The following is a 72,089-nucleotide window of genomic DNA, read 5'->3' on the forward strand; positions in this document are numbered from 1 at the left end:
TTTTGCTCTCTCTCTCCCCTTTCTTTTGCTCTCTCTCTCTCTCACCCTCTCTTTTGCTCTCTTTCTTACCCTCTCTTTTGCTCTCTCTCTCCCCCCTCTCATTTGCTTCCTCTCCCCTCTCGTTTGCTCTCTCTCCCCCCTTTCTTTTGCCCTCTCTCTCCCCCTATCTTTTGCTCTCTCTCCCTCTCTTTTGCTCTCTCTCCCCCCTCTCTTTTGCTCTCTCTCTCACCCCTCTCTTTTGCTCTCTCTCAACGCTCTCTTTTGCTCTATATCCCCTCTTGTGAGCTCTCTCTCTCATGGCAGACAGCCGCTCCCGCCCGGTGTTGTATCAAAACTGGTGATTGGTCGAAACTGGTGAATGGCAATTTCTGTAACTCCGCCAACTAATATAAATACCGCACTTTATATAGTAAATAATAAACTTCTAAGTACACTGTCTCTCTGTATAAATAGCTAACAGCTAAATAATGTAACAGGTTTGAGAGGCAGTGTATTTAGAAGATTATTATTTCATATATAAAGTGCAATGTTTACATTAGTGGGTGGAGTTATGGGAATTTCGACAATCACCAGTTTCGACACAACACAGGCCCCGCCCCATCACGCCTGGCCCAGCCCCGTCATGCCCTGGCCCGCCTCATCATGACCATCCGGCCCCACCTTCTTCACGCCCGGCCAGCTTCGCCCCCTTCACAGATCAGGTGCCAGGTCAGTTTGTTGAAGGCCAGGTGTGTATCTACTGCGCATAACAGACTTTCTAAAGTAGCACCAATGTGTTGAAACATTTGTAGATTTTTACACAATTACCTTGACAGACACAGGTCTATTAATTTAAAAAGAGGGGGTTTGTTGTTTTTAAATAAGGGATCTCATGTTTTTCTCTTTTGCAGAGAGCAACATAGAAGCTACCCTACCCAAATATTTGTTTTCCATATTCATTCTTTCATATGAGAGGTATTTTGTATGTGTAACAAATGCTGTCCTTAGGCTATCAGCTACCTATGATAGGGGTATGAGATTCTCATGAGAAACGGGGGTTCCCCTCTTTCCAAAACATGGTATCCTGTACTGTGTTTTATGGGGAAGTGATAGGTTTTCTAAAAGTGTCCCTTTCCCCTTTAACAAAAAACTTCCTGGTGCCTAGTTGTGGCAAGTGAGTACCATGGTATTCACCTGAAAAATAGAGAGCACATGATCCATCCTTTAAAAAGCGAACAATACATTATTTTAAATGAATCTCTCATTTCTCTCTAATTGAATCAGAGGGGGAGATATGAGCTCTGTAATGCCCCTTTTCCCCCTCAATAGAAAATCTTGCAGGCATCCACTGTGGCACAATTTTGAAGAATGTCACTTACATCCTAGGAGGATATGTGAAATAGGGGCTTCTTCCTTTTCAATCTGTGGATTTCTTGCCCTTCTAGGGGGAGATAGGGGCTCCATTACTGCCCCCTTGTCCTTTAGGCAAAAATCCAATTTGGCTATTACTATAGGTGATTTTCTTTTTTATAGCAATAACCTGCACCTTACAGTGAAATGAAACACAGGGAAAACTGTCCCATTTTGATCAAGTATGTAAAATATATAACCAATAGCGGAACTATTTAACAGAGGGCCCTGGTGCAAAATGTTGTTGGGCCCCCCAGAGGTAACTCAATAGTAATAATAAATAGACAGCTCTGTATAATGATTTTGAGGATAGATAGACCTGCAAACTGCACTGAAAAATGCTTCCCTGCATTAAAGCTGTACACATGCCTATGTATAAACAGGCTGCTATGTTCCCCCTCCAGAACTTGGACCCTGGTGCCATTGCACCTGCTGCACCAATGATTGTTCTGACCCTAGATATAACTAAAATGTCTCTTTAAGTTTAAATGCTGTCTAGCCTATATGAGGGAAGTAGAAAAAAACGGAAATATCTGAGATAAATAGCACAACAACAAATACAAATTAATCTACATTTTATGGAGGATTTAACTTTGTGTTTCAGGTCTTTTTAACAAAGTGAGAGCTAGAATTAAAGGGACAGTAAACCTTAAAAATAATGTTATATAATTCTGCACATAGTGCAGAATTATATAACATTACATTAGCCAAATTTTGTAAATCATAATATTCCCTTTTTATTTTGTAAAAATACAGCTGTTTTACAGACCCGCTCTCTGTACTCTGCTGAGCGGGTCTGTTGTTTTTACTAAGCGCATCCGGCCAGCTGTATAGTCACAGCCCGGCCCGACCGCGCCATTAGACACAGTGCAGCTCGCTCCCGCTGTCAGACAGAGCAGGAGCGAGCTGCACTGTGTCTAATGGCGCGGTCGGGCCGGGCTGTGACTATACAGCTGGCCTGATGTGCTCAGTAAAAACAACAGACCCGCTCAGCAGAGTACAGAGAGCGGGTCTGTAAAACAGCGGTATTTTTACAAAATAAAAAGGGAATATTATGATATACAAAGTTTGGCTAATATAATGTTATATAATTCTGCACTATGTGCAGAATTATATAACATTATTTTTAAGGTTTACTGACCCTTTAACCAACTGATGTGTGTGGCAAACCAGGATAAGTTGGAGAGTAGTGTGGAGATCAACTAAAAGGCACTAGAGAATCACATTGTGGGATTTAGCCCTCTGATCTACTCACTGCAAATTAAGAGGAGTTTCATTTCTCATATATGAGGTGTGAAGTATGTAGTGAGACTGGAGTCTGAGTAATAAAAGGCACATTTCGTATTTCAAAGTATACTGATTGTTTTGTGTGATGAAGGACAGTTTCAATTAATTGGAATTTGCTTATAGTAAATGTGGTACATACAAATAAAGGTTATTTCACGGTTATCCATGTGTATGATAGAAAAAAGGAAAATGTCTTGGATCCTCATATAAGTTTGTATATCACTAAAAGGAAATTCAGAGAATTACACAGAACCATAATTTTAGTTGCTAATAGTCTACACCCAAATGATGTAATGGAGTTTTAAATTAAATAATTGAATGTCTAGCTAGTTCACAAGCATACAAAACACTTGTGACACTCAAGTCAAAATTAAACTTTCATGATTCAGATAGAGCAAGGTTCTTCAAGCCACAGATCGGGACCCATTACTGGGTCACAACACCATGTTTACTGGGTCGCAACTTGTGTGTGTGTTGTAGGAGAGAGTGTGTGATGTGTGTGTGTTGAAAGAAAGTGTGTGTGGTGTCTGTTGTATGAGGGTGTGTGGTAAGTGTGTTGCATGAGTGTGTGTGGTGTGTATTGTATGAGAGTGTTGTGTTGTATGAGAGTGTGTGGTGTGTGTGTTGTTTGAAAGTGTGTGGTGTGTGTGTTGTATGAGAGTTAGGCTGACCATATTGCCACTTTAAAAAGGGACACATATTAAAAATACATATGTCAGGGCTGTTTTCATGGCTGTTTAAAGAAATGGTTTTGTATAAGAACCCTCACATATGTATTTTTCATATGTGTTCCTTCTTAAAGCAGCAATATGGTCAGCCTAATGAGAGTGTGTGTGTGGTGTGTGTTGTATGAGAGTATGTGTGTGTTATTACCTTTTACAACACTTTCAAGTTTGACTACAATCAGGAATAAAGTATGCACACATTTTAGTCACAAATTTTCAGACAAAGCATAAAAATAGGGTTGCAAAGGTATGTGGTATCATGGCGCTAGGTCAGTTTGAAGAACCCTGAGATAGAGCATGCAATTTTAAACAACTTTCAACTTTACTACCATTAACAAAATGTCCACAGTCTTTTTATATTTACACTTTTTGAAGCGCCAGCTTATACTGAGCATGTGCAAGAATTCATGGAATATAAGCATTATGCTTTTGTGATTGGCTGATTGCTGTCACAAGATACAAGGGGAGTGGAAATATACATAACTTTGAAATTTGTCAGAAAAAATCTACTTATCATTTGAAGTTCAGACTAAGGGGCCGATTTATCAAGGGCTGAATGGCCCCTGAGGCTCCTGTTTCCACGCGAGCATTAAGGCTCACCGGAAACAGCAGTTATGAAGCAGCAGTCTTAAGACAGCTTAGGACAGACATTTGATAAATTGGCCCCTATGTGCTATTGTTTTGTCTTCTTGTTGTGCATTTGTTGATAATGCAAATGTACTGTATTTACTGGTCCTTTAAGCAACCATTACAAGTTTTGAAACAGCCAGCTTGTGCATGCGATACGGGGGTTTTAAGCTCCATAATACACAAAATACAAGTGCCGTTTTGCTGTGTTCGTGCACGCTTTACCCATAGACATCAATGGGGAGAAGGTGAAAATCTCCGTAACGCAGCCCCATTGATGTCTATGGGGAAAAAAAGTAACGTTTAGACCTAACACCCTAACATAAAGCCTAAGTCTAAACACCCCCTAATCTGCCACCCCGACATCGCTGACACCTACATAATGTTATTAACCCCTAATCTGCCGCTCCCAATATCGCCGCCAGCTAAATAAATCTATTAACCCCTAATCTGCCGCTCCCGATATCGCCACCACTATACAAAAGTTTTTAACTCCTATTCCCTCACACCCCAACATCGCCCACAGTATAATAATCTATTAACCCCTATTCCACCGTTCCCCACATCGTCACAACTAAATAAAGCTATTAACCCCTAAACCTCTGGCCTCCCACATCACTACCACTAAATAAATCTATTAACCCCTAAACCACCAGCCCCCCACATTACAACAACCTAAATTAAACTATTAAACCCTAAACCTAACCCTAACCCTAAACCTAACCGTAACCATAACCTTAACGTTAACCCTAACCCTAACACCCTCTAACTTTAACATTATTAAAATAGAGCAACATTAAAGTTACAATTATTAACTAACTACCTATTTAAAACTAAATACATACTTACCTGTGAAATAAAACCTAAGCTAGCTACAATATAACAAATAGTTATATTGTAGCTAGCTTAGGTTTTATTTTTATTTCACAGGTAAGTTTATTTTAACTAGGTAGACTAGCTAGTAAATAGCTATTAACTATTTAATAGGATTGAAGCAAAAGGAGGGCGCCTTATAGTGTAATATGTCCCTTGTAGATAGGTGTGTAAAATAGTGATAAAGGCTTACCGGAATCCGATGCACTGTACTGTGACCAGTGCTCTCAAACAGTCTAGCTCTTAACAGTGGCTAGGACACTGATTCACTGCGTCGTTCGTCAGATTCAGGATAGGGCATGTATTTTCCCCGGCAGCGTGTGGAGAAGAGCTAAGGCTGCAAACAGACTGACAACTTCCAGAAAACTTTAAAAGGATAAACGCTTTATTAATATGCAACGCGTTTCTCGACCACAACCGGTCGTTTCATCAGGCTCTTTTCATTAACTATTTAATAACTACCTGGTTAAAATAAATACAAACTTACCTGTGAAATAAAACTTAAGCTGCCTTACACTAGAAACTAACATTACAAAAATGAAAACTACCATTACAAAAAATAAAAAACACTAAAATTACAAAAAATAAAAAAAACTACTATTACAAAAAATAACAAACGAAATTATCCAAAATAATAAAAATCATTCCTATTCTAATACCCCTTTTAAAAAAATAAAAAACCCACCCCAAAATAAAAAGCTTAATTTATAATAAACTACCAAGGGCCCTTAAAATGGCATTTGTGTGGGCCCTTAAAAGGGTGTTTTGTAGGGCATTGCCCTAGAGTTAACAGCTCTTTTGCTACAAAACAAATACCCCCTAACAGTATACAAAATAAAAATAAAGTAAAACCTAATCTACCCATTGCCCTGAAAAGGGCATTTGTATGGGCATTGCCTTTAAAAGGGCATTCAGCTCTTTTTCCTGCCCTTAAAAGGGCATTCAGCTCTTTTATGAAATGCCCAACCCCTAATCTAAAAATAAAAATCCACCCCAAAACGAAAAAAATTACACAAAATAACAAACAAATTATCAAAAATAATAAAAATTATTCCTATTCTAATACCATTTAAAAAAAACACCCCAAAATAAAAAACCTAATCTATAATAAACTACCAATAGCCCTTAATAGGGTCTTTTGTAGGGCATTGCCCTAAGCTAAACAGCTCTTTTACCTGGAAAAAAATACAATGTCCCACTAACATTACAAACCCCCACCCCCCAAACCCAAAAAATAAAAAAAAAAATCTAAAAAAACCTAAGCTAACCATTGCCCTGAAAAGGGTATTTGTATGGGCATTGCCCTTAAAAGGGCATTTAGCTCTTTTTACGAATAGCCCAAACCCTAAACTAAAAAAAAAAAAAAAAACTTAAAAAATCCTAACACTAACCCCCTGAAGATCCACTTACAGTTGCTGAAGTCTCCCTTAAAAGATCTTCATCCCGGCAGCTCTATCTTCATCCAGGCGGCTCAATCTTCATGCAGACGACTCCATCTTCATCCAGACGGCATCTTCTTTCTTCATCATGGCAGCGTCTTCTATCTTCAACCCGGCGGAGCAGAGCGGGTCCATCCTGAAGACATCCAGCGCAGAGCATCCTCTTCATACGGTCGCCGTTGTATACTGAATCTTCAATGCAAGGTACGCAATTCAAAATGGCGTCCCTTTCTTTCCTATTGGCTGATTTGATTTTGGAAAATCAAATCAGCCAATAGGATGAGAGCTACTGAAATCCTACTAGCTGTTCAAATCAGCCAATAGGATGAGAGCTACTGAAATTCTATTGGCTATTCAAATCAGTCAAAAGGATGAGAGCTACTGAAATTCTATTAGCTATTCAAATCAGCCAATAAAATTTTAGTAGCTCTCATTTTAGTTAAATTTTATATTAGTTTAATAGTTTTATTTTAGTATAATAGTTATATTAGTTTAATTGTTAGTTTAAACTTAGTTTTTTCAATTTGACAGGTAAGTTTTAATTTAAGATAGGGAAATCCTAATTTTAATACAAAGTTAGGGGCATTAGGTTTAGGGGTTACTAGTTTAAATTAGTTGTGGGGGGCTTTCGGTTTAGGGGTTAATAGGTTTATTTTGGTGGCGGCGGAATTAGGGGTTAATAACTTTAGTATAGCGAGGGAGATGTGGGCGGATGGCAGATTAGGGGTTAATAATATTTCTATAGTGTTTGCGATGCGAAAGGACAGTGGTTTAGGGGTTAATAACTTTAGTATAGTGGCGGCAATGTCGGGGAGCGGCGGAATAGGGGTAAATAATTTTTAATAGTGGCGGCAATGTCAGGAGCGGCAAATTAGAGGTTAATAACTTTAATATAGTGTTTGCGATGCGGGAGGGCATAGTGGTTAATAGGTAGTTTATGGGTGTTTAGTGCACTTTGTGATAGTTTAGTTATGAGTTTTATGTAACAGTTTTGTAGCATAAAGCAAAACTACTGCTTTTAGATTGTGAAACAGATCTTGCGGTATAGGCTGGAACACAAGTTTTTTAGCCTCACCGCAAAATTGTAATGGCAGCGCTATGGAAGTCCCATGAAAAAACTTCATTTTTATGAGTGCGAGACTGACGTTGCGTTACAGGCTAAAAGACTTGCGGTACAGCTATACCGACAAGACTTGTAATGGCTGCTGTGCTGTTTTAACGCTGAAATTACCATTTTTTCAGCCTTAAAACACAAACGCAAAACTTGTAATCTAGGTGATTGTTATCTATATGGCCCACATGAACTAGCAGTCACCTGTTGTGAAAAACAAATACAAAAGGATGTGATTAAGAGGTTGTCAATAGAGCCTTTGAAACAGGCAGAAATTTAGAGGTTTAAATGTTATGAAGTATATTAATATAACAATGTTGATTTTGCAAAGATGAGGAATGGGTAGTAAAGGCATAATCTATCTTTTTAAAAAAAATAACAATCTTGTGTAGACTGTCCCTTTAAGTTAGAAGGCATTTTCCTTCTCCAGCCTACCTTAACTATCCCACAAAACTATCATTTAAATAAATAATATATCAGCAAAGGGTATGCATGCAAAATACATTTGTATTGGTCTGTAGCCCATGAACATACCCTTTTAAAAAGCATCTTACTATCTCTTCTACTTAACATATGAACTATAAATACTGGTAGCCTCAAAGACACAAAAGAAGTATGGTTTTAAAAAAATACCCATTATCATTAATGACACTTTGCATCCTAGATGCAAGAACATACAACTCTTAAATAGATGACAGAACTTTTAGCTATACTACAAGTGAAGTGCCTACTTTAATCAAGAATGTTCAGGTTATTAGGTAATTCCCCATGAGGATGATAATAGGATTGTATTAATTCGGCCCCAGGATGTGAAGCAGGCAAATAGATGAATAAATAGAAAAAATCCTTCTCTTCTTGGTTATAATTTGCTATAAACAAAATTATAGATGTTTCTAACTGTCAGCTAGATTACGAGTCTTGCGTTATGAGTAAAAAAGCAGCGTTAAGCCTTATAACGCTGCTTTTTACTACCGCTGGTATTACAAGTCTTGCAGATTTAGGGGCACCACACCCTTTTTTGGCATTAACGCAAATCAACTTACGCAATTTGCGTATAGTCTATTTTCAATGGGACTTCCATAGCGCCGGTATTACGAGCTTGTCCTGGGAGGCCAAAAAGTGAGCGGTACATCCTATCCCGTCAATAGGATTGAACTTCAATCCTATTGGCTGATCCAATCAGCCAATAGGGAAATAAACTTGCCTGTAAAATAAAAATAAAACCTAAGATAGAAACAATGTAACTATTAGTTATATTGTAGCTAGCTTAGGGTTTATTTTACAGGTAAATATTTAGTTTTAAATAGGAATAATTTAGGTAATGATAGTAGGTTTTATTTATATTTATTTTAATTAAGGTGTTAGGGTTAGACTTAGGTTTAGGTATTAATAAATATAATATAGTGGCGACGACATTGGGGTCGGCAGATTAGGGGTTAATAAATGTAGGTAGGTGGTGGCGATGTTAGGGGCGGCAGATTAGGGGTTAATAACATTATGTAGGTGTCGGAGATGTTGTGGGCAGCAGATTAGGGGTTAATAAATATAATGTAGGTGTCGGCGATGTTGGGGTCAGCAGATTAGGGGTTAATAAGTATAATGTAGGTGGCGGCGATGTCCGGAGCGGCAGATTAGGGGTTAATAAGTATAATGTAGGTGTCGGCGATGTCGGGGGCGGCAGATTAGGGGTTAATAAGTGTAAGATTAGGGGTGTTTAGACTCGGGGTTCATGTTAGGGTGTTAGGCGTGAACATACATTTCGTTTCCCCATAGGAATGAATGGGGCTGCGTTACTGAGCTTTATGCTGCTTTTTTGCAGGTGTTAGACTTTTTTTAAGCTGGCTCTCCCCATTGATGTCTATGGGGAAATCGTGCACAAGCACGTACAACCAGCTCACCGTTGACTTAAGCAGCGCTGGTATTGGATTGCGGTATGGAGCACAATTTTGCTCTACGCTCACTTCTTGCCTAACGCCGGGTTTATAAAAACCTGTAATACCAGTGCTGTAGGAAAGTGAGCGGTGAGAATAAAGTGCAAGTTAGTACCGCACCCCTCATAATGCAAAACTCGTAATCTTGCCGTGTGTTTTTTAAAGTACCTGATAAACCATTCTCTGTTACCTAGACTGCATACCTGGATGGTGTTGCTTGAACACACCCAATTGAATGTGAAAAAACTTGGCTAACTATGCAGAATTAATCAGATGTGCCCATTTAAAAAAAAAAAAAAAAGACATACAGAACTAAATTACAACATACTACTAGTGGAATGTATAATAATCTTGGACCATGACCACCACATTGATAGTTCAACAAGATGTCAGGGGCAATGAACATTTTTTGAACCCAAGGCTTTTCTAACACCTGGACATTTTAAAAATACTCTGATTTTGGATGGCAATGACAAAGCAGGCTGCAAAGTAATTGGAGGCGGTAGCACACACAAAAAATATGATATCTCCATATGTTGTCCTCAGACATAGTTGAGTGAATGGTTGTAGCAGGTTTGCAATGTAATTCTTTGCTACTTATATTTTTCAAATATGATACTATTTAGGCATACTTATAGGTGTTATATCACTTATGGTTCCCCTGCATCTACTTGATCATTTTTCACAAGGATGGATATAGATGACGCTTTGATAAATAGGCCTCAATGCCTTTACACTTATGGTTATGGTTCCCCTGCATCTACTTGATCATTTTTCACAAGGATGGATATAGTTGACGCTTTGATAAATAGGCCTCAATGCCTTTACTTAAAGGCATTGAGGCCTATTTATCAAAGCGTCAACTATGTTGCATTCACGGGCGTCAATACGCTCGCCAAACTTCGCTAAACATCGCGGCCGCAAATCTCAATACGATCTCCAAATTTATTAAAAAGTCGTCAAAAACACACGCGTCAAGTACGGTGCGATGAGCATCGGACTAAGCAGCGTATTTTTTATAACTTTGAGTATTCTACGTCGTGCATTTCCCTGCTTATCTAATTTTTCAACTTGCATGTATGTTATAGAAGACGTTCTTACTCTTCTTATTGCAAATCTATTCATACCATTTGTACATATATTTGTTAATATACTCGATAAATATAAATATATATATATATATCTTGATATTGATACATCTCTCTAAGGATAGATAGATAGATAGATAGATAGATAGATAGATAGATAGTTATAGACATATCTAAATTTTATATATATATATTTATATATATACATATATATATAGAGAGAGAGAGAGAGAAATCTTACTCGATCAGGTTGATTTCCGGCGATGTCTGTCCGCCTGCTCAGAGCAGGCGGACAGGTTATGGAGCAGCGGTCTTTGTGACCGCTGCTTCATAACTGCTGTTTCTGGCGAGCCTGCAGGCTCGCCAGAAACATGGGGCATCAAGCTCCATACGGAGCTCGATACATATGCCCCGTAATGTGAATTATTCCTCAATTAATTATTCAATTAAAAAAATAGTCATTTAATATCTTAAAGGGACATCAAACTGATATATGTTATTTCATTATGCAGATAGACAAGACCTTTTCAAGCAGCATTAATTATGTTCACTTCTATTATCCCTCAGATATACTCTTTATTAGAAATAGCAATGCACATATGCAAGCCAATCACATGAGTCATTCATATGTAGACATCATTCAGCAGCTATTTAGTTGATATAAATATGCTACCCATCAAAGGATATATCCATAAAAGGTTTAAAATTTTTAATATATATCTAACAAAATAATAATCAACAACATTGCATGCTATCTATAGATGATTAAACATATATTTAATGTTTATGTCCCTTTAAGATAATCCTTAAAATAATGTAGCGACAACATGATATTCTTAATATAAACGTTTTATTATTTATAAAACTTGGATATCAAAATAAAATATATATATATAATAAAATAATTAAAATTCAAGAAGGGATTCCTGGATTTGGCGCACAGCCTCCACAACATTTTCAAGCGCTTGTCTTAGATTTCCAAATAAATGTGGAATTAAAGGTTCTGTCTGTGTGCCCTGTTCGACAGCTGTAATAAAACACAAAATGAAATATGTTACAACAATTCACTTTCAATATATAAGTTATAAAACATCATATGAAAGATTCCTACTTTCTGTTGCCGCCACCTCCTCTTCTGCTGTGGCCGCATATTCTGTCTCATCATCATCAGTTTCAGCTGTCCGAGAAGAAGCACAAAACAAAACCATTGTTATGGATTTATAATACGTGTAATGGCCTAGATGATTATACTCCACATGTTTGAATTTAAAAAAAAAAATGAGGGTCTACAAATTCACTATCAATATAGCAGTGAAAAAACATGATATGATAAATGCTTACATTCAGTATCAGCCACCTCATCAAGACTCCCCTCCGGACTCCTGGCTGATGTGGCGTATTCATCTCCTTCAGCTGTCCGAGAAGAAGCACGAAACACAAAAACATTCGGCTAGATTATGAGTTTTGCGTTAGGCTTAAAAAGCAGCGCTAGCCGGTCCTAACGCTGCTTTTTAACGCCCGCTGGTATTACGAGTCTTGAAGGTACAGACTCAACGCTCACTTTTTTGGCCAGACTTGGAAATACAACAAATCCACTTACGTAAATTGCGTATCCTCTTTTTTCAATGGGACTTGCATAGCGCCGGTATTACGAGTCTGCCAAAAAGTGAGCGGTAGACCCTCTCCTGTCAAGACTGGTAACGCATTCTAAAGTCAGTAGTTAAAGGGACATGCCACCCACATTTTTTCTTTTATGATTTATAAAGAGAATGCAATTTTAAACATCTTTCTAATTTACTTATATTATCTAATTTGTTTTATTCTCTTGATATTCTTTGATGAAAAGCATATGTAGATATGCTCATTAGCTGCTGATTGGTTGCTGCATATAGAAGCCTCGTGTGATTGGCTCACCATGTGCATTGTTTTTTCTTCAACTAAGGATATTTAAAAAATGAAGCAAAATAAATAATGGAAGTAAATTGTAATGTTGTTTAAATTTCTATTCTCTATCTGAATCATGAAAGATTTTGGGTTTAGTGGCCCTTTAAGAGTTTTACACTACAATGCCGTAGCATAAAACTCTTAACTAAAGGGCTAAAAAGTACACTAACACCCATAAACTACCTATTAACCCCTAAACCGAGGCCCTCCCGCATCGCAAACACTAAAAAAAAATTAACTCCTAATCTGCCGAACCAGACATCGTCGCCACTATAAAAAATATATTAACCCCTAAACCGCCGCACTCCTGCCTCGCAAACATTAGTTAAATATTATTAACCCCTAATCTGCCGTCCCTAACATCGCCAATACCTACCTACCGCTGCTATACTAAAGTTATTAACCCCTAAATCTAAGTCTAACCCTAACCCCCCTAACTTAAATATAATTAAAAGAAATCTAAATAAAAAATACTATCATTAACTAAATTATTTCTATTTAAAACTAAATACTCACCTATAATATAAACCATAAGCTAGCTACAATATAACCAATAGTTACATTGTAGCTATCTTAGGGTTTATTTTTATTTTACAAGTTTGTATTTATTTTATCTAGGTAGAATAGTTATTAAATAGTTATTAACTATTTAATAACTACCTAGCTAAAATAAATACAAATTGACCTGTAAAATAAAAACTAACCTAAGTTACACTAACACCTAACACTACACTATAATTAAATTAATTCCCTAAAATAAATACAATTAAATACAATTAAATACAATTAGCTAAAGTACAAAAAAAACAAATGCTAAATTACAGAAAATAATAAACAAATTACAAGATTTTTAAACTAATTACACCTAATCTAATCCCACTAACTAAATAAAAAAGCCCCTCCAAAATAAAAAAAGCCCTACCCTACACTAAATTACAAATAGTCCTTAAAATGACCTTATGCGGGGCATTGCCCCAAAGTAATCAGCTCTTTTACCTGTAAAAAAAATTACAAATCCCCCCCGACATTAAAACCCATCACCCACACAACCAACCCTACTCTAAAACCCACCCAATACCCCCTTAAAAAAACCTAACACTAACCCCTTGAAGATCACCCAACCAGGCCGAAGTCCTCAACGAAGCCGGGAGAAATCTTCATCCAAGCCGGGCGAAGTGGTCCTCCAGATGGGCAGAAGTCTTCATCCAGATGGCATCTTCTATCTTCATCCATCCGGCGCGGAGCGGGTCCATCTTCAAGACATCCGACGCAGAGCATACTCTTCATCCGACGGCTAACACTAAATGAAGGTTCCTTTAAATGACATCATCCAAGATGGCGTCCCTTCAATTCCAATTGGCTGAAAGAATTCCAATCGGAATTAAGGTAGAAAAAATCCTATTGGCTGATGCAATCAGCCAATAGGATTGAAGCTCAATCCTATTGGCTGATCCAATCAGCCAATAGGATTGAGCTGGCATTCTATTGGCTGTTCCAATCAGCCAATAGAATGCAAGCTCAATCCTATTGGCTAATTGCATCAGCCAATAGGATTTTTTCTACCTTAATTCCGATTGGCTGATAGAATTCTATCAGCCAATCGGAATTGAAGGGACGCCATCTTAGATGACGTCATTTAAAGGAACCTTCATTCAGTGTTAGCTGTCGGATGAAGAGAATGCTCCGCGTCGGATGTCTTGAAGATGGACCCCCTCTGCTGGATAAATGAAGATAGAAGATGCTGTCTGGATGAAGACTTCTGCCCGTCTGGAGGACCACTTCGGTTGGATGAAGACTTCTCCAGGTAAGGTGATCTTCAAGGGGTTAGTCTTAGGTTTTATTTTACAGGTAAGTATTTAGTTTTAAATAGGAATAATTTAGTTAATGATAGGAATATTTATTTCGATTTCTTTTAATTATATTTAAGTTAGGGGGTGTTAGGTTTAGGGGTTAATAACTTTAATATAGTGGCGGCGACGTTGGGGTCGGCAGATTAGGGGTTAATAAATGTAGGTAGGTGTCGTCGATGTTAGGGCCAGCAGATTAGGGGTTAATAATATTTAACTAATGTTTGCGAGGCGGGATTGCAGCGTTTTAGGGGTTAATGTGTTTATTATAGTGGCGGCAACGTTGAGGCGGCAGATTAGGGGTTAATAAGTGTGGGTAGGTGGCAGCGACATTGGGGGTGGCAGAGTAGGGGTTAATAAATATAATGTAGGGTTCGGCGATGTTGGGAGCAGCAGATTAGGGGTTCATAAGTATAATGTAGGTGGCGGCGGTGTCCAGAGCGGCAAATTAGGGGTTAATAATTATAATGTAGGTGTCGGCGATGTCAGGGGCGGCAGATTAGGGGTTAATAAGTGTAAGATTATGGGTGTTTAGACTCGGGGTTCATGTTAGGGTGTTAGGTGTAGACATAAATTGTATTTCCCCATAGGAATCAATAGGTGTTAAGTTCTATAGTGTTATGTGTTAGAACAGGTGGTAAATAAGTTTAGGTACCTAGTATCCGCTATAGTAGGACCACTCAGCCTCACACCAAACCTTGGATTCACACAGATTTAACTTACAGGAATCCGGTTTTGCTCATTGAACTGAGGGTCACTACTGCAGGGTACAGAGTGAAAACGGAGCTGTCACGCAACCAGGTTACAGGATGCCTGTATATCAACAGATAGGAGGAGTATCTATAGATAGAATAGGTAGTTAATCAACTAATTACTTAGTGATTAAATGATATAGCTGACACATATACAAAGAAGACAGGTAGTGAAATGGAATGTAATACAAACAGATGTAGTACAAAGAGATATTGTAATTAGGCCAAAATGTATTTGTTAGGAATTCAGCACTTCAGGAATATCATATGTAGTTAGAATGATATTTTGGATTATGTTATCAGATATAGATTATGCAAGGATAAGATAGTAACAAACGATAAGTCACTTAATCAGGTTCAAGGTGGTCACAGCAAATGATGTTAATCAAGCAGCAGTTCAAACAGAGTAGGCAATGTAACAGTCAGTTGAAGTTAATCCTGCAGTTTAGTGATAGTAACAGTCATTGAATACAGTGCTTAGGAAGTTTGCTTACTTGAGAGACATAATGATATCCAAATAGAGTAATAAAATATACAGACCAATTCCTGATGGTTATTTGGAAGGCTAAGTCAGAGCCAGATGAAAGCCTTACGGTATCCTGAATGCTTGTTTGTAGAAAGGACACAGCGCGGTACACACGCTGCAGACACGCTGAGATGCCGGTTGTGACGTCACAGCCACCCGGTGTAACAGTTAGGGAATTGAAAGCTGCTCCTTTGGTTCCTAAGAAACTGCAAGTAATAGAATAGGCACACCGGCACACAGCAATGAAGGATTAATGTAGGCTGTAAAGATTCAAAGCAACAAGTAAGAAATCCCCACAGATTGAGGAAAGGGCTAGGTGTCTTCAGAGAGGAGTCACATAAAGTAACTGATTCAAATTACCAAGCGAGGAGCATAGAGAGGAGGGGCCTTAAATAGGAAGAGAGGATTCAGAATTAAAGGGACAGGATTGTAATAGTGAATACCCTGACAGGACACCCCCCTCAAGGAGCCGCTCAGCGGATCAAGGACCTGGACGGTGTGGATTCCTCCTATGGAACAAGGAAACCAAGCGCGGAGCCATAACATTAGTAGCAGGCTCCCAAGAGTCTTCTTCAGGTCCATAACCCTTCCAACTGACCAAATACTGAAGGTGGTTTCGAAAGTATCGAGAATCTTGAATAGAATCAATCTCGTACTCCTTCTCATCTGTCACATGAGTTAAAGAAGTATCCATCGAAGATGTAGCCCTGATAGAAGCATAGGGTTTAAGGAGTGAGACATGAAATGTTGGATGAATTCTCATGGAAGAAGGTAGTTGAAGAGTGACTGCATTAACATTAACAACATTCTTAATTTCAAAGGGACCCAAATAAAGTGAAGCGAGCTTTTTGGAAGGAACTTGTAATCTTATATTCTTCGTGCTTAACCAAACTTTATCTCCCACCTTATATTCGGGAGGTTTAGAACGTCGTAGATCGTAGTAATGTTTTTGAGCTTTTTGAGCATCGAGTAGTAGTTGTTTAACAGTGGCGAAACCTTTCACTAAGGTATTGATTTTATCATTAACAACGGGTATAGGAGAATTTTTTGGAGTCTGAATGTCATAAGAAGGATGAAAACCGTAGTTAAGGAAAAATGGAGACATTTTAGTGGAGGAGTTGAGCATGTTATTATGAGCAAATTCAGCAGTGGAAAGGAGAGAATGCCAGTTATCTTGTTCTAGAGAACAGTAACAACGGAGATACTGTTCCAGGGCTTGATTTGTTCTCTCAGTCTGCCCATTGGTTTGTGGATGAAAAGCTGTACTTAACCTCCTAGAGATGTTGAGGGATTTACAAAGATGTTCCCAAAATCTAGAGGTAAACTGAGAACCTCTGTCACTAGTAATGGAATTTGGTAGACCATGTAATTTGACAATATGATCTATGAAAAGAGTAGCTGTTTCTTGAGCTGTGGGTAGACCTCTATGTGGCAGGAAATGGGCCATTTTAGAAAAAAGATCAACAATGACCATGATAGTGTTGAAGTTAGCAGAAGGTGGCAGATCGACAATAAAGTCCATGGCAATATCTGCCCAAGGTCTTTCAGGTATTGGAAGAGATAGAAGGTATCCGTAGGGACGTGTATGTTGATGTTTTTTAGTAGTGCAAAGAAAACATGTTTTGATGTATTGCTTGATTGTATCAGACATTTTGGGCCACCAATAATTCCTTGAGAGGATATGAAGAGTCCTATGTACGCCAGGATGACCTGCTAAAGAGGAATCATGAGCTGCTGCTAAAAGTTGATTCCTGAGATCCTTGGGTACATATAGCTGATCATGATGATAGAACAGTTCATCAGAATGTTTATTTAGATTGAGGTGTGTTATTAATGAATCCTCCTTCTGTTGCAGCTTTAGGGTCTCCAAAAAATCGTTTGTTAAACAAATGATTCTGTCCGCAGGTATCACTGAGGCAGGTGTCAAATGATCTTGTGGCTTAGGAGGTATACGAGAGAGGGTATCTGCCTTAAGATTCTTAGAACCTGGACGATAGGTGATCACATAATCAAAACGTGAAAAGAAAAGGCTCCAGCGGACTTGACGAGAAGTCAGGGTCTTGTTTGACTTTAAATACTCTAAATTACGATGGTCTGTGTAAATAGTAATTGGAAATTTTGTACCTTCCAGGATATGCCTCCAGAATTCCAATGCGGATTTGATGGCAAACAATTCCTTATCACCAATACCATAGTTTATCTCAGCTGAGCTCATGACACGAGAGTAGAATGCAACAGGATGTAATGGCTGTTCTTGAGAGGCCCTCTGGGATAGAACAGCCCCTATTGCAAATTCAGAAGCATCAACCTCAAGCGTAACATGACAACTGGGATCTGGGAATTGCAAAATAGGGGCTGAAGTAAATTTATTCTTGAGGGTAGTGAAAGAGTCCTGAGCTTTACTATCCCATGAAAACCTGATATGTTTCTTAGTTAAAGTTGTTAATGGTTTGACAATATGTGAGAAATCTTTAATGAATTTTCTATAAAAATTCGCAAAACCAAGAAACCTCTGGACATCTTTTTTACATGAGGGTACTGGCCATTTGAGTATAGCTTCTACTTTACTGGTCTCCATAGTAATCCCAGTAGGAGAGATACAGTAACCCAGAAATGAAATAGAGTTAGTATTAAATATACATTTCTCTAGTTTGGCGTAGAGATGATGTTGTCTTAAACGAGATAAAACTAATTTTACATGTTTTAAATGATTTTCAAAAGTGTCTGAATAGACAAGAATGTCATCTAAATAGATAACAATACATACATCCAGAAGGTCGTGAAAAACATCATTTATGAAGCACTGGAAAGTGGCTGGGGCGTTGCAGAGCCCAAACGGCATTACTGTGTATTCGTAAAGTCCGTATCGTGTACGGAAAGCCGTTAACCACTCATCCCCTGCTCTCATCCTGATTAAATTGTATGCACCCCTAAGATCGAGCTTGGTGTAGATGGTGGCACCCTGAAGGTGCTCAATTAGTTCAGGAATGAGAGGCAGGGGATATCTGTTTTTCTTAGTACATTTATTCAGTTGTCTGTAATCTATAATGGGGCGTAAACTGCCATCTTTATTTTTCACAAAAAACATAGCAGCACCTGCAGAGGAAGTGGATGGACGTATAAACCCTTTTTTCAAGTTTTCGTCTAGATATTCCTTAAGGTGTGCTAGTTCAGGTTGGGACAAAGGATATATATGACCATATGGAATGGTGCAGTTAGGAATGAGATCAATAGGGCAGTCATACTTCCTATGTGGTGGAAGTGTGGCTGCCTCAACCTTATCAAAAACATCAGCATATTCTTTGTAGCAATCTGGTAATGTCTCTACATTAATATGACAAAGTGTATGAGTGCAGAATTGCTTGCAGTACTGAGAATCAAAAACTACAGTAGAGTCTGTCCAAGAAATAGTGGGGTTATGCATAGACAACCACTGAATACCAAGTATCATAGGGTAGACAGAACTTGGTAAAACATCAAAAGATATCAACTCAGTATGCCCTGAGTCTGAGGTAACCTTAAGTGGAACTGTATGGTGTGAATAGGACCAGAACTAAAAAATGATCCATCAACCAAACGGATGGCTAGTGCAACACTCTTTTTTATTAGTGGTATTTTGTGCTTATCAACAAAAACTAAATCTATGAAATTCCCAGATGCTCCAGAGTCAATTACGGCCTGTACGTCTATCTTCTGCTGATCCCACTGCAACGAGAGAGGGATTGATAAATGAAGCAAATTATTATTAACCATATTAACATTGTGCTTAAATCTCACTCTCTTACCCTTCTTTTGACGAAGGAGAGATTGGCAATCCCTTACGCCATGATCCTTTTCGGCACAATAGAGGCACAAATTAAGCAGTTTGCGTCTGGCTTTCTCTTCAGGCTTTAGAGGGCCTCTAATCACAGCAACATCCATGGGTTCATCAACATTCTTGGTAGCATGGGTAGGAAGATTTATATGATAGGGAGTGTATTTCTTAGGAGTGATGTCAGTTGTGGATTTTTCATATTTCCTTTCCCTGAGTCTCCGGTCAATACCAATACATAAAGTCATGAGATCCTCGAGAACATCTGGAATGATACCTCTAGCAAGTTCATCTTTTAATGAGTCACTGAGGCCCAAGCGAAATTGATTTTTCAGAGCTGGGTTGTTCCATAAAGTGTCAGGAGCCCATCTTTTAAAGTCTGTTATGTATTCCTCTACCATCCTTTTCCCTTGGCGTAAGGATCTCAAAGCTGTTTCAGCAGTATTCTGCTTGTTATGATCCTCATATAAAAGGGACATCGCAGAAAAAAAAGAATCAAGAGAATTTAATATGGGATCATCAGTCTCATAGAAAGTGTTGGCCCAAGATTTAGCTTCTCCACGAAAAAAAGAAATCACAGTCAAAACTTTGATTCTGTCAGTAGGATAAGACCTAGGTTTCAAAGTGAACATAAGAGTGCAAGAATTTCTAAAGTCTCTGAACATGGACCTGTCCCCAGAGAATTTCTCTGGCGGACTCACAACAGGCTCCGGTGTAATCTCAGAAGTAGAAGGTTTAGTTGCCATATGCTCATTAATAAATTTTCTAATATTCTGGTTCTCAATTTGTATCTCTCTTAAACCCTGTAACATACTATCCATACTTTGTGCTAGAGAACCCACTCTATTGGAAAGCTCACTCAACTCCATGATAGTGGATAGAGGTACTTTTATTTAGGCTTGGTAATATGTTAAGTTCTATAGTGTTATGTGTTAGAACAGGTGGTAAATAAGTTTAGGTACCTAGTATCCGCTATAGTAGGACCACTCAGCCTCACACCAAACCTTGGATTCACACAGATTTAACTTACAGGAATCCGGTTTTGCTCATTGAACTGAGGGTCACTACTGCAGGGTACAGAGTGAAAACGGAGCTGTCACGCAACCAGGTTACAGGATGCCTGTATATCAACAGATAGGAGGAGTATCTATAGATAGAATAGGTAGTTAATCAACTAATTACTTAGTGATTAAATGATATAGCTGACACATATACAAAGAAGACAGGTAGTGAAATGGAATGTAATACAAACAGATGTAGTACAAAGAGATATTGTAATTAGGCCAAAATGTATTTGTTAGGAATTCAGCACTTCAGGAATATTATATGTAGTTAGAATGATATTTTGGATTATGTTATCAGATATAGATTATGCAAGGATAAGATAGTAACAAACGATAAGTCACTTAATCAGGTTCAAGGTGGTCACAGCAAATGATGTTAATCAAGCAGCAGTTCAAACAGAGTAGGCAATGTAACAGTCAGTTGAAGTTAATCCTGCAGTTTAGTGATAGTAACAGTCATTGAATACAGTGCTTAGGAAGTTTGCTTACTTGAGAGACATAATGATATCCAAATAGAGTAATAAAATATACAGACCAATTCCTGATGGTTATTTGGAAGGCTAAGTCAGAGCCAGATGAAAGCCTTACGGTATCCTGAATGCTTGTTTGTAGAAAGGACACAGCGCGGTACACACGCTGCAGACACGCTGAGATGCCGGGTGTGACGTCACAGCCACTCGGTGTAACAGTTAGGGAATTGAAAGCTGCTCCTTTGGTTCCTAAGAAACTGCAAGTAATAGAATAGGCACACCGGCACACAGCAATGAAGGATTAATGTAGGCTGTAAAGATTCAAAGCAACAAGTAAGAAATCCCCACAGATTGAGGAAAGGGCTAGGTGTCTTCAGAGAGGAGTCACATAAAGTAACTGATTCAAATTACCAAGCGAGGAGCATAGAGAGGAGGGGCCTTAAATAGGAAGAGAGGATTCAGAATTAAAGGGACAGGATTGTAATAGTGAATACCCTGACAATAGGGCTGAGTTAGGGAGCTTTACGCTGCTTTATTTTTTTTTTCAGCCAGCTCTCCATGTTGATTCCTATGGGGAAATCGTGCACGAGCACGTTACACTAGCTCACCGATGACTTAAGCAGCACTGGTATTGGAGTGTGGTAATGAGCAAAATTTTGCTCAACGCTCACTTCTTGTCTTTTAATGGCGGGTTTGTAAAAACTTGTAATACCAGCGCTGCAGGTAAGTGAGCGGTGAGAGAAAACTGCTGGTTAGCACCACACAGCCTCTAACGCAAAACTCGTAATCTTGGCCATTGTTAGGGATGTTGAATATGTGTCAAGGCCTAGGTTATATTCCACATTGTTCTCAAAAACAAAACAAATGATGGTCTACTAATTCACAATCAATATAGCATTGAAAAAACGTGATATGATAAATGCTTACATTCAGTATCAGCCACCTCGTCAACACTTCCCTCTGGACTCAGGGCTGCTGGTGCCAAATCCTATGCTGAGGATTCCTCATTTTCAGCTGTCAGAGAAGAAGCACAAACACAAATCAATGTTAGGATGATTAATATGTGACAAGCCCTAGATTATGGTTATGACGGTTATGAGAACTGAATGATATCAATCAAATCTCTTAAAACACAATCGCTAACATAAAACTCAGTGGTGTATTTCTGATTTGTTCTTCCCTAGGTACTCTAAATTTCAAAGTATTTTTTATTTTTGATGTTATTGTGTGATTTTTCTTTTTTTCATTCTTTTTTTGCATTCAGGTGTGTAGAATTTAGAGTTTCCTCCTTGGCCATGTTTTCCTGGACACTTATGAGTTACACATTTTGCAGGGTGTGTAGAGGGGAACATGCATTGTGCTGCTTGACAGGCCAAAAATAGTAACCCAAGACAGCACTATACATGTCCCTCTATGCACACCCTGCAGCATGTTTAACTTATAAGTGCCCAGGAAAACATGGCCGAGGTAGAAACCCTAGCTGAATTGCATGCATCTCATACTATTTTATCTATGAGAGAAGTGAGAGAAAGGAAGGGGAGTGTAAACAAAGTTAAGGAAAGGAAAGCATGAATGGAGGTAGAGAGAATAGAAAAGTGTTAATTAAAGTATTTAAATATGGGATAAAGGGAGTCATTTGATCTATAATGATTGATTGAGTGGAGGGAGGTAAAAAGTTGAGGAATTAATGGTGGTAAAGAATAATATACTTTGAAAAAATCATTGCCCTTTACATGCAACAATGTAACAAAATTCCATAAAGTTAATTAATGAAAATATTTAATTCTGTCTTGCATATTTTCTCTATGTCTTAATGAATGCATCTAAAGTTAGCTATTATTAGCTTACATACATTATCCCAAGAGTTTATGATTAGAAATTACAAGTTGATCGAAGCAGTGTACAGACACATTTCATTTTATTAGCTGCTAATACCTGCAATAAGCACTCTGCTTGCAGACCTACCGCAACTGATAAGGGGAGGCAGCATATTGTCACAAAAAGGTTTTCTCCTGTAGTCTCACTTTGGAAGCATATCCATGGTCTATTTTCTCATGTTTAATGCTTCAACAGCAAAAATGGTGCCTGCTCTAAATTAAGTAATTTTTTAATGTTGCACTGCCTGTAAGCTTTAATCAATCCTTGTGCCTTGTTTCTCTTTAAATGCCTACACATTATCATTTACTATACTGTAGGAATGTTTTTAGATATAGGATAGGACAGGTGTGCTGCCCATCCCAAATCTGATGCCCTGGGCACCGAACTTGTGTTCATAGGCAATAATACATTCCTGATGAAACTGCATTATTAAACAATATTTTTTGGTTATCTGTCTTTTACAGTTAAATAATACGAACATGTTGATATGTTAAATTACCTTCTGTATCTGACACATCAGAAGAAGATGTGCCAGATTCTCCCTCTCTCATAGGCTGTAGGCTGACAGGCAGCGGAGGCGATGCCCTGTTGCTCCTGGGGCTGTCCATGGAGACCGGCATGAGATATCTTGGTCTCCTCTCTCGTGGCCTTGATCTGCAATCATACAATGATGAATGTCAACATTAGAATCAGTTATATTCTAATATTATGTTTGATGTAAATGTTTTTTAAATGCATTGAGATTATATATTCCATACTAAACAAAATTAAAATAGAAAAACATTTTAAGATTTAGATATAAATAAATATATATATATATATATATATATATATATATATATATACAAATACACACATCTCTATCTATCTATATATTTATCTATCGCAATTAAAGTAAATATACATATATTATCATATATATATTTATTAATAATTATGTAATATATAATCTATTAACAATGAAATCAATATATATATATATTTTTTGTTTTTTTGAATGTTTTGTGTCTTTTTTATCAACAAATACAAATATTATGAATATCAATGTTTAAAATATTTTCCTATTTAATCCTCTGATTTTTATTTTATGTGCGTCATGTATGTCAATACACTGGATAAATTATACTCACATCTCCGGATTAGTGATCTGATCGCTTCGTAGCGATCCTGCTCCCTACGCCTCAGGGGCCCGATCCGATATGCAGCGTCGCCCGCAAAAGCCGCCGCCGCCGAAATTTGCGCTGGTTTGGTATCACATATACGGTGTAACCTAGAAGTTACGCTCGCATATTTCTGCCTTCGTCCATAGTTTTTTGGGCCATAGGTAGGTATACCAAACCAGCGCAGTTTGGTATCCAATATACAGCGTAAGGACTTACGTGGTGAAAATGGAGAAATCTTAGTCCATTTTCACCTCGCCACAAAATGCAGCCGTAGTAAGCCTTGCGCTGTCTATTGGAGCCCCGTAACTACCTAAACTACCTGCCAAATAAAACCTAACGCATGCGCAATGTCTATCTACCTGTCAACCGCAATCCCCCACCGCAATCCCTAATAAAGTTATTAACCCCTAAACCGCCGCTCCCGGACCCCGCCACCACCAACAATAAAAGTATAACTCTCTAATGTGATCCCCCTACACTGTCGCCAGCTACCTTACCTACACCCTAAAGTAAGCCCCTACCCTGCCGCCATCTACCTTACCTACCCCCTAAAGTGAGCTCCTACCCCACCGCCATCTACCTTACCTACCCCCTAAAGTGAGCCCCTTACACCACCGCCATCTATTTATAAATATTAACCCCTAATTTAATCCCCCTACACCGCTGCCAGCTATATTAACTATATTAACCCTAATTATATTATTATATTATATATATATTAAGTATAATAACCCTATCTAACTCTAACATACCTAACTAAATTCTTATTAAAATAGATCTAATTAATATTAATATTATTAATTAAAATATTCCTATTTGAATCTAAATACTTACCTATATAATAAACCCTAACGGCTAGATTTAGAGTTTTGTCGGTAACGACCCACGTAGCTAACGCATGCTTTTTTTCCCCGCACCTTTTAAATACCGCTGGTATTTAGAGTTCACAGAATGGCTGCGTTTTCAGTGCATTAGGCTCCAAAAAGGGAGCGTAGAGCATAATTTACCGCCACTACAACTCTAAATACTAGCGGTGCTTACGGACGCGGCCAGCTTCAAAAACGTGCTCGTGCACGATTCCCCCATAGGAAACAATGGGGCTGTTTGAGCTGAAAAAAAAACTAACACCTGCAAAAAAGCAGCGTTCAGCTCCTAACGCAGCCCCATTGTTTCCTATGAGGAAACACTTCCTAAGTCTGCACCTTGCACCCTAACATGTACCCGAGTCTAAACACCCCTAACCTTACACTTATTAACCCCTAATCTGCCGCCCCCGCTATCGCTGACCCCTGCATATTATTATTAACCCCTAATCTGCCTCTACGTACACCGCCGCAACCTACGTTATCCCTATGTACCCCTAATCTGCTGCCCCTAACACCGCCGACCCCATATTATATTTATTAACCCCTAATCTGCCGTCCCCAACGTCGCCTCCACCTACCTACAATAATTAACCCCTAATCTGCCGACCGGACCGCACCGCTACTCTAATAAATGTATTAACCCCTAAAGCTAAGTCTAACCCTAACACTAACACCCCCCTAAGTAAAATATAATTTAAATCTAACAAAATAAATTAACTCTTATTTAATAAATTATTCCTATTTAAAGCTAAATAGTTACCTGTAAAATAAACCCTAATATAGCTACAATATAAATTATAATTATATTTTAGCTATTTTAGGATTAATATTTATTTTACAGGCAACTTTGTATTTATTTTAACCAGGTACAATAGCTATTAAATAGTTAATAACTATTTAATAGCTACCTAGTTAAAATAATTTCAAAATTACCTGTAAAATAAATCCTAACCTAAGTTACAATTAAACCTAACACTACACTATCAATAAATAAATTAAATAAACTACCTACAATTATCTACAATTAAACCTAGCACTACACTATCAATAAATTAATTAAATACAATACCTACAAATAAATACAATGAAATAAACTAACCAACATTACAATCCACCTCCCACATACCCCTAATCTAACCCAAACCCCCCTTAAATAAACCTAACACTAAGCCCCTGAAGATCTCCCTACCTTATCTTCACCATGCCGGGTTCACGATCAATCCAGAAGAGCCTCCGATGTCTTGATCCAAGCCCAAGCGGGGGGCTGAAGATGTCCATGATCCGGCTGAAGTCTTCATCCAAGCGGGAGCTGAAGAGGTCCATGATCCGACTGAAGTCTTCTATCAAGTGGCATCTTCAATGTTCTTTCTTCCGGATCCATGTAGTTCATCCCGCCGACGCGGAACATCCATCTTCACCAACAGATTCAAGTTCAATCCGATTGGCTGATCCGATCAGCCAATCAGATTGAGCTCGCATTCTATTGGCTGTTCCGATCAGCCAATAGAATGCAAGCTCAATCTGATTGGCTGATCGGATCAGCCAATCGGATTGAACTTGAATCTGATTGGCTGATTCCATCAGCCAATCAGAATTTTCCTACCTTAATTCCGATTGGCTGATAGAATCCTATCAGCCAATCGGAATTCGAGGGACGCCATCTTGGATGACGTCCCTTAAAGGAACCGTCATTCATCGGGAAGTCATCGGTGAAGATGGATGTTCCGCGTCGGCGGGATGAACTACATGGATCCGGAAGAAAGAAGATTGAAGATGCCGCTTGATAGAAGACTTCAGTCGTACATAGGTATAATGTAGGTTGCGGCGGTGTACAGAGCGGCAGATTAGGGGTTAAAAAAATATGCAGGTGTCAGCGATAGCGGGGGCGGCAGATTAGGGGTTAATAAATATTATGTAGGTGTCGGCGGTATTAGGGGCAGCAGATTAGGGGTACATAGGGATAACGTAGGTGGCGGCGGTGTGCGGTCGGCAGATTAGGGGTTAAAATTTTTTAATAGAGTGGCGGCGATGTGGGGGGGCCTCGGTTTAGGGGTACATAGGTAGTTTATGAGTGTAAGTGTATTTTAGAGCACAGTAGTTAAGAGCTTAGAGTTTAGAGCACAGTAGTTAAGAGCTTTATGAACCGGAGTTAGCCCAGAAAGCTCTTAACTCCTGTTTTTTTTCTGCGGCTGGAGTTTTGTCGTTAAATTTTTAACGCTCACTTCAGCCACGACTCTAAATACCGGCGTTAGAAAGATCCCATTGAAAAGATAGGATACACAATTGATGTAAGGGGATCTGCGGTATGGAAAAGTCACGGCTGCAAAGTGAGCGTTAGACCCTTTCCTGACTGACTCTAAATACCAGCGGTAGCCCAAAACCAGCGTTAGGAGCCTCTAACTCTGGTTTTGACGGCTAATGCCAAACTCTAAATCTAGCCGTAAGATAGCTACAATGTAATTAATAATTACATTGTAGCTATTTTAGGGTTTATATTTATTTTACAGGTAACTTGGTATTTATTTTAACTAGGTACAATAGCTATTAAATAGCTAATAACTATTTAATAGCTACCTAGTTAAAATAATTACCAATTTACCTGTAAAAAAAAATCCTAACCTAAGTTACAAATATACCTACACTATCAATAAATTAAATAAACTACAAATATCTAAACTAAAATTCAATAAAATAAACTATACTAAATTACAAAAAAAACAAACACTAAATTTCATTTTTTTAATTGTATTTAATGTAGGTAATTGATTTAATTGTAGTGTAGTGTTAGGTGTTAGTGTAACATAGGTTAGGTTTTATTTTACAGGTCAATTTGTATTTATTTTAGCTAGGTAGTAATTAAATAGTTAATAACTATTTAGTAACTATTCTACCTAGTTAAAATAAATACAATCTTGCCTGTAAAAAAATAATTAAACCCTAAGATAGCTACAATGTAACTATTAGATTTATTTAAATTATATTTAAGTTAGGGGGTGTTCGGGTTAGACTTAGGTTTAAAGGGTTAATAAATTTAGAATAGTTGCGGCGATGTTGGGGGGTGGCAGATTAGGGGTTAATAAATGTAGGTAGGTTGTGGTGACATTGGGAGAGGGAGATTAGGGGTTAAATATAATGTAGGTGTAGGCGATGTTGGGGGCAGCAGATTTAGGTGCCGCTGCTGGCTGCCACACTTTCCTCGGGCTCCTGACCTCTTCTGGATTTATCTTAATTTTAACCTTCTTACATTCAAAATTCATCATAATTATTTCAAGGACCAATACCGACTCCACAAAACGCACAACATAATAATTGAACAGATGACATTACTAAAGCGAGATACTCAACGGATGGAAATATACTCCCACCGGACCATTTTACTACCAGAAAGAGATACCTTCAGCTGAACACCACAAACAAAAGTACACTTAAACTAAAAAAAAAAACAGACTGAACCCATGCACAAATTGGGTTTTGGATTTCATCATCCATTTAGCAATGCTCAGATTTCATTTCTAAACACAAGAAAAACTAATTTATTAAGTCTATTTTACTAAAATACATTGGTTTTAAATCCCTGCATGCTTTCTAATCTGTTATCTACAATGCAGCCTGAAGTGCAAAATCTCACACCTCACTCTGGCCTGAATCCTATAGAGCAGGGCAATGTAACCAGCCCCCACTGCTAACATTCCTACAAATACTAGAAGCTATTTTAACCCCTTCACTGCAGAGGGAATGACCACCTATACGCCCTCACATCTGCACTCCTTAAGACCCCAAAAAGCGGTTGCAGCACTCAGTCCCTCACTAGTGGCTACCCTAAAATCACTCAGCATTTTCAAAGGGACCGACAGGGGCTGTCGTGGAGGAAAATCAAAATTTAAAGTTCTATATCCTGACACTATCACAGCTGCCCCACCACCCTTTAAACCCGCAAGCCCAATTGAAGTGATCCAACCTAAAAGCCACAAAAACCGCACAAATCAAATCAAATCAAGAAAATCTCTTTGTGTGATCCCTATTAGAAGACACGTTGTCTCCAAAGTACAGAGCAAAAACTCAGAATCCCAAGACTGTCCTATCAGAGCAATCCTATGCAATGCCAGATCAATAAAGAACAAAACAGCTATTATTTCCGACCTTATTGAAACATGCGAATTAGCATGCATCACAGAATCATGGTTAGATGAAAATGCAGGGCCTATTCTAGAGGCAGCTATTCCAGACAATTACACAGTGTTCCACCACCCGAGACAAGATCGCAAGGGAGACGGAGTTATGATCTGTGCAAAATCATCCTTAAATCCCAGACCAATATCAGTCCACAAAACCCAATCTTTTGAATGTGTAGCTGCCAGCCTCTCAATAGAGAGAGGGTTCCGAATACTGCTAATATACAGACCCCCAAGTGATGTGAAGAGATTTCTTTAGGAACTCCCAGACCTTTTGGCTGGCTTAATCCTTGAACACCCCAGATGGCTTATATTAGGAGACTTCAACACTTGGATTGACAACACCCTATCCCTGCTTGGGTAGGATCTCCTCAGCCTTGATGAGTACACTCAGCTTTACACAAATAGTCACCACTCCCACCCACAGAAAAGGTCATACACTTGATCTAGTGTTTCAGTCTGGACTAGAAGTGTCACCAGTAACTGTAAAGCCAGTTACCTGGTCAGACCACCACTCCATTCACTTCTCCATTGTATCACAATCAACCAGACACCAGCCTCAAGAACCTGGTCAAACACCACTCATTAAAAGGGGTGACACCATTGGATGTAGCATCACATATGGATCTAAGTGAACTAATGGGCACCTGCGAAGACCCCAGCTCCTTAGTCCGACTCTACAACAAAACCATGAGAGACACCCTAGAAAGCATTGCACCATCTCGCATACGCACTGTCCAAACCCACAACAAGGCACCATGGTTTGATAGCTCCATCAGAGAAATGAAAAGAACAGGATGTAAGCTCGAGAGAAAGTGGCGCAGAACACATGATCCAGAGGATAAAGCCGCTCTTACCAAACATCTAAATAAATATCAATCCAAGATAACTCAGAAAAAATCTTCATTTTTATCACACAAAATTGCACTCTCCCACAATAGACCCAGGCAACTGTTTCGCACAGTAGAAAGGCTCTGCAAACCAGCATGTATGCTTAGCCCCACCAAATTTTCTCAGGATAAATGTGAAGCATTTGCGAACTTCTTCAGAGACAAGATTTCCTCAATCCTAACCGCTATCACAGCAGGCCAAACAGTTACACACCAGAACCACTACAATGGAATGCCAGATTGCCCCAGTTTATGGTTCATTTTTACAAATGTGGATATAAAAGAAGTTAAAAACACCATACAAAAGTTGCACCCTACTACGTGTGACTTAGACCCTGCTCCAACTCAGCTCATATCTGGATGCATTGAAACACTCGCCCCAGTCCTCACAAAAATAGTGCAGTACTCACTAAAAACAGGAGACTTTCCAGATCCTCTAAAAGAAGCTGTGGTAAAACCACTCCTAAAGAAACCTTTATTAGACCCAGACTGCATGACTAATTACAGACCAGTATCCAACCTCCCATTTCTGGGGAAAATAATTGAAAAAGTAGTGGCAACTCAACTGGAAGCCCATCTATCACGCCTAAACATATTCAATCTTTTCCAGTCAGGCTTCAGATGCCGCCACAGCACTGAAACAGCGTCAGAGTGCTAAATGATCTCCTCATGGCAAGAGACAAAGGTGATTACTCCACTCTAATCCTCCTGGATCTCTCAGCTGCATTTGACTTCATTGACCATAGGATTCTAATAGAGCGCTTGCAGTACATCTGTGGTCTAGGAGGCATAGTCCTTAACTGGTTTAAATCTTTCCACGCTGGTAGATCACAGAGAGTAATATCAGGATCAAGCTCATCAGCACCAACAGAACTGGCCTGCAGAGTTCCACAAGGATCTATCCTGTCTCCCATGCTATTCGCAATTTACTTACTACCACTGAGGGACATCATTAACCGACATGGCCAAATGTATCATTGTTATGCTGATGACACACAACTCTACTTCTCCTTTGCTCCAGATACTACAGGCCCAGCATGCCGCATAAACAGTTGCTTAACAGACCTCATAGAATGGATGAATGCTAGCTGTCTCAAAGTGAACCCGGACAAAACAGAGTTACTCTTGGTGAGGGGATCCCGGGCATCAAAAATATCCCACGATCACCCAACTGGCCTGGAGCTTGGAGGCTCTGAACTCGTTAGTTCAGCAAAGGTACGAAACCTCGGAGTGCTGATTGACTCTGGACTATCTTTTAAACAGCAGACTTCCTCCGTAATAAAATCTGCCTACTTTCATCTGAAAAACATAGCCAGGATACAACACTTAATTCCACCGGATGATATTCCAACATTAATCCATGCATTTGTATCCTCTAGGCTAGATTACTGCAATGCACTTTACTTGGGCCTCCCAAAAAAATAACTCCATCGCCTTCAGACAGTACAAAACGCAGCAGCCAGACTATTGACCAATCAAACTCGCTCCTGCCACATAACACCTGTTCTCCACTCCCTGCATTGGCTTCCAATTAAATGGCGAACATATTTTAAAATTGGCCTGCTGACCTTCAAAGCCTTAAACAACCAAGGCCCACAGTACCTGAAAGAGCTCCTGACACCCTACATCCCATCCTGTTCACTTAGGTCAGCCAACACATCCCTCCTCTCAGTGCCAAGAATAAGGACAAACTCAGGCTCCAGAGCATTCTGCCACGCTGCCCCTACTTTCTGGAACTCTTTACAATGCGCAATCAGAGAGGCACCGTCCTTACAGACTTTTAAAAAAAAAGCTAAAGACCCACCTCTTCCATCAGGCATTCAGTCCGCTTATCTGACCTTCAGAAACTCCTAACTTTTATGTCTTATGTTGGTATAATTGTAAAGTGCTTTGAGTCTCACAGGGAGAAAAGCGCTATATAAATCACAAATTATTATTATTATATTATTATTAGGGGTTAATAAGTATAATGTAGGTGGCGGCGATGTTAGGGATGGCAGATTAGGGGTTAATAAGTATAATGTAGGTGTCGGCGATGTCGGGCGGCAGATTAGGAGTTAATAGTGTAAGGTTAGGGGTGTATAGACTCTGGGTTCATGTTAGGGTGTAAGGTGTAAACATAAAATGTGTTTCCCCATAGGAATCAATGGGGCTGCGTTACTGAGATTTACGCTGCTTTTTGGCAGGTGTTAGACTTTTTCTCAGCCGGCTCTCCCCATTGATGTCTCTGGGGAAATCGTGCACGAGCATGTATAACCAGCTCACCACTCACTTAAGCAGCGCTGGTATTGAAGTACGGTATGGAGCTCAATTTTGCTCTACACTTACTTCTTGCCTTTTAACACCGAGTTTGTAAAAGCCTGTAATACCAGCACTGCAGGTAAGTGAGCAGTGAGAAAAAACTGCACGTTAGCACCGTACAGCTCAGAACGGAAGACTCGTAATCTAGCCAAGAGATTTTAAAGGGACACTGAACCCATTTTTATTTTTTCTTGATTCAGATAGAGCATGCCATTTTAAGCAAATTTTTAATATACTCCCATTATCAAATTCTCTTTGTTCTCTTGACATCTTTTTTGGTTCATAACTCTGAACAGCACTTTTTTATTGGTGGATGAATTTATCCTCCAATCAACAAGAACAACCCAGGCTGTTCAACGAAAATGGTCTGGCATCTAAACTTACATTTTGGCATTTCAAATAAAGATAGCAAGAGAAAGAATAAAAATTGATAATAGGAGTAAATTAGAAAGTTGCTTACAATTTAATGATCTATCTGAATCATGAAATAAAATATTTTTGGTTCAGTGTCCCTTTAATATTATTAACATAAAATAAATATATCTATTAATGTACAGGGAGTGCAGAATTATTAGGCAAGTTGTATTTTTGAGGATTAATTTTATTATTGAACAACAGCCATGTTCTCAATGAACCCAAAAAACTCATTAATATCAAAGCTGAATATTTTTGGAAGTAGTTTTTAGTTTGTTTTTAGTTTTAGCTATTTTAGGGGGATATCTGTGTGTGCAGGTGACTATTACTGTGCATAATTATTAGGCAACTTAACAAAAAACAAATATATACCCATTTCAATTATTTATTTTTACCAGTGAAACCAATATAACATCTCAAAATTCACAAATATACATTTCTGACATTCAAAAACAAAACAAAAACAAATCAGTGACCAATATAGCCACCTTTCTTTGCAAGGACACTCAAAAGCCTGCCATCCATGGATTCTGTCAGTGTTTTGATCTGTTCACCATCAACATTGCGTGCAGCAGCAACCACAGCCTCCCAGACACTGTTCAGAGAGGTGTACTGTTTTCCCTCCTTGTAAATCTCACATTTGATGATGGACCACAGGTTCTCAATGGGGTTCAGATAAGGTGAACAAGGAGGCCATGTCATTAGATTTTCTTCTTTTATACCCTTTCTTGCCAGCCACGCTGTGGAGTACTTGGACGCGTGTGATGGAGCATTGTCCTGCATGAAAATCATGTTTTTCTTGAAGGATGCAGACTTCTTCCTGTACCACTGCTTGAAGAAGGTGTCTTCCAGAAACTGAGTTGAGCTTGACTCCATCCTCAACCCGAAAAGGCCCCACAAGCTCATCTTTGATGATACCAGCCCAAACCAGTACTCCACCTCCACCTTGCTGGCGTCTGAGTCGGACTGGAGCTCTCTGCCCTTTACCAATCCAGCCATGGGCCCATCCATCTGGCCCATCAAGACTCACTCTCATTTCATCAGTCCATAAAACCTTAGAAAAATCAGTCTTGAGATATTTCTTGGCCCAGTCTTGACGTTTCAGCTTGTGTGTCTTGTTCAGTGGTGGTCGTCTTTCAGTCTTTCTTACCTTGGCCATGTCTCTGAGTATGGCACACCTTGTGCTTTTGGGCACTCCAGTGATGTTGCAGCTCTGAAATATGGCCAAACTGGTGGCAAGTGGCATCTTGGCAGCTGCACGCTTGACTTTTCTCAGTTCATGGGCAGTTATTTTGCGCCTTGGTTTTTCCACACGCTTCTTGCGACCCTGTTGACTATTTTGAATGAAACGCTTGATTGTTCGATGATCACGCTTCAGAAGCTTTGCAATTTTAAGAGTGATGCATCCCTCTGCAAGATATCTCACTATTTTTGACTTTTCTGAGCCTGTCAAGTCCTTCTTTTGACCCATTTTGCCAAAGGAAAGGAAGTTGCCTAATAATTATGCACACCTGATATAGGGTGTTGATGTCATTAGACCACACCCCTTCTCATTACAGAGATGCACATCACCTAATATGCTTAATTGGTAGTAGGCTTTCAAGCCTATACAGCTTGGAGTAAGACAACATGCATAAAGAGGATGATGTGGTCAAAATACTAATTTGCCTAATAATTCTGCACTCCCTGTATATATATTTTCTATAAATTAATTATTTTCAAAAATGTAAATCAATAGTTTAAGAAGAAAATTACATTTTATCAGTGGCCTGTCAGAATATGGTTATAGAAAAGATAATCAGAGAGTTACAAACTATATCAATCTAACATTGTTGTTAATGGTAAAAAGGGGAATTTGTAATACAAAGAATTACAGATCTTTTATTGAAACAAAATCTGTTGTTGAATGTCACTTTAAGCACGGACAGGCCTGTGCTCAAGTACATATTGAAATATCCTCATAAAATTGGGAAATAAAGACACATAGAAAATACATAACTCACTCATAATCTCACAAAAAAAGTTAAGTTAGTTAACACATTTAGACAAATGGTACAAGCACAGGTACCTTGTCAAGGTTCCTTCAAAAACTTGTGTCCCCCTAAAACTGCCACACAATGTAAGCTCTAAATCCAAAAAAAGATGAAGAAATGAAGGGTGATTTGGAAATAAACCTTCTATTTCTAAATATTTCTGAGAAAAGAGAGTGCAAAAGAGAGAGAGATTGTAAGAAAGAGAGAGACAGAGACAGACAGAGAGGGAGAGAAACACATGTATTCATTTCTAAACTTGTAGTTCATTGCTGCTACTTCCAAAAATGATAGCAAGATAATGTTTTTAATTGTATTTTTTATATATTAGTTTAATGTGACACTGAAACAATAAATAAATGAAGATTTATAAATGATTGTTTTAACTTTATAAACTAATAATTAAGCTAAAAAATGTGACGTGTTCTTTTTGTATTCTTAGTTGAAAACTAAGCCTAAGAAAGCCATTTCTTAGACCTTGAAGACTGCATGTAATCAGAAATAATTTAGACCACTAGAGGTCATTAGTTAATGTGTTTCATATAGATAACATTGAGCTCATGTACGTAAAAGGGACACTGAACCCACATTTTTTCTTTCGTGATTCAGATAGAGCATGCAATTTTAAGCAACTTTGTAATTTACTCCTATTATCAAATGTTCTTTGTTCTCTTGTTATCTTTATTTGAAAAAGAAGGCATCTAAGCTTTTTTGGTTCAGAACTATGGATATCACATTTTTATTGGTGGATAAATTTATCCACCAATCAGCAAGAACAACCCAGGTTGTTCACCAAAAATGGTCCGGCATCTAAACTTACACTCGTGCATTTCAAATAAAGATACCAGGAGAATTTAGACAATTTAATAATAGTAGTAAATTCGAAAGTTGCTTAAAATGTCATGCTCTATCTGAATCACAAAAGAAAAAAATTTGGGTTCAGTGTCCCTTTAACCCCTTAATGACTGAGGACGTGCAGGGTACGTCCTCAGAAAAAAGGCAGTTAATGCCTGAGAACGTACCCTGCACGTCCTCAGTCTGGAAAGCAGCTGGAAGCGATCCTGCTCGCTTCCAGCTGCTTTCCGGTTATTGCAGTGATGCCTCGATATCGAGGCATCCTGCAATAACATTTTTAAGCCATCCGGTGCAGAGAGAGCCACTCTGTGGCCCTCTCTGCACCGGAGATTGTTGGCTTACCGCGTTGGTGGGTGGGAGGCTGGTGGGAGGCCATCGATGGCCTTGGCGACGTGCAGGAGGGGCGGGATCGTGGGCGTGGGCGATCGGGGGCGCGCACTAACGCGCGCGCGTGCACGGAAGGGCGGGGGCGGGCGCGTGCACGGGGAGGGAGCGGGTGGGAACCGCTACACTACAGAATAAAGTAAAAAAAAAAAGCATAAAAAAGGGAATAAAAGTTTTTTATTTATTAATCAATTAAGGTGTTGGGGTTTGTCTGTTAGGGGGGGTGAATCTACACTACAGAATTTCTATTTTTGTTTTAAAAAAACACGTTTTTTTCTTGAAACTGGGTACTGGCAGACAGCTGCCAGTACCCAAGATGGCCCCCAATAATGCAGAGGGGGAGGGTAAGAGAGCTGTTTTGGGGGTGGATCAGGGAGGTTGGGGGCTAAGGGGGGATTCTACAAAGCAGCATATGTAAATATGCTAAAAAAAAAAAAAGAACAAATAAAAAAAAACTTTTATTTTAGTACTGGCAGACTTTCTGCCAGTACTTAAGATGGCGGGGACAATTGTGGGGTGGGGGAGGGAAGGGAGCTGTTTGGGAGGGATCAGGGGGTCTGATGTGTCAGGTGGGAGGCTGATCTCTACACTAAAGCTAAAATTAACCCTGCAAGCTCCCTACAAACTACCTAATTAACCCCTTCACTGCTAGCCATAATATACGTGTGATGCGCAGCAGCATTTAGCGGCCTTCTAATTACCAAAAAGCAACGCCGAAGTCATATATGTCTGCTATTTCTGAACAAAGGGGATCCCAGAAAAGCATTTACAACCATTTGTGCCATAATTGCATAAGCTGTTTGTAAATAATTTCAGTGAGAAACCTAAAATTGTGAAAAATTTAACGTTTTTTTAAATTTGATCGCATATGGTGGTGAAATGGTGGCATGAAATATACCAAAATGGGCCTAGATCAATACTTGGGGTTGTCTACTACACTACACTAAAGCTAAAATTAACCATACAAGCTCCCTACATGCTCCCTAATTAACCTCTTCACTGCTGGGCATAAAACACGTGTGGTGCGCAGTGGCATTTAGCAGCCTTCTAATTACCAAAAAGCAACGCCAAAGCCATATATGTCTGCTATTTATGAACAAAGGGGATCCCAGAGAAGAATTTACAACCATTTATGCCATAATTGCACAAGTTGTTTGTAAATAATTTCAGTGAGAAACCTAAAGTTTGTGAAAAAATTTGTGAAAAAGTGAACAATTTTTTTTATTTGATCGCATTTGGCGGTGAAATGGTGGCATGAAATATACCAAAATGGGCCTAGATCAATACTTTGGGATGTCTTCTAAAAAAAAATATATACATGTCAATGGATATTCAGGGATTCCTGAAAGATATCAGTGTCCCAATGTAACTAGCACTCATTTTGAAAAAAAGTGGTTTGGAAATAGCAAAGTGCTACTTGTATTTATGGACCTATAACTTGCAAAAAAAGCAAAGAACATGTAAACATTGGGTATTTCTAAACTCAGAACAAAATTTAGAAACTATTTAGCATGGGATTTTTTTGGTGGTTGTAGATGTGTAACAGATTTTGGGGGTCAAAGTTAGAAAAAGTGTGTTTTTTTCCATTTTTTCCTCATATTTTATAAAAAAAATTAGAGTAAATTATAAGATATGATAAAAATAATGGTATCTTTAGAAAGCCCATTTAATGGCGAGAAAAATGGTATATAATATGTGTGGGTACAGTAAATGAGTAAGAGGAAAATTACAGCTAAACACAAACACCGCAAAAATGTAAAAATATCCTTGGTCCCAAACGGACAGAAAATGGAAAAGTGCTGCGGTCATTAAGGGGTTAAGTTATCCTGAAGATAACAGTGATTGGCTAAAATGCAAGTCTGCCTAAAGAAATTAAATAAGGTGGCAGTTTGCAAAAGCCAAAATAGAAGTTAAACTCATATTCCAAAATATTTCTTGCTATAGCTTTACAAATAAGAACAGAGTCAAGTGTACATTTCAATAAAATTTATTTCAAGATATTTTATTAAACATGTGTTTCATCAACTTTACATTGAACGATTGCAACATTTGACAAAATTAACCACTTTCAATCAATGGCTTTACGATGATATACAATACCATTTGGCCGATATTAAAATGACAATATTTGTTTAAACTTAATCCAAAATATATAATCTTTTGGATTAAAAATTATACTGTAAAGTAAAGTATGTTGCACAGTCAACATTATTGCCCGAAAACCGCCTGAATATAGTCTGCTCAAGCTTGGACTCCCAGAGCATCATACTCTAAGAATGGATCTATATATTCTCCATACTCATGCTTATCCAAGTTCTCCAGATCTATATCAGGGATTGTAAGGGCAATGTTGTGTAACATACAGCAAATCATAGAAATTAAGGAGACTTTGGAGGGGGCATACTGAAGAACCCCACCAGAGATGTCCAAGCAGCGGAAACGGCTCTTCAATACGCCAAAGGTGCCCTCAATCACCGATCTGGTGGCAATGTGTGCCTAGTTGTAGCGCACCTCTTCCACTCCGTTGGGGTTTTTGACGGGTGTGAACAGCCACGGAAGACAGGAATATCCAGAATCACCTGCGTAAACAAAATAGATCATTGACATTAGCAATCAGAATGATTAAAATATATCATATACATATGTTAGAGTATCTAAGAGATATTTACCTATCAGGATTCCCTCTGGCATTTGGCCCTCCTGGAACCGATGGTAGATGACAGAATTCCGGAGGATGAAGGAATCATGGTTGCAGCCAGGGAGTCCGGAGCGTACACTCATTATCCTCAACCTGGCATCACAGATGACCTGGATATTCAGCGAGTGGTTGAATTTCCTGTCCCGGTATGGCTCCTCTGTACCCCTGGAAGGCTGCACCAATACATGTGCAGTCTATGGCCCCCAATACCCTTGGCAATCCAGCCCTTAGATAGAACTGGAGCTTGACAGCATGCCACTCCTCCGGTGTATTTGGGAAGCAGGCATGATGGACTAGGCGTTGGTGCAAAGCATTCAGGACAACCTTCAGATGACGTGAGATGGTTGCCTGGCTCATACTGATGCCTAGAGCTGCCACAGCCTGGAATGATCCAGTTGCCAATAAATAGAGGACCAATAGCAATTTCAACATCCCAGGGATTGCCCTAGTTCTTTCAGTGAGTGGCTCGAGAGAGTCCTTGATTTCGACATAGAGCCTCTCAATAGAGGCCCTATCTAGTCAAAATCTATGGATCACCTCTCGGTCACTGAGAGCATGAAGAGCAACCCTAGGCAGGAAAACCCTTGGCACCCGCTGGTGTTTTCGTTGTCGCACCACAGCCATCAACACCCGTCTTTCCCTGTGTCTCCTTAAGAACAGTAAAAATTGGAAACCATTCACTATGTCCATGATCAAACTAATGAAATAAAGTGATTGAAGAGCCCCTTTTATAACGCCAAGTTTGACGGCTGTGAATTATTTCAGTAATTGGATAAATGATACGCCACACATTACCTAACAAATGACTTGCACAATTTGATTATTCTCGTGTCATTTTACGAGCAATTAATTGAATAATTTATTCAAAAATTTCCTATTTTCATTATTATTGCGTCATTTGACGAGCCCGATGGTATGTCCAAATATATGTCTGATTAGATCATCCAGGTGAGTTTATCAGCTGTAAGAAATGCAGGTGTGTTGTTTGTGCAATTAACTAAATTAATTATGAAAATCACATGAGTATTTAGCTCTAGTTTAAATCATATTTCAGAATTTTCTGTTTTTGGATGGCAGCATTGTGAAGGTTAAAAAGGTCAGTGATTACTGTGTTTTTAATTACATTAAAGAACAATGTGATGCATTAACATTTGCAAAAGAAAGTATTTAGCTCTAGTTTAAAGCATTTTTATGATTTTCTTGTTTTGGCTGGCAGCATTGTGGAGGATAAAAAGGTCATGGATTACTTTGGTTTTAAGATAACATACAGTATTAAAGAACAATGTGGTGTAAACATTTGCAAAACTAAGTAACAAAAAGAATGCAATGTCGAACATTATTGTGAACAGGTTAGGGGAGCTGGACTACTTATGAAAATACTATAATACGTGTGATAATAATGAAATATGTGTTTTAAAAGGCTGTACAAATTCGTGATTTATTTAAAATATTTTTAAGAAAAGTAAATAATAATAATAAAAGTTGTATGATGAGTATAAATATAATATTTAATATTGAAGCTAAAATGAGGTCAAATCACATCAGAGAGTGCAATGCATCAAATAAGAGAGAACATTTAAAAACGGTAAAGAACTCTATTACCTTGCTAACAATACAATTTAATATAATACAGAAATGTGACTAAAGACAAAATAAAATATATAAAAACAGTATATCTAGTGGCAACCTGACAAGATATCTTAAAATATATTTATACTGAAGTAAATGTGAAAGATTAGTTTATAAAAATAGTCTTGTTTTTTCTGGAGCTCCGTTTATAAGTATTTGCAAATGAAAAACACACTTTGTATAGTGTAATTTATGATATTTGAGTACGGCAGTATATAGGTTAGTACTCACAATCAGGTGGGGTGTCCAATGTTCGATGTTGTAGATTAATTATTAGATGTCGTAATATGAGGTGTCTGATTGGTTGAAAAAGCTCAGCCTTTATGGTGGAAGAAATTACAACATGGGAACAAAGTACCGCTGAGATTAGTAACGATATTCAGTTGGATGGTAGTCCTTGTGGGACTATTAGCTCTTATCGGTACTTTAATAACAGGATGTTTCTACTTTTTTGTGAAAGTATCACTTGTGTTTGTATAGAAAAGCTGAAACGGAGGTTTAGAATGTCTTTTTTAGGAAACAGATGCCATGTGTCTCCTTAGATTTTACAGGAATTTACAGGGATTTCAGTGTCTATGAGAAATAGTGTTTCTTGTGAGATAATGAGACTAATTACCACTTTTAGGAGATTGTGGCTTTTCGTGAGGTCTTGCGGGAGTCTCAGGATCTGTACTTTAGGTGACAGAGGTTATTCTTCGTGGAAAGTTTACTAGCAATTGCTATTATTCAAGGGTCAGGTGTCCTGAAGTCTTGTGGGCAATCTTTCCGTAGGGTTGCTGAAACTTTTTACCTTCAAAAGGTTTGCAGGAGTTTCAAATTGCCAGATTGGGTGAAAACGTTTTCCGTAGAGTTGCTGAAACTGTGTACCTTCAAAAGGTTTGCAGGAGTTTCAGGTTACCAGATAAGGTGAAGATGTTTTCCGTAAAGTTGCTGAAACTGTGTACCTTCAAATGGTTTGCAGGAGTTTCAGATTACCAAATTAGGTGAAGGCGTTTTCCATGGAGTTGCTGAAACTATGTACCTTCAAAAGGTTTGCGGGAGTTTCAGGTCATTAGAGCGCCTGTGTAAACGTCCGTTTAAACAGGAATGCTCGACGTTTGCAGGTTGTTATGTCGGCATACCAGTGGTAGATTTATAGAAACTTGTAGCAAAGTCACTGGTATTAGTGTCCCAAAGAGTATCCACTGATACTTGGGGAGCTGAGGTTCACACTATGAGGGCAAATCTACGCGTTTCGGCCGTAGCCTTTATCAAGATGCCCAAGGTGTGTTAATCTTCGGTTTATAAAGGTGTGAGTGTGATTTCATTGGAGGATTTTGAAAACTTTACTGACCTATCGGCTTGCTGTTTTGGCCGTGGATTTGAATGATCACGCTAGTTCATGCATTTACACACAGTTGTAATAAACAGTTGTAAAGACAATTTAAAACATTTGTTTCTCAATTTTCATTTTGTAACAGTGATATTTATAGCGCTATATTATTTGCAGATTATAATGTCTAGATGTTGCTAGAAGACTATAACAAAATAACTATATACATAACTATACCCATGTCGAGGATTGTTAGTTTGAATGTGAAATAGACCTATTTAGATTATAAGGTCGAAATATGATTAAAATATAAGATTGATACTATAAAGTGAGGAACATTTATACATATATGTGTTTTACTCCCAAATATGAGGACTTATTTCGTTAATAGAAGAAGTTGGTGTAATTTCTATTAGGTTGAAAGATGTAAATGTTTCTAAATAGGAGAAACATTGTGTTTATGTTGGTATATGTCTATTCTATATACTGTTTTTAGAAATTATTCATGTATTGTTGACGCAACTTTTAGAGGGCGGATTTATATTAAATTATATTTTGATTTTATTTTAACTTGTAGTTTGGGATATTGGAATTAGATTATTAACAGTGATGGAATGAATTAGATTTAAATGAGGAAGTTTAAATCAAAATCCATATTCAGTCCATGGGGGTGTAGAGTTTTAAAGGAATGGATGTATTCTGCTTCTTTCCTCAAAAGCAGGCTTTCTATATTTCCCCCTCTAGGATTTAAGAAGATTTTTTGGACTCCCCAGAATTTCATATGATTAGTGTTTCCATTGTGATATTCTGTAAAGTGTTTATATAAATTAGTATTGGTGGCTTTATGCTCAGTGTGATGAAGGTGCTCTCTTATACGGTCCCTTAGCATTCGGCTAGTCTGGCTGAAATACTGGTGGCCACATAAACACTGAATGCAGTATATTACGTTTTTATCTGAGCAGCAAATAATTTCTTTAATATTAATATATTGTTTAGTATTGTTTGATTTCAAGGTTTTAATTTTAGTACTGTGTTTGCATGATTTGCAAGATGGACAGGGAAAAAAACCTTCTACTTTTTCTTTCATAAAATTATTAGTACCAGAGATGTTTGTTTCTTTATTTTTGAATTCACTGGGTGATAATATATTCTTTAGATTTTTGGCTTTTTGAAAATAATGTCTGGTCTATTTTTCATTTTATGTCCTATAATTTGGTCTTGTTTAATATAGTGCCAGTGCTTGTTTAAATTTTTTTTGATCTCTTGGGTTTGTGAATTGAATTGTGTTATGAAAGGTACAAAAAGGGGATCATCTGTTCTGTTGTCAGAATATGTTTTTGGTTTTGGCTTAAAGGGACAGTTCACCCAAAAACTTTCTCCCCTTTAAATTATTCCCAATGATCCTTTTTACCTGCTAGAGTGTATTAAATTGGTTGCAAGTAGCTCCTTTACTCATATTTCAGCATTTGAAATAGCTGATTTAGCTTGTGGTTTCCCAACCTATACTGAAAGTTTTGATACTTGCGTATACGCTATTGAATAGCCTAAGTAAACACAGCCAGCAGAATAGATTACACCCTCAGTGGGGGGCATGATAGTTAAGTAATAAAATGATAATTTTCCATTGTTCTCTCTATGTAATGTCCTTTGGTGTTCCAGACAAATATAAGATAAGGAAGCAAGTCTGTGTACATAAAAGTGATAACATAATGAGATCTGATATTACCTGAAGCTCAACCCATTGTAATAGGCTGTGGTTTCAAAGCACAAAACCAGCTACTTCATATACACAAATAAACCCGAAAATGCAATTTCTCAAATATTTTATACTCTGCAGCTGATATAACAAGTCATTTAAAATACATTTATGGAAAAACAATTTTACAGTGTACTGTCCCTTTAAGTATATGATCTCTGTTCATTTCTTGAACTCCTATTTTAGTTCTTTCTAGAAAATGTGGATCATATTTCTTTTCTTTGAACCTTTGTGTTAGTATTTCAGATTGTATTGAGTATTGGTTTATGTCTGAACAGTTTTTTCTAATCCTAATGTATTGATTTTTTGGAATATTTGTTTTCCATTTGGTTAAGTGACAACTGTCATTGTGAATATAATTATTTCGTCTGTTTTTTTGAAAAATGTCTTTGTTGTGATTTCCTTATCTATTATTTGTATCTCTATGTCTAAGAAATGAATGGTATTAGCACTTGATTCATGAGTAAAACTAAGGCCTAGTGTGTTGTTATTCATATCTTCTATAAAGAGTTCTAGTAATTCTGGTTCTCCCTTCCAGATGATGAACAAATCGTCTATATATCGGTAATAGTGCACAAAGTTCGCCCCCCAGGGAACATTATGATATGAAATATTGTTTTATATCCTTTATGTGATTCATAATCCCATTTAAAAATAATTTCAATGTATTTTGAAAGCGCAAAGTAAAACAGTGACATAAACTTGAGCAAAATACATATAAATTACTTTGAAATGTCATTCTACTTCCAAAAAAGCATAGCAACAGAATGAAAACAGTGACATTGTTTATTTGAAAACTAATATGAGTGACTGACCTTTTAAGCCTCTACGACGCTGCCATACAAACAGAAATTCAGAGTTCATATGTTATGCCTATATAAATACGCAGGTGTTGTGCATAATAAACTGATAGCATAATTGCTGTGCACTGTTTTCATTCTCTTGCTATCCTTTGTGTGAATTTGTTTTTCTTAAAATCTTTGTCATTGCTGTGCACTGTTTTCATTCAATTGCTATCCTTTGTGTGAATTTGTTTTTCTTTTTAAAATCTTTGTCATTGCTGTGCATTGTTTTCATTATCTTGCTATCCTTTGTGTGAATTTGTTTTTCTTTTTAAAATCTTTGTCATTGCTGTGCACTGTTTTCATTCTCTTGCTATCCCTTTGTGTGAATTTGTTTTTCTTATTAAAATCTTTGTCATTGCTGTGCACTGTTTTCATTCTCTTGCTATCCTTTGTGAGAATTTGTTTTTCTTTTTAAAATCTTTGTCATTGCTGTGCACTGTTTTCATTCTCTTGCTATCCTTCGTTAAATATTTTGTATGAACTGTAAATTATAGGAAGGGAATGCTGTTTATGAAAGGGTATACATATTTAATAATGTTTTACATTGAGTTTTATTAGGTGATATGCTTCACTGTTTAGAAATATTTAAAATACAGAGGGAACATACCCTATTAGAAAAGAACAGACTAACATGTTTCGGCTTGCGCCGTACTCATAGTCCTAAAACAACATACAGACACTCCTGCTTAACAAAAATGTTACTTTTTCAGATAGTGAGGCAGAGTCTGGGGATGATGGTGCATATTCAGCTGAGGAAGAAACCCTCCAGGATACGGTAAAAAGGAACACTAATTACAACAGATTTTCTGGACGGGGGAACATGCACACTAGAATGGATATGAGACAGGGTCCTAACAGGGTATATGCAGTCCAACACTCTGGTAAACCCAGCTTTCAACAACATAATACACACCAACAGAGAAAATATCAACCATCTGTAAACCCTGTTCCATCTTATGAACAACAATCTATGAATGTATCAACAAGTAGAGATGAAGAGTTTTCACAGATGGAACAGGTTTTTCACATGGGTCAGCGGTCCAGGGGAGGTGGGACAGCAATCACACTACCCGAACAAGGGAGGTACCCAGTAAGACAAACCAGGATGCCATCAAAATACAAACCGTCATAAATCTCTCTGATCACACCTTGACAAAAGAAGAGTACAGAGTGTTGAGTTTGGGCCTGGGCTTTGTGCCCACTGTAAGTTTTAATCTGTTCAATACAATGTTGGATCTTAACAAATTTGTGCGCAACCTAACACTCTGTAAACACTTCAGAAACAATGAATCAGAAATTTCTATAGAACAATCCCAGGGGCAAGTGAATTCTAATATCTACCAAGGGTTTCAATTCCAAGATACATGTGACCTCATAGCTCTGAGGGGGTTGGAACATGAGACAATAACTGATACCACTAATACACAAACTACATCGCTTAAGAAATATAAAAATCCCTCTACTTTCTACCCCATCCAGAGCAGAGGAAACACTATAGAGACCTTTTATAGAAGAGTTGAGGCTGACTTGAGAAAACTGAATCATGAGAAAAAAACAGTTAAAAATAATCTAAGTGTACTTGAAAAACAAGCCGTGAGATCATTAAGTGACAATTTGAATATTGTCATAAAACAAGCGGATAAAGGGGGCTCTGTAGTTGTCATGAATAGGTCATACTATATAAGTGAGGCCTTGAGGCAACTGGAGGATGATAGCAGTTACATCAAACTGAGGGGAGACCCGACGAATGTGTTTCAGAGACAACTTATGCACCTTTTGGATAGTGCTGTGGAAGAGGGTTTTATTGACAATGACACCTGTCAATATTTGTATGTCAAACACCCGGTAATTCCAATCTTCCACCACCTTCCTAAGGTGCATAAAACAATTGAAAACGTGCAGGGAAGACCGATAGTGAGTGGAATAGGATCTATGTTAGAGCATCTTTCAGAGTGGTTGGATGACTTGCTACAGCCTTTGGTCATAGCTCTCCCTAGTTATATTAGGGACACAAAACACATTCTGAATCTTATTGATCAAATCCGATGGACACAGAATTCTATGTGGCTCACAGTGGATGTCACAGCATTGTATTCTTCAATCCCCCATCATTTAGGATTGAAGGCTATTGAATATTTTTTGATTCATGAGACAACCTACAGTGAGCCTTTTAGAGCTTTTGTGTTGGAGGTCACTGAATTTCTCCTCTCACACAATTATTTCCAATTTGAAGGTGATTACTATCTGCAGAAATGTGGGACTGCTATGGGCGCTAAGTTCGCCCCTACCTATGCCAACCTATATATGGGTTGGTGGGAGCGGTCCCACATTTATGCGGATAGTAACACCTTCTGTCCTGCCATTAGGATGTACTATCGTTTCATAGACGATTTGCTGTTTGTTTGGGACAGTGAGAGATACCCAGTAAACGAATTTGTTAAATATCTGGATCAGAATGATTTCAATCTGCGTTTCACACATGAAACAAACAAACAGAATATTCATTTTTTGGATGTGGAGCTTAGGGGATGGCAATCAGGCGACATTACATCTGAAGTATACAGGAAGCCCATCTCAGGGAACAGTATACTACATGCCCAAAGTTGCCATCCTCGCCAGGTTCCATATTCTGTGGCTAAGGGACAATTTATTCGTCTTAAAAGGAACTGTACAAAAGTAAATGACTATGAACGCCATGCAGAAGCATTACAGGATAGACTGAAAGAAAGGGGATATAGTACCAAGGTGCTTAAGAAAGCGAGAAACGAAGTAGACAAACTAACAAGAGATTCCCTTTTGGTGGACCGCATAAAACCTAGTGGCCATCAAGAACGCAAATTGACATTTGTTACAGATTATTCTGAACAATACCATACCATTTGCAATATAATCCGAGGACATTTTAAACTATTGGCAGCTGATGATTGCCTAGCTGATGCAGTAAGAAAAGGCTGCAGGTTCTCGTATCGACGGAATAAATCTGTGGGTAGCATTCTATCTCCCTCACAACTTAAAAAACCGGCCCCAGCGACACAATCCTCCTGGCTGAGACATAGGGGCACATATAGATGTGGGAACAATCAATGTAAAGCATGTGAACATGTCCACATAGGCTCATCATTTCAATCCTGTACTACAGGGGAAAGCTTTGAAGTAGTGGCCTGCGTGAACTGTAGATCCACCTACTGCATCTATCTCTTGTGGTGCACGGTTTGTAACCTCCAATACATAGGTTTAACAACGAGAGAGGTACGCTCACGAATACGTGAACATTTATCAACCATTAGAGTAGGTAAGAGTACCACCCCCGTAGTTAAACATTTTGTTAATACACACGATAAAGACTGCACAAGCCTCAGATGGATGGTAATTGAGAAAGTACAGGCCCGAGGGAGGGGTGGAGATAAATTCCAAATTCTATCCAGACAGGAGATGTACTGGATATTCAGACTTCAGACCAAGGTTCCTTTTGGTTTGAACTCTGAGTATGACTTTATCAATCATTGGAATTGATCACGTCATCCCCCCCTCCATCGGGTCCCTTTGAAGGCTTCTTCTAAAGTCATGAAGCTGTGGAGCTTTCTAAGACCCTTGATATCCAGAGATCAATAAATAAATAACTGTCTCATGTAAGTTTCCAATTATATATTGGTCAATAACACCTATGTGTGTAGATGACTAGTATATATACAGAAAGATCTTTTCATAACCTAGGTTATGGAGATAACACACTCAGAGTGTATATAAGAAATATAAGTCACACGTTATAAGTTACATCTATTTTTATTTTTATTTTTTCTTTTACTTAAATCCATTACAAGGCATAATTTACTTTTAAGCTCATATGGTTTTTAGTATAAGAACCAGGTATATCACTGTAGCCCCTTCAGAGATAAAATCTATATGAAAAGTTGTATGAAATTTGATATGAAATCTATATATAAAAAAGAATAGTCTTTCCTCTCTCAAAAAGCCCACCACATAACAGTGTACTCAGTGCACTCACTGTCTTATATATGTTACTTAACTCTATTTTTTCTCATTTAAAACTTTAAAATGTATAATTTAAATTTTGAAATTATGATGTAAATCTTCCATTTTCCAGTTCAATCCATCTCTAACAAAAGAAATATGAGATTGAGGCATAAAGTAAATGTTAGACATGTGTGAATTTAGGGCACTGTACAATTATAATCTCTAAATTGCATGAATTGATGTGTGTATATATTCTATCCCATTGCTAAATAAGAGTACTATGTACTGCACCTTTAAAAACCCTAATTGATAATTGAGATTTCTACCAATCAAACCCTAGTATAGGGTTCTTAAGCAGGAGTGTCTGTATGTTGTTTTAGGACTATGAGTACGGCGCAAGCCGAAACATGTTAGTCTGTTCTTTTCTAATAGGGTATGTTCCCTCTGTATTTTAAATATTTCTAAATAAAGAGACTTTTTTTAATTGCAGCAACTGACATCTTGTAATTTTTGAGCTTTAATTTTTGCCCAAGTCAGTTGCTGCTTTTCTACCAGCTGCACTGCAGTCCGGACTTGCCAATAACCCTCTCTCTGGATGATATCCTTTCAACTTTGATTCCCGAGGATACAACATACGATATCAGGATAAAAACTGTGGAAGTACCTATTTTGGTGCGATTTAACAACATAGGATCTTTTGCGGCAGAGAAGTTTGAAACAGCCCGTGGATTGATTAAAGTTCCAGCAGACTCCAAGCCCAGTTGCCCAGGGTGTACCATTAACAGACGGAATCCAGGAAGTGACGTCACGCCCCACGTGTGGCGATACGGAAGACGCTGAATCCGCATGGTGTGGACGGACGGGGGTCCGGAACAGCGCATAGCAAGCCAGCAAGACCTAGGACGATCCAGGTCAGAGGTACCGGGGCACAGAAGGGAGCGGAGGTATATGTATTCGTATATATATGTATCTGCATGAACAGAGACACTGGTTTACTGATTGGGACTTTTTCATATCCGCTTAAAATCCTTTAAAATCCTTTAAAATCCTTTACATTATCGTTATAAGGATTACTAGCCACACATTGATACTCGGGAACAAGTCACCTAAGGGTTATCTGAATAGCGCAAAATATATATATACATAAAAGGTCAAAATAATAACGAAGGGGCTTGATAACCCACTGTTTATTGTCCATAGAGAGAGGGGAGCACAGCATACTTTGCTTGTTATTATTGTCACTACTTAGAAATAGAAAATAAAAAGGAACTATAACTCAAAGCTTGTACGGACATTACAATATAGCAGTTATTTTGTTCTGTTGCAACAAACCATTCCTTTTCTCTGATATGCTTCACTGTCTCACAGTATCAAACATAAGATTTCAGGCGGCGGATTGAAAACTAGGTACGCTGCGTCGGATAAGACGCGAGCGTAACTGTTCATTTTTTGATAACTTCTTGATAGCTTCAAATTGTGTTGAATAGGAGGGCGAATACACAGAATTCCGCTTGAATTCCGCAGGTTTTCTATTTGCATCGATCTGCGTCGAATTGAGACCGTTGGATCATATGTTACGTCACAAATTTCAAGTTATTCCGATCTTAAGGCTTTGATAACTACGGCACATCAATCTTGCAACAACTACGACACGGAATTAAAGCGCATTTTCAGTTGACGCTTTGATAAATAGGCCTCATTGACTGTAAGGGAAGGGGACATTTTGTTATTTGTACCTAAATCTGCTTTGCACCATAATACATATGTATATATTTCTTGAGGTCTAAACTAGGTATATTCTGAACTGTGAATTCTGTAATATTGATCTTGGTTAGACAGACATGCTTCCCACAATCAGCCATATCATTTCTTACAGCCTCACAGTATACCAGAATTTATCAGTCAAGACTATTATGGCTCTTCCCCTTGGTCAGGCAAGACTTTGAAAGATGAGACTCACTTTTATTTCATCAAATTTCCCAAACCAACCCCCGTCCTGTCAGTCTCAGTAGGTTGGTTAGAAATTTAATTTGCTAAACTTAGTTTATTGCTTCATGGCGCATGAGAAAAAATATATTTCATCCTTGTAAAAAGTACTTGACCAGAGTATTAGAATTTTGCATAGTATATCTTTCTTTTAATTTAGTTGGGCTATTCTGACAGTATGTAATGATTAATAATCTAATGGACCTGCCAGGTAAGTACCTCGTCATCAGAAAGGTGCTGTGCACTATGATAGGATGAAGACAATTTATTTTAATGACACTAGTTAATTCTATTAAATACTCCACCACCTAGTGTGGGGATGGTTTCCAATTGTTGAAAATAATAAGCAATATCTGTAACAGTTTTTTTCTGCAGTGCTTTGTGAGGTCTGAATGGGTTAATTTTATGTGGGCATTGTTAGTCAGGAGAGGCCTGTCTTGCTTAAGGGGGCATTGTTTTATGGTAGCTAGTGTATGTCTGTTTATTCTTTCTAAATCTAATCCCTTCCTATCCTTGTATGAGATTGCTCAAATTCCTTGCTGTCCTGGTAGGCCAAATATATGTGAGTGTATGTATACCATAAATTAGTAAGCTTGTAGAATGATGTGCTTTTTACACAGCTCTCTTTGTTAACATAAGAGCAGACATTAGTTCATCCCTGACCTTTCCCCTTTTTTGATATACGGTCAGACAGTTAAACCAGCTAATTTGAGGAATAAAACTTAGTGAATAGAATTCTGTCTAACTGTATTTTTTACTTATGTTATAACCATATTTGGTAAAAACCCTTGCATTTTAGCTAGCCAATCATAATTTGTATTAGCCTAGATATGGAGTCCAGGAATGCCCTTTCTCCTGTGTATAAATGCCTGTGAAGGGGACTGACCCCCCCCCCCCCCCCAAGAAAACTTTGTATTCATTCTCTCCTCACTGCAGTGTGTTTTTCAATAAACGAACCCTCTTTAACCTGTTGTGGTCTGAAGAGTTATTCAGTCCAGGGTGAATATCACCAACACAATCTAATTCTAAAAATGATTACCCTGTGTCTTCAGCAATTTCTCTTTGTTACACAGTCATATATGATCACACATAATGCAGTGTAATCACAAAGTCCATTTATTTTTCTCCGTAGTTTTAAACAAAGAAATATACATTTTATATGACAGATGAGAAAGATATCTGGCTCTGGAGTATAAGATTAATAGCAAATATAGTGGCAAATCTACCAGATCCTAGACATTCTTAAATTCTTCGCCTGTATTTATCGACACAATTCTTTGGAAGGCTATCCCAGGTATCAGCTATCCTTTCTATAAATGAGTGCATCTGTAAATCATTTTTAAACTTGTCACTCTCTAATTTCAAACCATGACCCCATCTTTTTCAGTTTTTTTTTATAAATAAAGCTGCATTCTTCCTGAAGATTACTTTTTTTTTATATATATATTTCTTTATTGAAAGTTATTGGACAAACAAAAAGAAAATCATATTGTGCTGTAAATCAGTATAAAGAGGTAAATACATAACTCAGAGCACAGTAACCAAAAAAAAATCTGGAGTGACATCAGATCAAATCAGATCGGGTCAAAATTATTAGTCCCACCTTTCAAAAGCAAAGTCCATATGATCGATTATTGTCCATAACATTGGTCAAGAGAGCTCAGGATACCGGACAATCCCCTCCATCATGAGCATTATAAACAAAAAAAACCATTTACATTTTAATAACAGTAAGCAAAAAGCATAGCTTGCTTATCTTTTACTAATCATGTCGTGTTATTCATCATATGGAAGTATTCTATCCCTAAATCTGTTGATTTATATGAAAAATGCCTAAATTACCAACAATATAGAGTTCAACCAGAGGGCTTATTTAGTTACTTATTCATAATCTTTCACCACTGTCAATTATACAATGGGACCTTATTGTCTTAAAACAGGACAGGAAAAGGAGAAAAAAAAATAAAGAAGGAGAAAGGGGGGACAGAAATTCGCTCTCTCTCGCCCCCGCCCGCATCTCCCCACCCATCCCAATTCCATATCGTCCGCACTCTGCATTCCGTACCGGTTCAGACCTAGGCTCTATCATCTAAGAGATGTTTATTGGCAATAGTAAGCTCCATAGACACTGACCCCCGAAGGGGGGAAATCAGTTGTAATTGTATTTCCTTCGGAAATCTGGCAATTACATTCCACCATTTTAGTATAAAGCGATTGACTTGTGTTTCTGAATTTATAGATGTGTCCATTTGCTCCATAATCAGCAGATTTTTCAGTTTTTGAATGAATTCTGTTAAAGTTGGGGCTTTACTAGATTTCCAGTATTTCAGTATGAGTAGTCTACCGACCATAATTGCCGAGTTTAATTGACATATATGTTTATATGTACCTATTTTATGTCCATCTATAAAGAACATTATATGTTCCAGCTTAAATTGAAAGTGTATATGATTAATTCTATTTAGCCAGTCGTTAGTCTTATACCAAAACTTCTTAATTTTAGGACAACTCCAAAAACAATGGCTCAGGTCAGCATTAAGAGCTTTACATTTATGACATAGAGCCACAGAGTGGTCCCATTTCGCTTTCTTACTAGGAGTAATATATTTTCTGTTTATTAATTTAGTATGAGACTCACGCCATGAGGTGGATAATGTTGCTGTGTCAGCAAATGTGAAGCTTTTATATATAATTTCTGATGGCACCTGCCAGTTTTTAGCAATGTGCTCCAAATTTTTCTCCCCATATTCTAGCATAATTGATTTATATAACGAAGTTACATTATATTTCCCTATTTTAAAAAAATTAATAGGCATCTGAAGGATATTCCATGCACATTCATCTGAAGGATCAAATGGGAATTCCTTTAAGAAATGGCGGGCTTGAAAGTAGGGGAAAAAATCCTTTTTTGAAATCGCATATTCAGTAGCTAGTTCCTGTAGTGATCTACATACCCCTGAGCCCCTTTCTCTTAACTGATCTATATATATTAGGCCCTGTTGAGCCCAAGCGTTGAAGATACGGGAGTTCAATGCTGCTGGAAAATTAGGGTTGCCCGTTATTGTTAGATATTTGGAGAATTTATAATTAATATGAATTTTTTTAAGAAGTTTCTGCCAGGCCCTAATTATGCTATAGATATTTGGTAGCAGTTTAATTTTGGTTGGGCATTTATTCATATTACAGTGTAATAATGCTTTTAAGGAGTAGGGTCTGGTTAAAGTTGTTTCCAACTTCTGGTCCACAATGTATTCTGCATTTGTTAACCATTCAATTGCAATTTTAGAAATGCATACTAAATTATAGGTCTCGATATCTGGGAAGCTCAATCCCCCGTATTGTCTAGGCAAAGCAAGTTTTCTTAATCCGATGGCCCTCCTTTTATCCCCCCAAATAAATTGTGCAAATAACTGATTAACTAGTTTTATATCTTTTTGCTTTATAATAACTGGAAGATTTTGCATTAAATAGAGGAGTTTAGGGAAGATCACCATCTTAATTATGTTAATTTCGCCAGATAAAGTTAGGTAAAATTTCGACCAGGTGTCTAAATCCTGCCTAATTTTAGTAATAATGGGTAGATAGTTAAGTTCATACCAACCAGCGCTACGGAATTTGGCGGCGCTATACAAATAAATGATAATAATAATAATAATAATAATTCATTATGGTTTTTAGAGAGTTTAATCCCCAGGTAAACAAAGTTAGATTTAGCTTCTTTAAAATGATGTTGCTGATATGATTCTTTATTTCATATAACCAAAAGATTTCTGATTTGTGAGTGTTAACTTTGTAACCTGAGAATGCACTAAATTCTTGGAGGATTTGGATTAGTAAAGGGATATACTTAGCAGTGTTAGCCGTCAGGACTAGTAGGTCATCAGCATATAAAAGTGTAGTGACTTTCCTGTGTCCCAGATTAATCCCTTCAATCTCTTTCCTTATATATATTACGAGTGGTTCTAATGCTAGATTAAAAAGATAGGGGGATAGTGGACATCCCTGTCGTACACCTTTATTTAATGGAAAGTATATGGTAGGGGTACCGTTGACCAAGACAGATGAGGTTGAGGATTTAGAAGTTGTTTGAAAAAAAAAAAAAAACGCCCCCTCGACTCCAAATCTTGGGAGGGCTGTGAACAGGTGATCCCAAGAGATGGAGTCGAAGGCTTTTTCTGCATCGATTAACATTAGGGCAGCATCCGATGTTGGGTTTTTATGCAGGCAGGACTGATTTAGAATTAGTTGTAATTTCCGTAAGTTCCATGTAGCAATTCTACCTGACATAAACCCAACCTGATCCTTGTGTATCAAGGGCCCGATAAAAGATTTTAAGCGATCAGCAATAATACTCATCAGAATCTTGTAATCGCAGTTAAGGAGCGATATCGGTCTGTATGAGGATATCTGCTCTTTGTCCTTACCTTTTTTAAGGATAAGAACTATTTGTGATGCGGCAAAATATATAGAGCATGTTTTTTTATCCAGATAGTAACTGTTAAAAAGAGAGATCAGAGTTTGTCCAATATCATCTGACAGTATTTTATACAATTCTATAGGGAGCTGGTCAGGCCCAGCAGCTTTGTTAGATGTTGCTTTCTTTATTGCATTTAATACTTCATTAGAAGTAATTGGGGCATTCAGCATCTCTCTTTGGTCTTCCGATATTTTAGGTGTTTTAATCTTATGCCAAAAATTATTTTTACTCAATGTGTCTATTTTCTCTTCCGAATAAAGGTCTTGAAAAAAATTTGTAACTAAGCTGGCAATGTCCTCACTTTAACAGTTCTACCAGACGTAGATTTAAGAGCTTCAATCGTGGATTTCTTTTCTTTTGATTTGGTTAGGTTAGCCAAGAATTTCCCTGCTTTCCCTCCATGTCTATAATAGAGAAACCTGGATCTAAGTGTATCTTGAGCACTTTTTTGTGCTAGAAAGATTTCTCTTTCTTTTTTAACAACTTGATACACTTCCCAAAATTTTCTTGATGGCTCACTAATGTATGTATTATAAGCGTTACGTAACTGGTTAGCAAGTTGGTTATCCCGCATTATACTTTTCCTTTTTTGGATAGTTAAGTATGCTTTAATCTCACCCCTAATTACGGCCTAAAATGATTCCCATAATGTTTCAATGTGTATATACGGGGAGACATTTATATCAAAAAACTCTTTCCATTTTATTTTCAGCCATGCTTTAAATTTAACATTGTCTGCCAGATATCTTGGGAAGAAAAGTCTGTTATTAGAAGGAAGTTGGATCTGCTTTAATGTGATAGATAAGGTTAGGATCGCGTGATCCGATATAACTACAGGGAGTGCAGAATTATTAGGCAAATGAGTATTTTGACCACATCATCCTCTTTATGCATGTTGTCTTACTCCAAGCTGTATAGGCTCGAAAGCCTACTACCAATTAAGCATATTAGGTGATGTGCATCTCTGTAATGAGAAGGGGTGTGGTCTAATGACATCAACTCCCTATATCAGGTGTGCATAATTATTAGGCAACTTCCTTTCCTTTGGCAAAATGGGTCAAAAGAAGGACTTGACAGGCTCAGAAAAGTAAAAAATAGTGAGATATCTTGCAGAGGGATGCAGCACTCTTAAAATTGCAAAGCTTCTGAAGCATGATCATCGAACAATCAAGCGTTTCATTCAAAATAGTCAACAGGGTCGCAAGAAGCGTGTGGAAAAACCAAGGCGCAAAATAACTGCCCATGAACTGAGAAAAGTCAAGCGTGCAGCTGCCAAGATGCCACTTGCCACCAGTTTGGCCATATTTCAGAGCTGCAACATCACTGGAGTGCCCAAAAGCACAAGGTGTGCAATACTCAGAGACATGGCCAAGGTAAGAAAGGCTGAAAGACGACCACCACTGAACAAGACACACAAGCTGAAACGTCAAGACTGGGCCAAGAAATATCTCAAGACTGATTTTTCTAAGGTTTTATGGACTGATGAAATGAGAGTGAGTCTTGATGGGCCAGATGGATGGGCCCGTGGCTGGATTGGTAAAGGGCAGAGAGCTCCAGTCCGACTCAGATGCCAGCAAGGTGGAGGTGGAGTACTGGTTTGGGCTGGTATCATCAAAGATGAGCTTGTGGGGCCTTTTCGGGTTGAGGATGGAGTCAAGCTCAACTCCCAGTCCTACTGCCAGTTTCTGGAAGACACCTTCTTCAAGCAGTGTTACAGGAAGAAGTCTGCATCCTTCAAGAAAAACATGATTTTCATGCAGGACAATGCTCCATCACACGCGTCCAAGTACTCCACAGCGTGGCTGGCAAGAAAGGGTATAAAAGAAGAAAATCTAATGACATGGCCTCCTTGTTCACCTTATCTGAACCCCATTGAGAACCTGTGGTCCATCATCAAATGTGAGATTTACAAGGAGGGAAAACAGTACACCTCTCTGAACAGTGTCTGGGAGGCTGTGGTTGCTGCTGCACGCAATGTTGATGGTGAACAGATCAAAACACTGACAGAATCCATGGATGGCAGGCTTTTGAGTGTCCTTGCAAAGAAAGGTGGCTATATTGGTCACTGATTTGTTTTTGTTTTGTTTTTGAATGTCAGAAATGTATATTTGTGAATGTTGAGATGTTATATTGGTTTCACTGGTAAAAATAAATAATTGAAATGGGTATATATTTGTTTTTTAAGTTGCCTAATAATTATGCACAGTAATAGTCACCTGCACACACAGATATCCCCCTAAAATAGCTAAAACTAAAAACAAACTAAAAACTACTTCCAAAAATATTCAGCTTTGATATTAATGAGTTTTTTGGGTTCATTGAGAACATGGTTGTTGTTCAATAATAAAATTAATCCTCAAAAATACAACTTGCCTAATAATTCTGCACTCCCTGTATTTCCTTAATATCTGTAGTCATATCTAGGCTTAACATATTTTCAGAAACAAAAAAATAATCTATTCTAGACATTGTTTGGTGGGATTTGGATTCACATGAGAAGCGTCTTACATCTGGGTTATGAATACGCCAGATATCCTTAATGTGAAGTAGTCTGATAAAGTTTTTGAAAATTTTAGACTCCTGTTTGCTATTTTTATTCAATGAAGGTTTAAGCCTGTCTAAGGTCGGATACACAGTTAAATTAAAGTCCCCTGCGATAATCAGATTTTTTGAATAAAGATGCAATAGTTTCCTCTGGAGATTATACCAGAAATTTTCATCCAGGTTATTAGGGGCATAAATATTGCAAAAGTTAAAAAGCGTACCTTCTATCGTTACCTGCATAATAAGGATTCTTTCATCTGGATCTAGTTCGGAGCTTAAGATATTGTATTGCAATTTTTTATTAAAGAGAATTGCCACACCCTTTTTCCTGGATTTACATGGAGTACCTACTACTGCACCTATCCATCCTACTTTAAGTTTAGTGAGTTCTGTTTCTTGTAAATGTGTCTCCTGTAAAAGCACTATGTCTGGCTTGTATCTATTTAAATGAGAGATTATTTTTTTTCGTTTTTGAGGTGATGTGATAACGCCGACATTCCATGTTGCTAGATTAAGTTTAGAAATCATTAAAATAGGGGTCTAGTGTATGTAAAAGGAATAAGTACAAGGTTTCTTTTCCCATGGAGGGGGAGAGAGAGAGGGGAAAAAAAAATAAGAGAAAAGAAAGGAAACATATAGAAGAAGAAAACACATCTGGAATACTCATGTAATTTATGGATCATAAATGGCAGTTTTAGGTTTATTAAAACACAAAATAAAAGAGCAAGCATAAATAGCTTCATATTGACATCTATCATTCTTAGGCCTTTTTTTTTCTCCCTTGGCTTAGGGATAACATATATTTAGTCAAGAAAGTGTGAACCCCCTTTTTTTTGCAAAGTCACTGACTTCCCCTGGCGAACTCAGCAGTATGGATTCATTACCTTCAAATATTTTTATTTTGGCAGGATAGATGACTGTGGCTTTAACGCCATTGGCAATCAATTTAGTGCAAAGAGGCGACATTTCTTTGCGTTTTTGTGTAGTTTCTGATGAAAAATCTTGAAAAATTAAAATTGGTTTCTCATTTATTGAGAAGGGGATCTTTTTCCTGTGATACTGCAAAATGCTGAGTTTATCCTGGTAGTTCAGGAGCTTTGCAATCACTGGTCTGTTTTTGAGTGGGCCATCAGAAAAGGTTTTGGGGGTTCCTATACGTTGCGCCCTCTCCACTGCAAGCGGGAGTAAGCTAGGGTCCATGTCAAGTTCCTGTGGTAATCTAGTTGATATAAATTCAAGGAGATCTTGGTACGCACTAGATTCAGGGACGCCAATAACCCTGATGTTATTGCGTCTAGCGCGATCTTCGATCTCGTTCAATTTATACTGGATATTAACTAGTTGTGTTGCTTGATCTTGTATGATTGTTGCTTGATGATTATTGGTATCTTCTAGATCTGATATGCGCTGTTCAGCCTCATTTAATCTATGTGTAAAGTGTTTAAATTCACTAGCGAGATTAGATATATCAAGTTTCAACTGATCGAATTGTGGAATCATGAGGTCAGAGATTTGTTTAACAATATCTTGTAGTTCCGTTGCTATCATATCCAGTGTATTAGTATTAGTGGACAAATCCCTTTTTTTATTTTTTACCCGCTTTCCTTTTTTTTTTTTTCTCTTTTTCTTCTCCTTTTTCCCAGTCAGAAAAGCAAGTGTAGCAAAAAATGTCAAATATACTATCTAGAATTCAACATCAGAAACATTAAATAAATGTAATTTTGCTTTGTATATTGCCCTAGAGAAGAATCAAAAAAACAGAACCAGATCACAAATAATCAAGATATGCCTAAAAAAATATCCCCTTTGCCAGTATTATTGCAAGTGTAACAAACTATTGATCAACCACAGCAAAGAAAAAGGAGACAAAAAAAAAAAAATAATGCAATAGACAAGTATGCTTATGTCAGCAATTAGCTCAGATAACAAGTCAGAATAGCATCAAACCCTTATTGGGGTCCCAAAACCCGGTACACAGTCATAAAAAATTCAGGCTCATTGGCTCCAATACTGCTTTCTCCAGTTAAGCTGTAAATTTCCCCACAAACAGGAACAGTCTTACCAGAATAGTTTAGAGGTTGTATAGGCTTCAGCAGGGGTTAACCAGACTCTTCCCGGATATACAGACACCAGATTCTTAGTACCCTCAGTATGTTGCTTCTTACAAGAGGGTTATACAGGTGCAAACTAATGGGATCTTATTTGTAGCTCCTTAGGGTTAGCCTGAAAGCCCTTTTGAGATAACTTCGATTGCTCTGGCCGGCTCACAGTAAGCATGTAGCTCCCTCAGTGTGTTGCTTCTTACAGGAGGGTTATACAGGTGCAAACGAAGGTCCCAGCTTCTCAAGTGCAGGTATGTGCGGGTATGTAGCGCTCTTGTAGGCTTAAAGTAGGGTAAGATAGAGACTGAGTATTACTGCAAAAGGTGTGTGGTGATACTGTGTCAGACTCAGTTTGCTACCCCTGAATCTGATCTCTCCCAAAATCAGATGTGTGAAAGGATGAACCAAGTGGGGGGGAGGGGAGCGCTCAAGTGTGAGCTGTGAGTTAGTGATGTGAACCAATCTTTGATTGGTATATGTGTGTATTAATAAATGTAGATGTGTATATTAATAAATGTAATAATAATCTCTAATATGGAAATAGTCTCTAAATTGTGAATTATAAATATGTCGCTCTTATTCTGTGAAAAACTTAAAAAGCGAAATCTACGCGTTTCAGCGCTATAGATGCGCCTTTATCAAGGCTATCTATCTAATGTGACCAGGCTCTAGCGAGGAAAACGAAAGATCCGTCCAGGAACCACTCCCCCCACGAACCGACTACCTGATTGGACCTCCGAGGACCAGACGTGAATCCATTACCCAGAAGGGATTGCCGGGAAGCCTTAACGGCGAGACGCCGAAAAACAAAGTGATTTTACAACCAGTCGCAGGAACCTTTGAGGCAACCTTCCAAACACCCGTGCAATTGGAGAGGAGGTAAGGGATATCAGTAGTACGGATAGGGGGATCACCGATTTACTCCGTTTTGATCTACCGCTCAGCATTGAGCCCCTTTTTTAAAAAAACAGTTACTTTATAACGAAAAACCGCTCAGCTGATATCAGCATTTTTTAAACAGGGACATACCACCCTTGGATATAATAGTTGTGGCCACAACTCATATTTTTAACTTTTATCCTATCATCAGACGACCAACGTACATACATAACCCATCGGAGATTGGGAACATTAATATCACACAAACATCTATTGCCACTTCCTGGTACAACAAACTTTATACCATCACCTATTTATGTAAAAATAGGCAATCCTCCTTTATGTGATATTCATCATCGTCTCTGTATTGATAATACATTTTAAAGTCTCTGCTTAGATACACCGCTCCACTTAACCCCGCAGATATTCATTGAATATGTTCTGTCATCTGTAACAGTTACATGTGTTGCCTTTTTTGAGAATATGTACTAAATGTAGCAACTTGGAGTTTGTAATTCATTTTGGTGATCATTTGAAGTTTACATTGAATCATTCATATCTGCACAATAATTGATTGCAAGTGTTTTTTTTAGATACTCTTAATGTGTTTTTATTATATGTTTGTACAACATCATTTTCTAGTAAATTATTTTATGTATACAACATTTCAATTCTCTGCATTCTGTTTATTTGTTTAAATTTTAATTAAAAATTTATTTTCATCCTGTCACACAGTACAATATATTTATAATCACGCTTTTTAAGTTTTTCACAGAATAAGAGCGACATATTTATAATTCACAATTTAGAGACTATTTCCATATTAGAGATTATTATTACATTTATTAATATACACATCTACATTTATTAATACACACATATACCAATCAAAGATTGGTTCACATCACTAACTCCAGTCCAACTCACAGCTCACACTTGAGCGCAGAGACTGAGTATTACCCAGATGGGCCTGGGGTAGGGCCGAGCGACACCTTTGAAGGAACCGGGTATCACACCACACTCCCCGATAAGTCAAGGCGGATGTGTACTCAGGCTGCAGCAAGTGCGGTAATCCGGTAGCCAGCTGAGAAGCAGAGCGGCTCCTAGGAAATGCCTGCAGAGTTTCAGTTTACCAGGGGTAGCTCTTTCCCAGTAGAGCAACAGCACAGCGCCTCCATGCCTCCTCCTCTTCCGGTCCAATTGGGCTTCCGGTCCCCTTCCTGAAGATTACTATTATGAAGGTATCTGTCACATCACTTTTCTCTCCTTCCTTCAATTTTGTGCATATTAAAGTCATACATCATCTCCTTTATAGTTTTTCTTTAATAACTACTGACACATACACCCATTCAAAAAAAGAGAGAATCGCTCAACCTGGGAGCAAAAGAGGCTGATTCTAGAGTGGTAACTAGCCAAAGAATGAGCTATTATGCTAATCTGCATTCCCAGGTTGAGCGCTTCTCTCTTTTTGTATATGCAAATCATGACCCTGAAGGAAGTCTCCCTAAGGGTGATGCAGGAAACCAGATGTGGACCCATTTCTCAGTGTGCCTAGAGGGATATAGCTGCACCTTACTGATGAGGCCCACACTAGGCTGAAATGTACGTCTGGGGTTTTGCTGTTTCTTTCATTCAGAGAAGGATTGCCTGGTATTTCGGGATTGGACTGCACTGTTTAGTCAGGATCAGACTGATATACTACAGGAAAGTTCTTCTCTTTGAAAAGCACATGTTGAGCAAAAAGAGGCTGCTCCTAGGGTGGTAATTAGCCATAGAACAACCATTATGCTAATATTCGTTCCCAGGTTGAGCACTTATTTCTTTTTGTGTATACATACACAATTTTGCACATGCAAGCACACAAACATGCACATACACCCACATACATACACACACACACACACATATAAACCATGCCAATCCATTTACTGCACAAGGGCCATTACATCTATTAACCCGTAACCACTTCAGGACCCTTGCTATTAACCTGTGTTCACACCAGTCCCCTTATCACCCAGGGATGCCTAGACCCCCAAACCCCAAGCACAACACTGTCTAGTTCTTAAGAGACCTCTTAGACACATTCCCATGCTCCAGCAGATATGGAGTGTTAAAGTCTTGTATTCTACCAAAGCAAAGGTGGATATAGATACAAAAAAAGTTAGGGTGGGTTTTCTCACTCCTACATCAAATTATATATATAGCAGGTGCAGCCTAGAGAACATTCATATTAAAACAGGACAAAGGAAAGTAGCTACTCCAAATGAGTATTTATCATTTGTCTGGCGGACATAATCCGCTGTAGCGATCATGTCCCCCAGACATCGATAAATGCTGACAGCTTAAACTGTCGGCATTTATCATTGCACAAGCAGTTCTGGTGAACTGCTTGTGCAATGCCGCCCCCTGCAGATTTGTGGCCAATCGGCCGCTAGCAGGGGGTGTCAATCAACCCAATCGGTCTTAAGACTGCTGCTTCTTAACTCCTGTTTCCCGCGAGCCTTGCACGGAAACAGGGGTATTTGGGCCATGATAAATCGGCCCCCATAGACTCATTTCAAATCTGATGACTGCAACGCACTCCAAAAAAGTTGGGACAGTCGACTGTTTACCGCTGCGTAACATCACCCTTTCTTTTAATAACACTTATTAAAGGGACAGGAAACCCAAACATTTTCTTTTATGATTTGGATAGAATAAACAATTTTAAACAACTTTCCAGTTTACTTCTATTGTCAAATTTGCTTCATTCTATTGTTATCCTTTGCTGGAGGAACAACATTGCACTACTGGCAGCTATCTCAACACATCTAGTTAGTCAATCACACAAGATAAACCTGTGCAGGCACCAATCAGCAGCAGCTCCCACTAGTGTAGGATATGTGCATATTCTTTTTTTTAACAAGGGATACTTAAAACAAAGCACATTTGAAAATAGAAGTGAATTTAAAAGTGTCTTAAAATTACATGCTCTATCTGAATCATGCAAGTTTAATTTTGACTTTCTGATCCCTTTAAGCTTTTGGGCAATGAAGACACCAGTTGGTTAAGTTTAGCAAGTAGAATTTTCCCCCAATCCTCCATTATGCATGCCTTCAGCTGCGCAACTATATGGGGCCTTTGTTGCCTTTTTTTTGCGCTTCATAATGCGCCACACATTATCAATCAGAGACAGGTCAGGACTGCAGGCAGGCCATGCTAGCACCCGCACTCTCTGCTTACACAACCATGCAATTGTAATCCGGGCAGAATGTGGTTTGGCGTTTTCCTGCTGGAAAATGAAGGGACATCCCTGGAAAAGACGATGTCTGGATGGCAACAAATGTTGCTCCAAAATGTATGCATATCTTTTCTGCATTAATGGTGCCCTCATAGATGTGCAAGTTGCCCATGCCATGGGCATTGACACACCCCATACCATGACAGACGCTGGCTTTTGGACCTGACACTGATAAAAGCTTGGATTGTCCTTTACCCCTTTGGCCAGGAGAACACGACGGCTGTTTTTTCCAAAAAATATTTTAAATGTTGACTCGTTGGACCAGAAAATACGATTCCATTGTGCTACTGTCCATTTCAGATGAGACTGAGCCCATAGAAGTCTGCGGCTCTTCTGGACAGTGTATGGCTTCTGCTTTGCATAGTAAAGCCTTAACATGCATCTTTGGATACAGTGTTGACTAACAAAGGTTTACTAAAGTATTCCCGAGTCCATGTCAGGATATCCATTACAGACTCTTGACTGTTTTTGAGACAGTGGCGTCTGAGGGATCAGAGATCACGCACATTCAGAAGTGGTTTTCGGCCTTGCCCTTTGCGCACTGAGATTTGACTGGATTCCTTGAATCTTTAATTATATTTTGCACTGTAGAAGGTGAAATGCCCCTAATCCTACCGATTTGTCTTTCAGGAATGTTGTTTTTAAAGTGTTGGATTATTCTCTGATGCATCTGTTAGCAGATTGGCGAGAATCAACCCATCCTTGCTCTTTAAGGACTAGGCATTTTTTTGAGGCTCCTTATATACTATGATTACACGATTGCCTCACCTGTTTCACATCACCTTCTTATTTCAACTTGTCACATTGCAATTAGTCCTAAATTGCCCCTGTCCCAACTTATTTGAAATGTGCTGCAGCCATTAGATTTGAAATTAGTCTATATTTTCAAAAATACATTAAATTCACAAAGTAAAACATTGATTAACGTGTTAATAATGTGTTTTCAATATAGTACAAAGTGAATTGAATTTTCAAATTACTCTTTTTGTTTGTTTGTTTTTGAATTTTCCATACTGTCCCAGCTTTTTCAGAATTGGGGTTGTATACCTATATATATATATATATATATATATATATATATATATATATATATATATATATATATATATATATATGTATATATATATGTGCGTGTGTATATACATGTGTGTTTTTGGGTTTATATGTGTAAATATGCATATACATACCTATATATGATACACATGTAACATGGAATTTTAGTTTTATTCAATTCTAATCTGTTTAATTGTGTTTTGAATATAAATATTTTACATTTCAATGTTCTTTACTTAGAAGAAAATGTTCTTTTTATTTTTAAACATAGACAGTACCATACAGGCCGCTATCTAGAAATACAAATTCTAAAAACATCTGTTGACAAATTGAGCTTGTCTTATCTTTTCACCTATTTGCTTCTACTAAGCCTGCTTAAAATATATCAAAATATAGCAAATTTAAGCCTTTATATCTCAGAAACTACTGAAAACATGATAGACAATAAAATCTATCTGCCATGTCAAATTTAAAATATTGTTGCAGTGTTTTTGCTATAGGTTAGGCTATTTTTTTCCATTGGTCTCAGCAGAATCCAAGTTTTGCGGTATGGCTTGCGCACGGAATGGCAGGTCTTCCGTATTATAAGTCGCTGCGATACGGCTATACAGTTAGCCTTTTAGCCTATACCGCATCTCTCCATTTTTTGAGTGCGGTATTTTCATTGCGCCTGTATTACAAGTTGTTTGGTCAGGCTATTATGCTAGCGTTATAGCTTATACCAATATGATTCATTCCGCGATCAGAGACCAGTAGTTATGAATTTTGCGAAACAAAAATGTTTCACAAAACTCATAACAAAAATGTTACAAAGTACACAACACCCATAAACTACCTATTAACCCCTAAACGGCCATCCCCCCACATCACAAATACTATATTAAGCTTATTAACCCCTAATTGTCACGCCGCACCACTCTAGCCGTTGCTAGGGGCGTGGCGCCTGCTTCCCTGCTCATTTTCACGGGCTGTGTCGGCTCCTGTTGCGTGCAGCGCTGATGTCATCGCTGCACAATCTCCTCTCTGATGCTGGTCGAGATTCCCTGTGGTGCGAATCCTGCTCCTATGTAAGTAGCATTTTAGCAATCTATCACTGCCCAAGTATAGGTGTTACTTGTGTGCTCCTGGGTGTGATAGATTGCTGATTACCGGATTGTTTTTTGTTTATGAAATCTGCCTGCCTGAATACTCTACTAGCTTAACCCCTCAAGTTCTGATTCTTTCACTGTTATAAACTCTGCCTGCCTGACTACTCTGCTTGCTTAACCCCTAAAGTACCGGATTGCTGCTCTGTTATGAACTCTACCTGCCTGACTGCTCTACTTGCTTAACTCCTAAAGTACCGGATTCCCTCTCTGTTAAAGAACTCTGCCTGTCTGACTACTCTACTTGCTTAACCCTTTAAGTACCGGATTGCCTCTCTGTTTAAGAACTCTGCCTGTCTGACTACTCTGCTTGCTTAACCCCTGAAGTACTGGATTGCTATTCTATTGCTGAACTTTGCCTGCCTGACCTCTCTACCTGTTTATCCCTTGATCCTTTAGACTGCCTTACTGTTGCCGAACTCTGCCTGCCTGACCATTCTAGTGGTTTACCCTTGGACTGCTGTTTTCTCTACCTGTTGCCGTCAAAGGCTATCCTGTTGGTCATCAGTCCTTCAAGTGGTTTTCCCTTGAACCACCTAGTTGCTGATTCAATGCCTGTTGCCGCTAAAGACTACCCTGCCTATTGTAAGTAGTGCTTACCTCTTTTGTGAACTTTAAATTTCTCTGCTCTAGGATATTCCCTATCATTCCAGCTCAACGCCGGGATAAGAAGACTACTGGCCGAGTTAGGTCTGATAGTGGAATATCCCATGAGCATTACATTATATTTGGGCCATGGAGCCAAATGAGGTAGCAAGAGCAGTTTATCTTCAAGGACAGCTGTTGGGAAACCGTACACCTGGTGTACATGACTAAGAGCCTCTTGTCGGTTTGAAACGTTGTTCCTGTAAACTTTTGGACCCAACTAAGTGAGAATAAAGGTCTTTTAAACAAAGATTTCTTCTGGTGGCTGAAGTGCTTGGATGTATGATCACTTGGATTGAAAAGATTTGGCAAATCTTACTTCATGCCCCACAAACAGGTGTCCTGTTCTCCTTCCTCCTTGATTCCCTGTTGTTGTACCACCAGTCTCTGCTCCTAGTACGGCGGCTTCTTCCCCTGCTTCTGGAAATATACCCCAGATACCATTGCCTGACAAATATGAAGGTACTACTGATTGTAGGGGTTTTCTTAACCAGTGCAGTCTCACCAGTCAAGGATCACCTTTATCATTTCCTTACTGAAAGAAAAGGCCCTAGCCTGGGTCTCTCCCCATTTGGAACAGAATGCTCAACTCCTGAATAATGCTGATGCTTTCATTTCTGCATTGTCCAATGTGTTTGGGACTTCTTGCCGTACTTCTGCTGCAGAATTTTCTCTCCTGGATCTCCGCCAGGGCAATAGAACTGTGACACAATTTGACATTGAGTTTCGCACCTTGGCACTTGAGACCACTTGGGATGGCAGTGCTCTCAAGTCAGCCTTTAGGAGGGGTCTGCATGAACGCATCAAAGATGAACTCACTTTTCGTGACGTTCTTTCTTCCTTGGATGACTTTATAACACTTTGTATCAGTCTAGACTCTCGCTTCCAGGAGAGACAAGCCGAGAGAGACAGAACTCGGAGACTCCTTCCCTCCCATCCTTCTATTCGTCCAGTCTCTGCAGTATCCTCTACCCATTCAACATCTCAAGCTACCCCTGTAGAGGAACCCATAGACCTTTCCTCCTTCAAACCCATAGAGTCTGAAAGACAGAGAAGAAGGATATTGAGACTATGCTTATATTGTGGTTCTAACTCCCACCAACTGAAGAATTGTGATATTAGGCCAGGAAAAGCCAATGCTTAGAGGATAATACCGGGGTACCTCTAAGCATGATCACTACTTAATCCCCTCACTCCTCTCGTTTTCTGATACCTGTTACCCTTATCTTCCTTCAGAATTCTGTCCACACTCAGGCCTTCATTGATTTAGAGACAGCTGGAAATGTTTTGGATCACCGTTTCATGATTCAGGCTGGCTTGCCTCTTCTGCATAAAAGACATTGTCTCAAAATAACTACTCTGGATGGCACCCCCTTGGTTCAGACTTGATCCATTTTGAGTAAGCACCCCTGCCCTGACTGTGGGAGTTATTCATACCGAACAGCTGCACTTCGAGGTCATTCATTCACCAGCTCAGCCTGTCATCCTTGGTCTTCCTTGGCTTCGTATACACAATCCACAGTTTGGCTGGGCTGAAGGACAACTAGCCTCTTGGGGTCCCTTCTGTTTCCACTCCTGTCTTGCTAAAGTCACTCCTCTGCTCCACATCCCCATAGCCCATCTTCAGACTCCTTCAAGCCTTCCCTCAGTACATGCGGATGTCACAGATGTGTTTGAGAAGAAAGCAGCCGAACGTGCTGCCACCTCACCGTCCTTATGACTGTAAAATGAACCTCTTTCCTGGAGCCCCACTTCCTAAAGGGAGGACTTATCCACTCTCCAAAGCTGAAACCAAGTCTATAGAGAAGTACATACGAGAGAACTTGTCTAAAGGTTTGATTCGCCCTACCTCCTCTCCTGCTGGGGCAGGCTTCTTTTTCGTCAGTAAGAAGGATGTTGGGCTCAGACCCTGTATCGACTACAGGGTCTTAAACAAAATCACTATCAAGAATCGCTATCCCATTCCTTTGATCACTGAACTGTATGACTCACTCCAGAAAGCTCGCTTCTTCACCAAGTTGGACTTTCATGGGGCATACAATCTGATCCATAGCTTCCCAGGCCACTAATGAAAGACCGCCTTCAACACAAGATCAGGGCATTACGAATACCTCGTAATGCCCTTTGGGCTGTATAACGCCCCTGCAATCTTCCAGGAATTTGTGAATGATGTCTTCCTTGAATTCCTCAATTGCAGTCATCGTCTACCTGGATGACATCCTTATTTTTTCTTCCACTCTGAAGGAGCATCATAAACATGTGAGACAGGTTCTTCAATGTCTCAGAGACAATTCCTTGGTAGCCAAACTAGAAAAATGTGAGTTTGACCAAGTTCAGATCCAGTTCCTTGGTTATGTCATCTCGAAAGAAGTTTTTGCCATGGATCCTGCTTAACTCATCGCAGTTTTGGAATGGCCTCAACCTACATCGTTATAGGAATTACAGAGATTCTTGGGGTTCTCCAATTATTACCGCAAGTCCTGTGCTATCCTGCGCTCATGATAGTAAACTCTGAGGACATCCTGGTTTGACAAGGACTTTTAAGCATCTTTCCCAACATGTAGGGTGGCCTACTATGAAGTCTGATGCTCAGGATTATGTGAAAGCCTGCACGACTTGTGCTGCCAACAAAATTCCCTGATCCTTGCCTCCTGGTTTGCTCCAACCATTGTCCATTCCCAAACAACCATGGACACACATAACAATGGACTTCATTGTGGACCTTCCACCTTCTGACCACCATACAGTTATTTGGGTTGTGGTGGATTGTTTTTTCCAGACTGGCTTATTTTGTTCCCCTTAAGAAACTGCCTTCTGTCCAAGACTTATCATCTCTTTTTCTCTTGCATGTGGTACGACTTCATGGCATTCCCATGAATATTGTTTCTGACAAAGGTCCACAATTCATTTCTACTTTTTGGAGAGCCTTTTGTAAATTGATTGGAACCATTGTTTCCTTGTCTTCTAGCTACCACCCTCAGACCAATGGACTGAGAGAGTAAACCATGATCTCAAGGCCTACCTTAGAGCCTTTGTCAATTCTCTCCATACCAATTGGTCTGAGTTGCTACCCCTAGCTGAGCTGGTGAGAAACACTCATTGGCACTCTTCTCTACGATGTTCTCCATTTCAAGCTGCAGCAGGGTATCAACCTCGTGTCTTCCCTCTTTCTGCTCAGTCCACAGGGGATCATGCTGCAGACCGACACGTTACCAAACTCACCACTCACTGGCAATGTATTCGCTCTCAGTTATGTTCAGCTGTCTCTAGATACAAGAAGTTTGCTGGCCATCATAGAGCCTCTGTACGTGCCATCCTGGTAGGTGAATGTGTTTGGGTCTCTACTCGACACATTCGTCTACGTGAACCCTGTCGCAAATTAGGCCTAGGTTTATCGGTCCTTACAAAGTCCTAAAAAGACTGTCTCCTTGTGCCTACAGAGTGGCCTTGCCCAGAACCCTGCGCATACACACAGTCTTCCATATCTCACTACTCAAGCCTTACATCAAGAATAGATTTACCCGACTCAGAGCTCCTCCTCTGCTCCTGGTCCATGGTGACCCTGAATATGAGGTTGCTTAGATCCTGGACTCCAGATACAAGCGCAGACAACTGCAATATCTTATACATTGGAAGGGCTACTCTGTGGCGGATCATTCCTGGGTTCCTGCCCGTGATGTGCATGCTCCATCTTTGGTCTCCAGATTCCATGCTGCTCATCCTTTGAAGCCGACTCTGGTTCCCGGAGGAAACCCTTGAGAGGGGGGCTATGTCACACCGCTCCTCTCTAGCCATTGCTAGGGGCACGGCTGCTCCTGTTGCGTGCGGCGGTGACGTAATAGCCGCACACTCTCCTCTGTAAAGCTGGTTGGGTTTCCTTGTGGCGCGAATCCTGCGCCTATGTAAGTAGCGTTTTAGCAATCTATCACTGCCCAAGTATAGGTGTTACTTTGTGTGCTCCTGGGTGTGATAGATTGCTGATTACTGGATTGTCTTTTGTTTATGAACTCTGCCTGCCTGACTACTCTACTAGCTTAACCCCTCAAGTTCTGATTGTCTCTCTGTTATGAACTCTGCCTGCCTGACTACTCTGCTTGCTTAACCCCTAAAGTACTGGATTGCCTCTCTGTTATGAACTCTGCCTGCCTGACTGCTCTACTTGCTTAACCCCAAAGTACTGGATTGCCTCTCTGTGAAAGAACTCTGCCTGCCTGACTACTTTACTTGCTTAACTCCTGAAGTACCGGATTGCTTCTCTGTTTAAGAACTCTGCCTGTCTGACTACTCTGCTTGCTTAACCCCTGAAGTACTGGATTGCTATTCAATTGCTGAACTTTGCCTGCCTGACCTCTCTACCTGTTTATCTCTTAAACCTTTGGACTGGCTTACTGTTGCCGAACTCTGCCTGCCTGACCATTTTAGTGGTTTACCCATGGACTGCTGTTTTCTCTACCTGTTGCCGTTAAAGGCTATCCTGTTGGTCATCAGTCATTCAAGCGGTTTTCCCTTGAATAACCTAGCCGCTTATTCCCTGCCTGTTGCCGCTAAAGACTACCCTGCCTATTGTAAGTACTGCTTAACTCTTTTGCGAACTTTAACTTTCTCTGCTCTAGGATATTCACTATCATTCCAGCTCGACGCCGGGATAAGAAGACTACTGTTCGAGTTAGGTCTGATAGTGGAATATCCCACAAGCATTACACTAATCCACTGCCCAACCACGTAGCCAACACTAAAATAAAGTATTAACCGCTAAACCACTGGCCCCCCACATCGCCAACACTAAATAAGTCTATTAACACATGGCTGTCTTCACTTTAGCCACACACCTAGGTCAGGTGAGAGACACGGTGGCAGTGTTGGCATCTTACTCTCCCCCTCCTGCTCCTATCAGTACCTATCTCCATTTCCATCTATCTCCTTTTCTTCCTTTGAAGTCCACTGGATTCGCCTGTTCTCCCCCCTCTCTCTCAGAGTGGCAGCTATCTATCGCCCCCCTGGACCAACCTCCCAATTCCTTGACAACTTTGCTGCCTGGCTTCCTTACTTTCTTTCTACAAATACACCTACTCTAATTCTGGGGACTTGAACATCCCCATTGACAACCCATCTGCCCCTGCTGCCTCTAAACTTCTCTCACTCACTAAGTCCTTCAGCCTTTCACAATCCACTCTATTCCGTACCCACCACGGACTCTATTGATCTGGTATTCTCCTATCTCTGCTCTCTCCCAGATGTTGCCTGTTGCCCATTTCACATCTCAGACCACCACCTGCTCACCTTTAATCTTAATATACAGGCTAAACCTACTTCCCCCCTCGCCCCTGCACCTGTAGAAATCTGAACACTGTAGACCCTCACCAACTCTCCAACCTTATTCAAATACACCTTCCCCACACTTCCACGATATCCTGCCCTGACCTTGCCATAACCCACTATAACAATACTCTCTCCTCTGCACTTGACACTCTCGCTCCAACCCAACTTTGCAAAGACCCACATCATCAGCATCAGCCCTGGCATTCCCAGCAAACACGCCACCTACAAAAATGCACCCGCACTGCTGAACGTGTCTGGGGGAAATCCCGCTATGAACCTGATTTCATACACTATAAGTTCATCCTTTATTCTTACACCTCTGCCATTCACTTAGCTAAGCAAAGCTTCTTCTCTTCTCTTATATCCACTCACTCCTCAAACCCTAAAAGACCCTTCTCCATTTTCAACTCTCTTCTCTACCCACCTGCACCACCCCCTTCATCTGCGTTCAGAGCGAAGATCTGGCTGACTTCTTTTTTAATAAAACACTTACCATCCGAAGAAACATCCCAACACAAGCCTTCAATCTCCCAACTTTGCTCACAGTCACCCCCCTCTGTCGCTCTCTGCACCCTTCTCCCAACCACTGAGAGTGAAGTGACTTCCC

This window comes from Bombina bombina, chromosome 2 (assembly GCF_027579735.1).
Source record: "Bombina bombina isolate aBomBom1 chromosome 2, aBomBom1.pri, whole genome shotgun sequence".
NCBI lineage: Eukaryota > Metazoa > Chordata > Amphibia > Anura > Bombinatoridae > Bombina > Bombina bombina.